Source organism: Lissotriton vulgaris, unplaced genomic scaffold, assembly GCF_964263255.1.
Source record: "Lissotriton vulgaris unplaced genomic scaffold, aLisVul1.2 SCAFFOLD_303, whole genome shotgun sequence".
NCBI classification, from domain to species: domain Eukaryota; kingdom Metazoa; phylum Chordata; class Amphibia; order Caudata; family Salamandridae; genus Lissotriton; species Lissotriton vulgaris.
This window is the reverse complement of record NW_028246227.1, coordinates 1,286,879-1,358,967: the sequence shown is the minus strand read 5'-3', so window position 1 is coordinate 1,358,967 and position 72,089 is coordinate 1,286,879. Positions and strand designations below refer to the sequence as shown.

At 48.2% G+C, this 72,089-nt stretch overlaps 1 long non-coding RNA gene across 1 annotated transcript; it reads right to left on the bottom strand.

Annotated features, from left to right (window-relative positions):
- Positions 1 to 22,028: 22,028 nt before the first annotated feature.
- On the bottom strand, positions 22,029 to 68,964 carry LOC147666035 (uncharacterized). Its single transcript, XR_015304937.1, has 3 exons — positions 68,918 to 68,964; positions 54,335 to 54,379; positions 22,029 to 22,859 (listed from the first exon to the last, which is right to left on the bottom strand). It is a non-coding gene; the product is annotated as an uncharacterized LOC147666035 (long non-coding RNA).
- Between the last annotated feature and the right edge of the window lie 3,125 nt (positions 68,965 to 72,089).

Below are 72,089 nucleotides of genomic sequence, written 5' to 3'. Positions count from 1 at the left end.
TTAACTGGGGTTCAGTTACATACATGTCGTGCCGCTCTAGAAGGGTGGAATGCTAACCCCGTCGCCAGAATTGGCGAGGGGTTAGTATTCCAATTCGTATGACACCTTACTCGACATGTTTTGATAATGCTATACCAAAGTTAGCATATGACCGCGAGGTACATAATGCACTTAAGAGTATATGGTATAGCGTTATCATGGAACAGCTATTAGGACTTGGTTCCGCAAGCTGCAAACGGGCTCAGCTCATGCCAGAGCACCATTTCACATTATTCCAAGCACTCTGCCTTCAGGATTGATAAGGCCTGCCATAGGAGTGACTGATAGGAATATATGTGTCCTTTTTAGGGTTAGATATAGGAATACTATATCTACAGCAAAGGGTGTGTACACCACCTTGCCCCAGCTGTCAAGCAGCCAGTTGTGTCAGATTTGGATGGCCTGCCAGGGGTGGCATAATACATGCTTCAGCCCCTGGTAGGCCCTGGGTACACCTATGCCCTGGATACCTAAGGTATACTGTACAGGGACTGATAAGGTGACTCAGTATCCAATTAGATATGTACCTAAGGTACATGGAATCCATTTTACAGAGAGAGCAGTGGGCCTGGGGTCCTGAATAGCAGGGCCCCAGGTCAACTAAGTCAGAAAACCAGCAAAACACCAGGCAAAAAGTTGGGGGCAACCATAGTCAGGGACCTACCTTTCTACACTGTACACGGATTGATATGGTTTGGACAACAGATAACCTGCTGAAAGACAGTACTATAGAACTTTGTCCACGAATAAACTCTGACCACAACCCTATTTTATTCTCTTGCGATACTAAAGAGAACCGCGCAGCGCCCCAAGCATTTTCCTTCCCCAGGCATTTGTGCTCAAATACTCTATTTATCTCCCAACTTAAACTGCACATTCTAGACTTTATTGAGCTTAATATTAATTCTACCACTTGCCTCATTGTATGGGATGCCTGTAAGGGAGTATTCGCGGGTTCACGCAGCAGTTTCTATATCAACAAAACACTGAGCGTCGAAGGAGAGACAAAATAATGGCTAACGATATTATGAATGTAGAACTTCAACTAGCTGATGCTATCCGCTCGTGTCCCGAAAATGTGACTACATTAGGGCTACAATTAGGGTGTTTGAAGGCAAGACTTAAAACGATTTTCTGGGAAAAGAGCTGTTTAAAACTACATAAAACACGTTTCTCGCAGTATGAAAGCGGAGACAAGGTAGGGAAGCTGTTGGCCTATAAAATAGCAGATGAAAAGGCTAGTACTCGGATAAAATACATTAGCGGCCCTAATAATTTAATATGTGACCAACCATCTCAAATCCTAGAGCAATTCTCGCTGTTTTATGAAAAGCTGTATACACCAGAAGTATGCCCCACCTCGGCAGCTATTCAAAAATATCTGGATTATTATGTAGGAACATTTGAACCCCTTGATTTGGAACACCTGTCTAATAATATTAGCCAACAGGAGATCAGACAAGCGATATCCTCTTTACCATCCGGAAAAGCCTCTGGTGAAGACAATACCAATTGAAATTTATAAATTATGCTCTGACGAATTGATTCCCTACTCCAACAAGTTAGTAATTACATTGGGGACCACGGGAAGGCACCCTGCTCCTGGAATAGGGTTAATCTTGTGTTCTTTTTGAAAAATGGGAAACCACCTGATAATTGCGGCTCTTACCGCCCTATTTCATTAGTTAATGCTGATGCTAAAATATTTGCTAAGGTACTGGCCACTCGGCTGGCCCCGTATATACCAAAAATTGTCAGCCCGCATCAGCACGGTTTTGTAATGGGCAGAGATACTACGGCACACATTAACATGGCAATAACTGCCTTTGATATTGCAGACAAGGAATCCACCCCACTCGGCATGATTTTGCTGGACGCAGAAAAAGCTTTTGACCGAGTGGGGTGGGGATATCTTTGGCAGGTAATGTCTAATTTGGGTTTTAATGGCAAATTTATGAAATGGACTCAATCTTTATATGATAATCCTACAGCTAAAATTAGCTATGCCAGTATTACATCAACTCCATTTTCAATAGCTAGGGGCACCCGACAAGGATGCCCCCTCTCACCATTATTATTTGCCTTGTCAATGGAACCATTTCTATTTGCTTTAAAATCTCAACCCCATATCCCTCCTTTCGAGGGACCTAGCCCTAGGACACCCCCGCGCCGCACGGCCACCAGCTGCTGTGTGCGTGTTCCCTGACTGCTGCCTGCTGCCTCGCTAGCAGAGCTCCGGACGCGTGACCACGCCCCCTGCCTCTAGCGGCGCGGTCCGCGACCTGCCCCCGTCGTCATTGCTGCTGTTTAGTGTTTTTTGCCTGCCCCCGTCGTCATTGCTGCTGTTTAGTGTTTTTTGTAGCCTGTCCCCCTTTAACCTGCTTTTTTGCCTTCTGTTTGTGCTTGTGCCTTAGCCCCTTCGTCCCCGGTTCCCGCCAACGCCGATAACCCCGCCCACTTTGCCTTCTGTACCCTCCCCGCTCCCGCCTCCCAGCTGCTCCGCCCACCCGCGCACTTGGCCATATATGGCGACCGTGCGGCGCAGGTGAGTGTGACCTAGCCCTAGGACACCCCCGCGCCGCACGGCCACCAGCTGCTGTGTGCGTGTTCCCTGACTGCTGCCTCGCTAGCCGAGCTCCGGACGCGTGACCACGCCCCCTGCCTCTAGCGGCGCGGTCCGCGACCTGCCCCCGTCGTCATTGCTGCTGTTTAGTGTTTTTTGCCTGCCCCCGTCGTCATTGCTGCTGTTTAGTGTTTTTTGCCTGCCCCCGTCGTCATTGCTGCTGTTTAGTGTTTTTTGTAGCCTGTCCCCCTTTAACCTGCTTTTTTGCCTTCTGTTTGTGCTTGTGCCTTAGCCCCTTCGTCCCCCCTCCCCGCTCCCCGGTTCCCGCCAACGCCGATAACCCCGCCCACTTTGCCTTCTGTACCCTCCCCGCTCCCGCCTCCCAGCTGCTCCGCCCACCCGCGCACTTCGCCATATATGGCGACCGTGCGAACGCGCAGCGTTGACGCGCAGCGGGCGCGCCGATTGTGCGCCGAAGGCGCGCCAAAGGTAAGCCCGTCTGCGCCCGTCCGCACCTGGACCGCGCCAGGACCCCTGGCCCCCACCGACGGAAGCCGACCCGACGAACCTACAACGCCGCCGAACTCCTCGCATTCAACACCAGCGGCATCCCGGGATGTCACCGAGCCGCCCCGAAGCACACCCACGGACCCTTCAGCTGCCACGCCTGCAAGTTCACCTGCATCCGGACCTGCACTACACCAGCACCGACCAAGCCGAACACCAGCAGCAACCACCTCAAGTGCATCCTGCTCAACACCCGCTCCGTCCACAGACACGCCATCGAACTCTGGAACCTCCTCGACACCACAGCCCCCGACGTCGCCTTCCTCACAGAGACCTGGATGAACGCCTCCTCAGCGCCCGACATCGCCATCGCCATCCCAGAGGGCTACAAGATCACCCGAAGGGACCGCACCGCCAACCAGATGGGAGGAGGCATCGCCATCATCCACAGAGACACCATCCGCATCACGACCAACACCGACGACACCCTAACCACCGCCGAACACCTGCACTTCCAGATCCACACCGACCCGAAGACCACCCTCAGAGGCACCCTGATCTACCGACCCCCGGGACCACGCACACGATTCAGCGAGGACATCGCCGACTTCATCAGCCCGCATGCCCTCCCCTCCGCCGACTACATCCTCCTGGGGGACCTCAACTTCCACCTGGAGAACAACAGCGACCGCAACACCATCACCCTGCTCGACAACCTCGCCAACCTCGGATTCAAACAGCTGGTGCCCACCCCCACCCACCTCGCCGGACACACACTCGACGCCGTCTTCTCATCCAGCAAAGACATCGCCTTCAGCCACGCAACAGGACTCCACTGGACGGACCACAGCTGCGTCCACTTCACCTTCAAAAGAACGACGATCCACCACCACCAGCAACAGGTTGCCCGAAGAAGCTGGAGCAAGATCACAGCCGATCAGCTCACCGCCTCCCTGAGCCAGCACCCCCCTGCCGGCTCAGCGAACCCCAGCCAGGCCGCCGACAACCTCACGAAGTGGATCAGCAACTGCGCGGACGAACTCGCCCCTCTGAGGACCCCGCCCAACAGACCCAGCAGCAGAAAAACCCCATGGTTCACCGACGAACTCAAGAGCTCCAAGAAGAACTGCCGAGCCCTCGAGAAAGTATGGAGAAGGGAACCAACAATGGACAACATGAACACCCTCAAGCTTGCCACCCGGACACACCACCAACTGATCCGCGCCACAAAGAAAAATACATACAAGGACCGGCTGGACAACAACGCACACAACTGCAAGGAACTCTTCAACATCGTGAAAGAGCTCTCCAACCCCAACGCCGGAAACAACGACATCACCCCGTCGCAAGACCTCTGCAACTCCCTCGCCTCCTACTTCCACAACAAGATCGCGGACATACACAACAGCTTCAGCATCCAACCAACGCACGCCACAACCGCAGCAACGCCACCCACCACCACCCTCCGCGCCTGGAACCCGATCAGCACCGAAGACACCATCCGCACAATGAACTCCGTCCACTCCGGATCTCCGACCGACCCCTGCCCTCACCACGTCTTCAACAAGGCCGACGCTGTCATCGCACTCCACCTGCGGGACATTATCAACACCTCCTTCGACACCGCCACCTTCCCGGAGAGCTGGAAGCACGCAGAACTCAGCGCTCTACTCAAGAAACCTACAGCGGACCCCACCGAACTCAAGAATTACCGCCCCATCTCGCTCCTCCCGTTCCCGGCCAAAGTCATCGAAAAGACCGTCAACAAACAGCTGGCCGCCTTCCTCGAGACGAATGGATCCCTCGACCCCTCACAGTCTGGCTTCCGAGCCAACCACAGCACCGAGACCGCCCTCATCGCTGCCACCGATGACATCCGAACCATGATGGACAACGGAGAAACAGCGGCCCTCATCCTCCTGGACCTCTCCGCGGCATTCGACACTGTCTGCCACCGCACCCTAGTGCAGCGCCTCGGCAACGTCGGAATCCAGGAGAAGGCACTGGAATGGATCACCTCCTTCCTCGTCGGAAGAACACAGAGAGTCCGCCTACCACCGTACAAGTCAGAGGCCACCGAAGTCATCTGCGGCGTCCCTCAAGGATCCTCGTTGAGTTCCACCCTCTTCAACGTCTACATGAGCCCCCTCGCGGCCATCGCACGCCAACACAACCTCAACATAATCTCCTACGCCGACGACACCCAGCTGATCCTCTCCCTGACCAACGACCCCGCCGCCGCCAGAGCCAACCTGCACGAAGGGATGAGAGATGTAGCCGAGTGGATGACGACCAGCCGCCTGAAACTGAACTCGGACAAGACGGAGGTCCTCATCCTGGGCTCCTCGCCCTCCGCCTGGGACGACTCCTGGTGGCCCCCCGCCCTGGGCAACGCACCCAAACCGACGGACCACGCACGCAACCTGGGCTTCATCCTGGACTCCTCCCTCTCCATGACCAGACAAGTCAACGCCGTCTCCTCGTCATGCTTCAACATCCTACGCATGCTACGGAAGATCTTCTGGTGGATCCCCACCGAGACCAGGAAGACTGTCACCCAGGCCCTCGTCACCAGCCGACTGGACTACAGCAACGCCCTCTACGCCGGAACCACCGCCAAGCTCCAGAAGAGACTCCAGCGGATCCAGAACGCCTCAGCCAGACTCATCCTCGACATCCCACGAAACAGCCACATCTCCGGACATCTGAAAGACCTGCACTGGCTCCCCGTCAACAAAAGAAGCACCTTCCGTCTCCTCACCCATGCACACAAAGCCCTACACGATCAAGGCCCGAGCTACCTCAACAACCGAATCAACTTCTACGCTCCCAAGCGCCACCTCAGATCAACCAGCCACGCCCTCGCCGCCGTCCCCCGCATCCGAAGAGCGACAACAGGAGGAAGGTCCTTCTCCTACCTGGCCGCCAAGACCTGGAACTCCCTCCCTCCCGACCTGCGCCTGACCCAAGACCACCCTTCCTTCAGGAAGAAGCTCAAGACCTGGCTGTTCGAGCAGTAGCGGCACCCCCCCCCCCTAGCGCCTTGAGACCCTACGGGTGAGTAGTGCGCTCTATAAATATCTTGATTGATTGATTGATTCGAGTTTGGCCCTCACACATTAAAAATTATGGCCTATGCCGACGATATTGCTATTTATTCCACTGATATTACAGAAGCAATGAAGGGTATCATAGAGGAGGCCAATCGATTCGGAGAGATCTCCGGGTATAAATTGAATTTAAATAAAAGTCAAATTGTATCGAACTATAAACCAGTGGTGCCAACTGTAGGTCTATGCCAGACTGCAACTTATCTAGGGGTTCAAATCTCTAATATAAAGAGTATAATCAAAATAAATTATGAAGCCCTACTCAAAACCAAGGGTATACTACTAAACAAATGGCACAAGATCCCTCTAAACATGATAGGCAGAATCAATCTGATACGAATGGTCATACTGCCAAAATTCTTATATTTATTTTGTTATATCCCTTTAGCTCTCACTAATTGTTTTTTCAAAAAATTGGACGGCTTATTTAGCAGCTTTATATGGAGCTATCCTAAAGATAGGCGCTCAATGGCTCTGTTAAAAGGGCCTTTGGATGTAGGGGGATTAAACTTTCCGGACTTTAAGCTATATTTTTGGTCAACATTCATTGAACGTCTTCAATGTCTAATTAACCTGATAGATGAAGACAATCAATTTTATTTTTATACTTTTATGTTAGACATGGACTCAAATATGTTTCTCTGGAGGGTGAACGATCCCAATTACTTCAAAAGGGTCAGGTTTAAGACCGCTAGGGATTTAGTTAAAATATGGCGGAACATCTTGGACTTTTGTCATACTTCTTTTTTCCATCCTAAATTATCACTGTGGGGCAATCCGGGACTTCCGGAAATCTTTAGTACTGGTGCAATAAACACCTGGTCATCAATTGGCATAAGGACCTTAGGAGACTTATATGGAGCACAGGGATTCCCGAGCTTTGATACATTAAAACTTCTTTATAAAGCCATCGACTGCATGAGATATAAATACATACAGATACATGACTTCCTTATACGAAAGATGAAACTTTTTAATAGCTCGGATACGGATTTTTGGGACTGTATTTATTTATATAAAAAAAGGGGTTAATTAGCGCTGGCTATAAATGCCTTAATACCTATAAAAATACTGAATGCAATAAAATTGCAGAAAAATGGAGCAAGATTCTGGATAGTAACATCACAACGGCGATAATTAACAACTCATTGTGCAATATTAACAATGCCGTTTCTTCATCTAGTTTAAGACTGCAAAAATTTAGAACAACTTGCATGCTCTATCACACTCCAGAAAGAATCTCTAAATGGGCTGGAAACCCATCAAATAAAAATGAACGAACTAAATGCCGTAAGTGCGCTCTGGCAGCAGCGGACTTGGTACACATGTTGTACTTATATCCAATGCTATTGGAGTTCTGGAGTATTCTGGGTAAGGTAATTAATTAAAAAATGAATTGCCTCTTATCACTTACAGCTTCCTCAGTCCTATTGGATATTAATATAATTAACTCTCCACATTAGGATATTATCACTATCTTGCTGTCCTGCGCCAAACTTACAATCGCACGTGATTGGATTTCCCCTAACCCTCCGTTAATTGCTGAGTGGTGGGCTTTGTTAAATGAAATATTTAGTATGGAATCTTCCCTAGCTAGACTAAGGGGTCCGAAGTCAACATTGAGGCTGGAAAGGATCTGGGGACCTCTCGGTCTCTGATGGCCATTTTCCTGATGAAACCTGTTCCCTCGCCCTAAATGTCTTTTCTTTCTTCTTATTCTTACTCCTCTATTTATCTTCAACTAGAATTATCCTTTTATTACCTGCAATACTTCAGGATATATAAACCTCTCATGTATTCTGTTTTGCATTATAATGATTGTTTTCTTTTTTTTCATGCAATGATAAATCCTGTATCGCTGACTGATTCATGTGTATGCTATTGCATTGCTGAAAATATTTTTTTTTTCTGAGTTGCAATAATAAAAAAAAAAAAGAAATTCAGTTCTATTGAAAAAATTCTAATAGCAGTTCAAACTGCTGTAGCAAAAAGTAAGAGCCCAAGCACAAGGCCGAAGATTACCTGTTTTAACATCAGAATCAGCCCTTGAGGCTTCAATAAGTCCATGCAATGTGACTGTTGTGGCATTAGATCCGAAATGGATACAATGGGAAAATTCTCTTGCTGAGGAAGACGTGAAATACTATTTAGACCCGAAAATGAAAAATCTAGAATATGAAGAATATCCTCTGCCAATCGAAATTCTGCCTCTCGAACAGTACACATGTGTAATCTACATGGACAGATTTGCACAACACTACGATGTAGAGAAAAAATCCTACAACACAGCGTGCGCGATTGTTAAGGGTCGCTGGCGCTTTGGTAAATTCAGACCAATAGTCATCAAAACTGAATCACTCAGAAACTGCTTAACTCAGCGAGCTGAAATTAGATCTTTAAAGAGATGGCACTTGAAAATGCCGATCGCGAATTCCCCACACTAATAGCGTGCGATTCGCATTTCTGCGTCAGGTCTTACAATAATGACTTGCAGAACTGGGTCAAAACGATTACAAAGATGACACAGGTGCCACAATAAAGCATAAGAAGCTTTGGGAACAAGTAGTTCTTTTGCAGAAAGAACTACAAAAGACTCACGTGATACATACAATGAGTCATCAACGTGATGGCGTTCACGTTGCAGAGAATTCATTGGCCCTCAGACCCACGGCAGAAGCGGTGCAACCGGCTTCCGTAGCCACAAAAAAGCATTCAGAAAAATACATAGACGGGGAAACGATGCTGGCGGTAAAAGCGTCTTTGAAAGGCGAATATGCAGCATTACCTGTGAACTATCCACTCAATAATACATACATAATAGATGCAAACTCCGTTCCTTTTGCTCAAATCCCTGGAGTGGGGGATAGAGTAATTCCAAACACGAACAGGAGAGTCTTCTTGATTGAAGCAGCACACAGGGATTGGCTCTAAGGCACCAAGAGATCAAGGAATCTCTAAAAGAATTACAATCAGAATACTGGTGGCTGGGGATGAGCCTGCAACATTACAGATTTGCAATGAGCTGTCCAAACTGCAACAGAGATCGCAGTTGTGAACCGACCGGAGTATTGCCAGGACCCTTTTATTAGAAAGCATCAGGCTATCGATACACAAAAATCCAGCAGGAGAAATGCGTCCCCATAATATTTAAGATTAGATTCACTTAAAATGTAGACACCAGCGCTCGGCTGACGCCGAACTGTTATAAAAGATTTGCGAGTCTTTATTGGCACATACGCAATTGGCATGCTACATCCTGACCAGGGTCCTGCGTATAACTCTAGGGCTTACAAGGAGGTCATGGCCAGCATGGGCATTGCATTGAGGTACTCTTGTCCATTCCATCCTGAGGGAAATGCGGTTGTGGAAAGAAAAAAACGGGACATAAAGCAATCTATAACGGCGAGGGTATTCGGTTCGGGTGATGGGTGGGTCCAACATTTAACAAGTATCTAACGTAGTCTTAATAATCTGCCAAGAAATTCTCTGAAAGGTCTCAGTCCATACGAACTATTGTTCGGTACTAGAATGCACATTCAGGATCTTGATAGTCACACTTCAGTGGTAGAAGAAAAATGCTTTGATATCAAAGACTGTTTGGCTGTTTTACAGGACTTAAATGAAACAAGACGAAACCTGAGCAACATAAAGTTAAAGCAACAGCCAACAGCCACTGAAGAAAAACCACCTGTCCCAGCAAGACCGGTCTGGATTCCAAAGATTGGGGATCTGGTCAGAGAGAAGATTGCGGTGAAGAAGAAATATGGGCCTTCTTACAGAAAAGCAGTATACCTGTCTTAGCTGTCATCGGAACGAGATCAGTTGTACTACCGCCCCTTGCTGGTAAAAAGGAGAACCGAGTTGTAGCCATCGACCTGGTAAAACCACAATCATGTAGCCAATAATAAGTAGTAGGCCCAGTGGACTCCCAAGAAATAGAGTACCACAATTTGCTAATCCAAGAGGTTCAAACTGAGAGACTAATCACATTTGATAAACCTGCAGTGAATAAATAAAGGACTATGCAATAAAGCCATGGAACTTGTGCCTCTTAAAACCCAAATTGCAACAGTTTGTCAAGAAACACCAGTCTACAACGATGTAGCCTCGAACTATGCTAATGAAACAAAGAAAAATCCAAAAGCAAATGAATATTCGGAAGCAATTCCAACAATTGACAGAACTGCATCTGGCTACTTCATCAATTTTGATGACTTTTCTGAAGATCCAAGAGAGCCTGAAGAAACGCAAGCAACAAAAAATTTCAAAGACAAAGTAACTGAACTCTTTCATCAACTAAAATAAACCTATCTGATTTCACCACGGATTGAATTTTGGATTGTGTTAGGTGTACTTTTCCTCCTGCTTTGGCTCATCATGGTTCTATGTTTGGGAAAATTCATTGAAGGAAAATACAGTACAATTGACACAGCAAGTCAGAACATCAACTTGGTCCTAAAGTCTCAAGTCATCTCACATCGAGAAAAGAGAACTGTCATCAGTGAACATCACAGCCAATCAAATACCCGGTGGGGTAGCATGGGACAAAACAGATTACGAAATGTATGGCCCGATTGAGCTCTTGAAATATCCACACCAATTCAATGTTTCATTAAGTGACTTTGTAAAACCAAGTACTTTCTCTGATGATTGGGACTTTGAAAACATTAATATGATGTCAGATTTAGTAATGTCAGCAAAATTTACAGAACATGATTATTTACAGGGTTCATCAAATTATGAAGAAATGTATTGCTATAATCCTTTTGGTCATCACTATATGCATAAAACTGCTCAACCTAGAAATGTTTTTAATTATAACCAATGGGAACATTGTGCAACACCGCCTAAAAGCAGCTCAAAAACATTTTATGAGAAATTCCCATACTTCTCAGGGTTTAACACAAGTGATGCAGAAACGTTTTATTTTAAAATGTTAAATAAGACAGGAATGAAAATAATGTTGACAAATACTAAATTGATTTATTCTGAAACATTTTATGAAAAAATGACTACATTTGGTTCTGAATTCTGGAAAAACAACATTGAAACAAAAACCATCTGGGGTACAAAAGAGTGGCAGGTCCAAGGTTTAGAAGCATTATTTAGAGCCTGCATGATCCCAGAACAACTGATATTCTTGAATGACACCATTCAATAGACTACTTGTCTTGGCCTAGCTAAGATAAAAGACTTAAACAAACCGTCTATTCCGAAGCCCACACCTGACCGTATTAGCACTACAGATGTGAAGATAGACGTATCCCATATTTTATACCAAAACAGAACACATCCTGATTGGAAAAAATGGTTGTTCTGGCCCACAGACATAAATAACTGTCAAGATAGATTCCTGAACAAAACACAGGGGTTCAAAATGACCAGGCCAGACCCTAGATACTCCCAGAGACAACATCCAGGGATAGTTACAACATACAGTATAGGGAAACTATGCCTCGAATGGCTACAAAAATCCACACTGGCAGAAATTAAGCAACATTTGACTTTACTTAAAGACGGTGCTGACTTGCGTGATTTCATACTGGGACCACGCAAACAGCGTCAAAAACGTTTCATAGTGGCTTGGAAAGTAACGCAAATTGAAACAGAAGAGAAAATACGAGAAATTGATAGTATTAATTTGGAAAAATCACTTTCTGTTGTGGACAATGGGTTAAAGACTGTCCTCCAGAATATATTCACTGGACAGTATTGTATCATCTGCTATTGATATAATAGAGCAGGACTTGCTAATGTTACAACATGGTCAGTCCCAATTACGTTCTATTGTACAGCTTGGCTGGACGTTGCAAAATCTGCGTTCAGGCTACGTGCCATGGCATTTAATCAACACAATGTCATTATTCTCTATCTTTAACCTTACTGATAAACAAATCAGTTTGGCACAAAAAGGAGCAGACTATACGATTCTGAGCATTGAAAAACTTGGGAGATTACCATTGACAATGTCAGAAAGACCGGTCATTGAATGGATAATACACGGAATAATTACAATTCCGATAACAACTTTCCAGTTTAAATATTGCCAAGAGTATATACCAGCGGGCCAGTATGAAAGGTTGGGTAAAGGGTACATCAAGTCAACATGGAAATTACCTTATACACACAAATGTTATAGTAAAAAGAAAAAGGAGGTATTTCTTAGTGGTAACAATTGTAAAAAATCATTAAGCGGTATACTTCTGTGTCAAGGTATTAACTTGCATGGGGCCTGCGAAGGGTCTTCGAATAACCTTTCATGTCACCTGCACGGCACTCCAACGGCAGCTATGTTCTAATAAATGACCACAGCTGTTGTGGCATGGTGCCAGGAAAAGCCTACCTCGTGAGCGTTAGTTCCATGGTCACTTGCTGTTTGCAAGTATTGTATCCAAACAGCACTCCAGACATGGAGGCAGCAATATGGCCTTATTTGAATATCTCTTCTATTCAAATTGATACTTTAAGCAGAATGAAGTCTATTCTTTTACAGACAACTGTGCCTTCGACCTCGTCCAAAGAAACGTATGATCTGCAAGCTGCAAGGACAACGGCAGAGATACATTCCCTATTAACAAATTGCCCTGTGCCTTTCATAGAAATGTTAAGCCAAATCTTAAACATGTCAGATACCAGTGGCATCACACATATATTTAAGACAATTTTTTCGGGACTGTTAACACCCTTTGAAACAGTTCTGGGCATCTTTTCTAAATTTGTCCATTCTGTCTTTGGCGGCCTACCTCTACTTTTGGGACTCGTAGCAGGAATTTTATTTTTGATCCTTCTGCTTCAATATGGCAAGCCAAGCCGCAGACAAGACTCCAGCAACGATCCTAGCTATACGCTATCGGGACCGCATCACTAAAGTCCTTGGATTAGCCCGGCTAAGCGATCTGAATATGACCTGTTTTTTTTCATTCAGACCAATCTGACAAAATTGCATCTTACCTGTGCTTCGATGTATGCTATGCGGAGAAGAATGCATGTTGGACGTCTGTCTTACACTACCATCAACGGTACCAATGGATACAGATACCTTGCTAGGTCCTGTAACGGCTCATGCATCGTGTTGTCCCCAGCGGCTACCCATTCTGATGACGGCATTCGTTGAGAGTTCACCACTACGAGTATGTGGCAGTGGAGTACGAGATGAGAGCAGCATCACACAGGTACAACCTTCTGTGAGCATTGCTGATCCTGACATCGATGATAGCAATCATTCTCACACATGCACTGTTTCGGCATTTTCAAACTCGGTCGAACTTTCACCTAATGTTGTAGACCAATTTTTTGCGAGTCTGTCTGATATGATGTTCTCCCCTGAACAACGAGAATAACTTTTAAAGCAACGAGCACACAGCGTTCCCTGAACTCTGAATTCGGCCTTCAGTTTTTGATAAACACAGCTACTGAAAACAATTGGAACTATTTTTCCCCGAAAGCGAAATTATTATTTTTTTCACTTCCAAAATATTTACCTTTTTCTGGCACATATACTCTGCTTAAAGTAGAACAATTCTTAGAGAACAGAGCTTCTATTTTAGGAACTCTAGAGACAAAATTTTACCTCAGCCTCTAGTATATGTACAGAATCTGTATAAATATGTGATGGAATTGTCTCGACCTTCTTTTCTTTATTCAGAGCCATATCATGTGTAAATTTCGCAATTCATTCAGCTGATATATGAATTTTTAACTGAATGATACCACTGCTTGAAAAGCGTACAGTACCAACACTCATTTTCGTGTATTTATCATATACCATTTCAAATGCGATTTATGTATTTTGGGGTGGGTTGGAAAACACACATGCATCGTTATATGTTTACTATTGCTTAGTTTTAGTAATGATTGACATTAGATCGTGGAGTGGGTGTTGTATTTCTATCTAGGACCCTATTTCGATATTCCCAATGTATGCCCTTGTATGGCTATAATAAATAATACCACAACATACTAGTAAAGAGAGGGTCTGAGTGTATTTAAAGACCTGGCCTAGGTTTACACCCCCTAATCAATATGTAAAAACACCGAAAACCAAGGGGTCTAGATGAGGCACTATCTCAGTCTGTCATAGTGGTCCAAACTTTAACTGAATTGACCGAATATGACACCATGCCGAGGAGGGTAACGCTAGGGCACATCTTGAAATACCCGTTTGGAATAAGTGACATTGAGCATGCCTTTTACTTTCTATACAAGCGCGGTTGACTATTCTGCGCATGCGCATAGCTAAAGAACTACACGAGTCAATCGAATGACATCACTTTGGAGTCCTGCGGGACTACGCGGCTTACCCGACCTTCCGTCTCAGCACTAACAGACTCTTTTTGGAACAGGGTGAGTTTTTGCAAAACGTGCCATTTTTCCCTGCTACAATTACTACATCTTGCTAAATTAAGGTCGAGACAATAATGAGAACGTTCTAATATTAAGAGGAGGTGAAGCGTTCTGGTTTTTTCTCGGTTGTCAGTAGCGCGATGCTCATTGGCCATGGCACTACGTGTGCACTCTATTTGATATCACGTACCTGTCTGGTTCGTTGCCTCCCCCTGGACTCGGGTCCTGCCAGAGGCAACGATGGACAGGTAAGTTTTAGTGCTACCCTGACGATTTTGTAGTTGTTGAACAGCCTTGGGAGGCACTTAATCGAGTGGTTTGTCTTGGTGGACACTTCACTTTCATATACAACAGGTTGTGTAGTTTACACATTTTTGTGGATTGCAAGGCTTGTATAGTCATGAAGTGTAAATGGGAGACCACTAGAGGTTTGAGCCCTTAGATGCTGAGATTTATTGATTTGATATTTTTTGAACATTAACTTGAGGATAATGCTAGGAATGCTCATACTGATGCAGATTAGAGTGTAACTAAGTCATTTTACCTACCTGCACTACGCACCCGTATCCTAACTTTCTAGAGCGTGGTCTCATCATCCCTGAGTATGTGTCCAGGTGAGGTGAGGCTAAATCGCCGGTCATGCTGGGTGAGTGTTATATTCAATTTTCATTTTTTCTCACTTGAGTTGGAAAAGTGGTACATTGCAAATATTTTGTTTGTTTTGTGTTTTGGGATTATAGATGCATTAAATCATCCACAGACACGGAGGACATGCTACTGATTTAGAGTATCCTTTTGATTTTTCACTTTATTATTCCTTTGGTCAACTGAGATCTCTCCTTTGACATTTTTACTTTGCAGTACCAACGTTGTGAACAGAAGCCCTGAAGAAAGCCTTGGGTCTTCCCCATTGAGACTGAAACATGTTGGATTTAATGCAGTTATTTGTTTAACACTGCTATCTTGCACTGTTCTTGTTTTTAATCAGAAAGATGGCAGATTCTCATTAAAGTTTTCTCTCCTGTCTATCCTGTTTTATCATTGACCACCTTTAATTTTTTGCACTGCACTATAACCCATCATTTTGATACTATTTAGCTAAAAAAGTGTTTATGGGAAGTACCCAGCCATGGTACTAGGTAAGAACATGGTCTCAATGATCAAGAGACCTCTTTGCCTATGAAGGATGACCAAATGATAATATTGATCATTGCAATTTGTTGATGGGAATACTCTGAATACCTTTTGGGTTCTTCTCATTAATCACTACAGACACTTTATTTGCTTTTTTGTCCCACTTTCTTTAATTAATTTGTAGTCATTCAGGTAAAGTTTTGACCACTATGACAGACTGAGATAGTGCCTCATCTAGAGCCCTAGGATTTCGGTGTTTTTATATAATAAATAATATCCTTATAAAGGCATAAGAATCATATCCATATTTAGTCAGCCCATGCAGTCCAAATTAAGCAAGGCTACTTCCCCAGACTCCTAGAGAGTACAACGCGTTCTTTAAACAAAGCAAACCTCCAGCAACCTGGGAAATCCCTAAGCTTCTGTTTTAATTTGTCCTAGAACTCCTGTGAGCACTGAAAGAACGGCCAGTTCTTAGTGACGTCTTATGTCCAACCTTACGTCAAACCCGGCACCTTTCAGGTATAAATATTCTAACGTTGCCTTAAGCAAACACACAGTGGTTTGGAGCAGAGCGGCTTTCTACTTGCCCGAGAGCCCAGCTGATGCAAGAGCCCACGGACGACGCCCCTCCCTTTTGACGCACTGAGAGAGACGCTGACTTTTTCTCCAGCCGAGAAAATCCAGCTCCGGTGTTTTCAGCCGCCCTTGCGGGTTACTGGGCTGTTGAGTCCTGAGAGAGAGATACCAGACCTCCTGCTTTCTATTACCCAGGTACGGAGCTGACTAAACCCTTAAAGAGAATTCTTGATTCAGAACTCTTGGCGAAAACCAACTTAACTTAAACTGCAACTTATATATTCCTTCCCATGTATTAGGCTTATGTCAGGTACACCGGGGTAGGTGTATTTAGAAGCACCAGTTGAGTACGTTAGTCAATGTTTTTATGTATGTATATATTTTATCTATTTTAAAGTATCATATGGCTAAGAAACCATATCAATGCTTTTACAGTATTATTCCATAATACTACTTTTACTGTACGCACTTTACTTTACTATAAGTATTGCAATTGTGGCAATTCATTTCTCTTGCATGAGAAAGAAGACTGCTCAATAAATAACACCTTTTATTGAAAACGCCCGTCTCTATTCTCTGCACTCTGGTGAAACTAAGTATGCACAATTGACTGAGTGAAATAGCTGTCTATTGTTTTCACACGACTCTAGATACACTCTTATTCTGAGGGAGCAAAGTTGTCATGTTTTATGGTTGTCAGAAGCTAATCCCTTCTTGTCTATCCAGGGAGGTTAAACTCCTTGTTTATTCGAGAAAGTTTCTAGTGACCTCTGAGCTAGCTGGCAAAATGAATTAAGTCTAATATAGTCAGTAGAGACCTAGTCGACCTCAGTCCTACGTCTACACTGCTGTTTATATTATTCCAATGCGCAGAGCCTATTGGGAATATAGGAACTACACGGCAAAGTGAGAAGGGAGCGTGAATCTTGTGAGGGACTCCTGGGTGCGGGAAGATGAGTTGCAGTGTTTTGATTGCGATTAAGCTTGAATTAGCTCCCTTTCCCACATGTGCATTAATTGACAGCTTGGCGTCCATGGTAATTCCAAGGATTCGGACCTCCTAAATATTGTTTTTACAGTGACCCTAGGTCCTCAGGCCAGGTTTTGATAGAGTCAAAGGTTTCCAGTCACCACAAGAGTATTTTTCTTTTGATCAATTTGAGGCAGCTCCATGGCATTCATTGGTCAACAGATGGGAGGCGACTGTAGAGTTTGATGATCAAGTGTCACATTCCTGCCTAGTAGGGCCCAGTGTAGTATATCCCAGATATGACCAGTGGGACACCATCCCATATGATAAGATTCAGCACACTTATCACACAAGGTTGCCAGTAAGACATAGTATGACCAGTTGGACACCATGTTGTATAAAATTATACATCGTTCGCTTATCACATGTCCGTTCACATATACACGGAGATAGACATTTTGAAAAAAGCCTGGGCTTTGCTTGGCCTTCTATCCTGCTGATGTCCCAAAAGCATACAATCACCCCCAAGCAAGTCTTCCAAGGTAGAGTCTTTTCACCAACTATGCGAGACATTTACCAGGAAGTGGACACTGCTGCTGCCTGCACTCCTTCAAGCCTTTCTCTCCTGCCCTCTCCCTCACTCTCGTGCCTTTTCCATCTATACCCTGCCCTATCTTCCTCTGTGGGTGATGAATTCACAAAGGTAAACTTACATTTTTCTATAATTTTACTACTTTAGGTTATCACAAAGGGAAATTTTGACACAGAGTCTAACTTTACTAGTAGAAACTTACCTTTGTGAATACCGAAAAGTAGTAAAGTTACACTTTTGGTCTAAGCTTACCTTTGTGAATATCGAAAAAAAGTAAACTTACACAAAAATATAGGTGTACCTTTGTGAAACTGGCCCTCTATCTTTCTGGACCAGAGCAGAGAACTCAAGACTGGTGCAAAGAACTAGTGAAGTCATGTTTTGGGAACTTCCTTGGAAGGAAAGGAGTGTCTACTGGCCAGTGTCAGAAGAGGAGCAGACATCTGACCAGTAGGATAGAGAGCAAGGTCCAGCTGCCTGAGGCCAGCTTCAGGGAGCTAGTAACCCAGAAGTCCTAAAGACCCCGCAGCCACAACGAGGCCAAGAAGATTTGAGTGGATAGAAGATTGAGGGCCTGCTAAGAGGTATTCCATGCCTGCATGTCTGGTGTGCCTGCATGTCTGGTGTAACTGCATCATCCCAACCCTCTCAGTCGTGGACTGTCTGGCCAGCCGGGCAATCCCCCGGAGGCTGGAGCCCCAGGAGGCTGGTTTTTACACTTCGAGGCCGGTTTTTACACTTCGAGGCCGGTTTCGGCCTCCAGGAGTGATGGTGATTCTAACGAGATCCCGGCAGCAGCTTGAAAGAGTTAATCTGGTTCTAGCGCACATTAGCACGTCTGCACATGGGAGGTGAATTTATCAGTTTTGCCAGGGCTGTTTTAAGTTCTGTCTGGCCCTGATCTCGGTACTTTCCATGACTATAGGAGTTTGTTTCTGCCCTCCCTGCTCTAGGGTCCGCAGAGGTTCGCCTCTCAACTTTGGGCCATACAGCAGTTTCCTGTATGAAGGCGGTCACTGTAGTCCTAGATCTTGAGATTTTCCATCTAAAGTTTCTGCTTTCCGAGTTACTACCTATGAAGGTGAAGTGTGCTCCCTAAATCCCAGCTCCAACTGGTTTTCCTGTGTCCAGTGAAGTCGCTGCTCCCGGACTAGTGGATGCGCCCACCAAGTAAAAGGCTTGACCGTTATGGAGGGGTTTTGGGATACGCGTCCATGAGGTTTGGTGCTCTCATGGACATACCTTGATTGTTTACCCCATTACACCACCCGTAGCAGCCCCAGATTGCGGGGAGACCAAGTCCCACGTCTGAGCTCAGTCACGTGCCCCAGGCACAGATGTCCTAGTTCACAGTAGCCCCTTTCACCCATCAAGGGTTTGAGCTAATGGACATTCAACACATGAAATCTGCGCCTCTGCTTGGGTGGCACCCTTGTTCGTTTTGGGTGGTACGTTTTACATTGTGACTGTTTTGCTGGATTCACAACTTCCTATCAAATTCACTGAGTTGTCCAGCCTTGAACCCAGGGCTGCTGAGAAACCATGTCAGTTTATGTTGGGTGGTTGGCCCAACTAACCGTGCACTGTTCACTCGGTGCTATGCACCTAAACTCATTTCATTTTTTCAACAAATAATAAACCTTATGTAGTCCCTCTTTTTTCTTTTTATTTACACCTTTTTATGTATCTTTGTCATGTGTATCAATAACCACATAATTTTTGTTTCTGCAGTTATTCACATTCACACGCTACTTATGAGCATAATTCTAAGAATCTCACAACGGGCAGTACAACTAGATACTTAGTTACAAAGACCAAAACAAATATATTACAGTGAGATCAATAATTCACCAAAAAGACACATCCACACGGAGAAGATATAACCATCTAGTCCCAATAGGTACTACTGCACATTGATATGATTAAATAGTAAAGACAAGTTAGCAGCTGCTTGAGTAATTAGTAGAGACAAGTTAGCAGCTTCTTGAGTAAACAGCAATACAATTCACACATCAAGAACATTGGATATAAGAGCGAAGTTAACAACAAATTATAGGGTGAGTCATAGTATAAAAAATGGTTCTCTATCAGCAGTGCAATATTGTGATTATTTAGCAATCATCAACTGAGAAAATAGATATGATGTTGAATTACATTTAAAATAATGTTCAGATCAGGCTGTAATAAGGTTTTGTGACAAATCGAAACAATCTATTTTTTGCTATCTACGATATGTTTGAACATCACACAATAACGGGGCATTCACTTATTGTTCTTACATCACACTAAACATCGAAGAACAGCGCCGAACACGCGTTTAGTGTTTGTTTTTACGGATGTGGATGGAGATTGAGAAGGCGGATACCGTTCCCAGATGGTGCTTGTAAAATTGCGGTACAGGGTAGAGCAGTCCGTCTTCAGTGGTAGTGATCTCTAGCTGAAACGCGGGAGCATTGTTTGTTATAGGGGCATCGGCGGTAATGGTTGCAACCTTAACGGGAGTACATGCAGGCTGCAATACGGAGAGGAAGAGTAGCAATCTAGGTAAGCTTGGATTCCAGCATCATAGAGTACAACATATCTTTGTGAGGACAGGTGGCAGTTACGTGAGATACTGAAGGTGTCTTTGTTTTTGTGAACTTTGCAGAGAGAGTAGCGCGACAGTTGGAGTAAACAGGTATGCGGGAACGCATTACTAAAGATGGCAAGTCTTGTTCTGCAGTTCATAAGGTCAGAGTGTTTAATATTGGATTTGCGGTTTGTTTATTTTACAGAAAGAAATAGTGCTGGATAATCCGGTATGCATATTTCTTAAAAGCGGTTGTAATGCTAGCAACTAAAGGAGTAAAAGTAAGCAGGACATTCACTACGTTTCTCGTTTATCACTTAGGGAGTTTTGTTTGAAGCCACAATATCAGCGGTAAGCCGATTGATTATATTCTTATTGGATGAGTTTTTTTGATAGTAGGTACCAATAGTTGGCAACAAGTATGATAGGGAGTGCTTAATATATATATCACATTTTGTTTATACAGGTTAGAGCATTGAGCACAACGCATCAAGGTATGAGAATAATCATAGTACACACTTCAACATATACATGGGCACCCAACAATCGCAATTACATGGTTATTTTGTTTATTTTTTACAGGTTCGCCCCTGATGAAGGCACATTGGTAGTGCCGAAATGCATTGGGCCTTTTTTTACAAATTGTACATCTAATGGCACTGTAAATTATTACATGAATATCAATGTTAATGTTATTTTGACTGTCATTTTGAAAATATATGAAATGTGAATAACTGCAGAAACAAAAATTATGTGGTTATTGATACACATGACAAAGATACATAAAAAGGTGTAAATAAAAAGAAAAAAGAGAGACTACATAAGGTTTATTATTTGTTGAAAAAATGAAATAAGTTTAGGTGCATAGCACCGAGTGAACAGTGCACGGTTAGTTGGGCCAACCACCCAACATAAACAGGCTATATTCACAAGGGACTGACAAACCCAGTAACCGCAGCACCATTGTGTACAACAGAGGAAAAACAGGAAAACGGAGTGCTCCCTAACCCAACGAAAATCAGAGAAACCATGTCAGACATCCGAATAAAAGTGACATATTATGCTGTCGCCAGGCAACAGTTGCCCCACACTTCTGTTTTTGTGAGTCCCAAATGTAACCTCCCTATTTTGTTACTTGTAAATAAAATACCTATTGTGTTTTCACAGGTCCAGCTGTGAGTACTGCCTTGTGTCGTGGGTACCTCCTACTGGAGTAAGTCTGCGCTGCTCAACCACGTTACTCTTATGTAGTCAGGAGCCCAAGGGCAGCACCTAGCCATCCAACCGGAGCGTCTTGGTACCAGAGATTGATCCAGCGCGGCTCTCTAACAAACTTTACTACTCATTTCACCTAACTCGGATATAACCACTATTCACTCATCGGTGGGGCCCATAGCACCGTGAGTCACTCACACATACACATTACATCTGAATCAGTGACAAAGAAGTGGAGCTGCTGGTTAGCGGGGTACCTAGGTTTATACTTTATACATTATATACCTTTATAGACTCTTTTAAACATGTGCTAACCTATTACCTGGAAAAACTCTACACCAAGGCACTTCAAAATCTGGTCAATAGATCATCTTGTAGAAGTTAGTTGGAGACTAAGACCAGCTTAATCATAGTAATCCACATAAAAAGTTAACTTTATTCTGTCATGACATTTAATTTAAATAAAATCACAACTCAAGTTTTACATTTTAAAATCAGCTTGATCTATTCATTTAGGAAAAGGGAATTAGTTTATTCAGACAAGAAATAATTTAGCCATTTATTTAGTACATGTTAAAAAGAAATGGAATGGAAATGATATGACCTAACTCTGCCATAAAGAAATAACAGTTGCACGAGTCTCAAACTGCCTCTATTCTCCTTCAAGCTTCAAAATAAAATCTGCATTCAGTCATCTCCATTGCTCCAAAGTTAAAGTCCAACAATATTTCAAAGTCTCTAGCACCATAAAATAGTTCAGACCGACAGCATGTTGTGGTGCAAAGTAAAATTCAGGAGCAAGCTTTTATACCCTTTTGGAACAAGCTCTTTTATACCCTTTTTCTCTAGCTATATAACTAAAGTTTAAACTTTTAGGGTCCACAACTTATTCTGATTGGTCCATCAATGGGGTGACAAAGATCCCCTCATCCATCCTTGGTAGAACCAGTTTTTCAAAATATGCGCAGTCATTTTGTCCGTTCCCATGTATGTCATCTCCGTTTCTTTTTTACACTTTGTCCTTCAGTTCATTCCTTACATCGCTTTTCCGTTCCCAGGTTCCCAGATGCAAAACAACTCTTGGCATCCTCTTGCACTCCTGGGTCAAGCTGACCGTGACATCACCCGCTGGACGTACCAGGCTCCCCGATGACTTAGCCATTCACTATTGCGCAGGCGTAAAGACTCTCAGTCAGCAGCCATTTATTACCGCTAGGCCACACAATCCTCAATGAGAACTAGTGCGAAAACAAACACAGTGTTAAAATATAGAAATACAGTTTTTTCTTTTAACCACCCACCAATCTAAACTCACCCATTAGTAAGTTACCCAGCAGAAGCAGGCATGGAGCTTTATATACTTACCTAATGTACTTATTTTCTTTTTGCCACGATAAGACTCGCTTATAAAGCAAAACAAACATGCGGTTTTCATACTTTAGCTCTATATTAATATGACTCGTTCACAATTATTAACTAATTAATTTTCGCAAATAGCAGTTCGTACCCACATGTAATTTTATGTCTAAGTGTAACTTTGGTGGTTAGTTATTCAAGCTTCACAAGATTAAAATGGTTATGGTTATAAGAGTATGACTTCACAAGGGGTACACAACATCAATTTATCTGCCTCTGCTCCATCATGACCACATGACACCAGAGTTGAATGACATCATCCCCACACAATACTGCCGCCCAGCCATTGGTTACCTCAAGCCTCAGGGGAAAGGCCTCACCTGAGGGTCCAGATTAACCCTTGCTCTTCCAGTGCAGCCGGGACAGTCACTCCTGCACTTCACTGACTGATGTTAGTTCCACAAAATGCTTTGGTTTCTAGGGAGCTGTTCCATGTCCCCTGGCTGCGAGCAGAGGACAGGATGTACTCTGGCTGTGCAAGGCCCATTGCTTAATTTGTAAACCAGTAAGTGCCTGGGCCCTCGTCAGGAGGACACTGCAGCTTGCACCACACATTGCCCCTGCCTGCACCGCCGATGACAGCACCAACACAACTACTGACATCGCACTTCTACTAGTGTGACAATTCAGACTGTTGAAGACACACAAAGGTATAATAAGGGCGTGTGCGACAGCTATTAGTCGTTTTTAATCTATATTGAATTAACAAACAAATGCTGGTATGCTCATCTCTAAATTAGACAAACAGCGCCACCCAGTGGCAGTCTGACATAAGTTCTGGTGTTGACAATTCAGTGCAGAGCACCGGAAACCACTGCCTCAAATTAAGCACTGGCCGACCACTTTACCACTTTTCTTTTTAGCATTTTGGGGTGTAGCGCCTTCGGGACTCAGATGTCCAGTCCCTGAGCAGAGCCCACCAATCTACCCTGATAAGCTTCTGTTTGGGGTGAGGGCTGCATACAAACTCCAGCCGCTGTGCACTGCCCTCTTCGTTGCTGGGAGCTCCGGTCACCTCCATGCACTGCAGTCTCACAAGGAGCAGTGGAAGGGTCTCCTGTTACCATCAATCCTTCTGAACATCCTTACTATGTGTAAATCTTACTATAGGTACATCTCTGCACATACCACATGGGGTACAGAAGCAGGATATAGCCAGGGCCACTGGGATTATGCAGCAGCGGAGGGCCAAAGTAAGCAGTAGCATTGAGTAAATTAAGCGGCAACAAATGGCAAATTATGCAGCACTTTGTGACAGTATTACTTCATTATTTTGTCATTTTTACACTGTCTGGGCGTTGGTTGCACCTCATGAGCACCAGTGTAACACTTAAATATAGCAGTAAGCAACTAAAAAGGTGACCAGACAACCTATGCAAATGGCCTTCCACTGCGCAGTAACAAGTGTTGCTGTGTTTTAGTAACATTTGAACTATTTGAGTTAGAAACTTTGTTAAATCTGCAGATTATGCAGCAAATGATAGATTATGTGGAAAATGAGACAAATCTATAAGGATGCGCAAAAAGGCAGCGACCACACAATCGAATAATGCCAGTGACCCTGGGTATAGCACGGGGGCAGGATATTGATTTTTAGAGTATGTGCCCATTCATAGGCCCCGCCCACTGCTTGCTGGCACTGAGGCCACACCCCCTGAGGCCTAGACCGCACCCCTCCCACCCCCTTCTCAGAGTCTGGCCCGGGTCAGGGAAGCCTGTGGTACAGCCTTTAGACGGCTGATAACTGAGGCCCTTCCTTCCCAGCTGAACCCAGCACAATGGGGCCCCTTCCAGCCTCATCCCCAGGCGGGCCGGCTAACAATGCGGGGCCCCGAGGTAGGAGATCAAAACATGAAGGAGGCGCCAGAAAAGGCACCGAGTGCGAAGAGAACAAAGGGATGGACACAAGAAAGTCCGCATGAACAATTAAAACTAAGCTAAACAACCACCCAAAGGAACAGCTCTCCCGTCAGCCTTGAAGGGCCCAATCTCCATTTACCATCATTTTTAAAGGGCAGCCTGTTTCTTGGCGCGCACGCTCCGCCAGTCCGACATTTCGAGAGAACTGTGAGAGGCGCCTCGAAGTCCGAGCTGGCTCCTTGGTGAGCGCTTTGGGCCGACACCCCTGTGGCAGGCAGGTTGCAGACAGGCACATGGGGAGGCAGTGAGCAAGGCTGCCGACACCGAGCACGACTATCGAAAACGTGCCCATAAGGAGCGCATGCAGCCTGCTCAAACAAATAACACTTAAACATTGGCAAAGCCAATAGCGCCACCTTTTTAAAAGTGCTAGCTGACTTTCTGGCGTTGCCAGTGTATGCTGTTGATGGAGCAGTTTAATGAACAATATTTTGTTCAGGCTTGTGAAGCCAGACTTCCATAATGTTTAATAAAACTAATATGTTTGCTGCATGTTATTAAATCAACCTAGAATAAACTGTGCAACATGAACACTTGGGATTCACATTATGCTTATTTGTGCAAAATGCAAAAGAAATACAATAATTATTGTCTATTGTCTTTGTCATACACTAACTGCTGCTCTCAAAAATAATAGCATGTGTTTTTAAATGTGCTTTTGTTTTCCCTTTTCTGTGACAAATGTATATGCTGCTTAAATGTGCTTTTGCTAGGTAACATAATTAATGGGTTAACATTTAGCAAAGGGGGTGGGTAACAGAACAAATGTCAATTCCTTAATTTATGTTTTATGTTTGATTAAATAATAGTTTTCCAAATGAAGCTTGGAGTTGGCTGCAAAAAAATAATGCATTTAAAAAGTGACGCAAGAAGAAGTGGCGCAGAAAATTGACGCTTTCTGAAAAAGGGACCGGCTGAACTAAAGTCACAAGAGAAAACTTATTTTGAAAAGATGAGAAGCATATAAACTTTTATTGTGAAAAGGTTTGCAAAGAACTGCCAAAGGCGACTGTGGAGAGGTTTGCTATTGTGCCGCGGGAAGTTCGGAACGGACAGGCTCAAGGTTGGGAGGAAGAGCCGTGACATTTTTGTATTAAATGAACATCTTTGCTACAAAATGTAGCAGCCTAAGGAAGTGTCGCCAGGACTCCGTGCATTAACAATGGGTTAGTGAAAAAGCCCGGACATGAGCTAGGAGATGTCACAATTTAATGTGGCATTAGGTGGTTCAGCCAATGGAGAGCCAGAATTCAGCTGTTGGAATGTGAAAATAGTTAGTTTAGCTTTAGTTTTAGGGTATAAGAATTAGCTCAAAGAACAGACTTTGGTCCTACGCTTTTGATTCCAGAGGGACGTGTTCTGCTGATGGACGAACACACGTAAGGAAAGGAGATTGTTACAAAACTTTATTTTCAGGCAATGAGGGTAGAGACAGGGAAATAGTTAGGGTTTGGAAATGCTTATTTTCACTTATTTCTGCTAATGAATAATATTTCTTGAATTTAGCTCTTTATAAATGCTGAATAAACTTTTCTTTATGACATTTTTTATGCTTGTTTAATAAAGTTCCAAAACCTAAGTTTTCATAAATATGTTTAAATAAACTTACTAAATGACAAGCTGGTCTTGTTTATTGTGGATAGTTTAAAACAACATATATAGATCTAATTGCCTCATGATTCAGTCGCTCTGTTGTTGATATGGGCCTAGTACTATATATGGTAAGTTTAGTGGTAGTAAATAGAGTCATTTATGCAAAATTTTGGTAAGGGCGCTGGATCACTGTAGATGCTGACAAGCTATTAAACAATGCAATTCAAAAGGTCTTAAATTTGCAAGAGTTTGATCTAATGGCATTGTAAATGACACTGCCTTTTATTTGTGTTTTGAAATCCTGCATGTGGTGCGTAAACACGCACTCTGTACTTATGGCAGTTGCTTACGAGAAGCAAGGCTGGCAGTAACTGCACCTCTTGCTGCCAGCCTTGCTTCTCGTAAGCAAGGACTATAAGTACAAAGTGTGTGCTTATGCACCGCATGCAGGTTTTCAAAACACATAAATAAAAGGCTTTATTAGTTACAATGTAAATAGCTCAAACTCTTGCAAATGTGAGACCTATTGCATTGCAAATGCTTGTTTTGCTTTGATGTGACGTTGACCTATTTTTGGGTAAGCTGTTTGATGTGTAATATGAAGGTTCATCTTCTCGATTAATGTTCTTGCGTTTTCTACCTTTTGCTGCGCAAACTGTTTCTAAGTGAAAATGGTGGGTTTCTCGGTTGAAGAAATCAAACTGCTCCCTGACATCACAACTAAACGCTCAGCAATACAAGCCAACTGTTATCGCTGTGATCAGATTTGAGTATTTCTCAATATGCAAACATTAAACCCCTGATAAGAGTACACTTTGATTTTTTTCCAGACCGCATGTGTAACAGACAGACCTGCTTTCTTGAAATATAGTTTTGTTTGTACCCAAGTCCTTTTTACTAATGAATGTTCTGTAAACAAAGAAATAAATGTAAAAAAAACTATCTGGCTGATGTACTTGCATGACATTGGTGTGAGCTCTTGGACTTGACTTGTTGGCTGTGCAATACTGGAAAATGGAGCTGTGCACAGAAGATTAGAAATGATGGGTTAAGGGAGAGTTCAGTCCATTCAAGGTCAGTGGTGAGGGGGACATGGTATTTCTTGTAATTCCCATCTAAGATTTGTGGTTGATCATGGGGTAGTCAGGGAAAGACCAGCCTGGTCTGAATGAATGCACTGATCATATTTAAAGCGTGGGGTGGAAGGGGAGCTTTCGAGGAACAAGCCTGCAAGCAGGTTTTATTAAAATGGGTGATCGGTTTCAAGACGTGTGGGGGGGGCAAGATTTGGTGCAGTGTTATAATAAATGGCCCAAGTTGAAAGCTAAGACGACATAATTGTGCCCGCATGTGAGTCTCGCACAGAGGTTTACCATTTTGGGGATCTTTATTGAAATGAACGAACAAAAGTTTGTTTATTGGATGTGGTCGTAGTTCCCACCTACATTGCATCAGCTGTTAACAGTGACTGGTTAGCTGTAAACAGTGGTGACCAGCCAGCCATCTAGGAGTGCGTAAATTGGATACCATCAGTTACCAGAAATTAACTAAATGACAGGACATTCACAGGCCGAGCTGTGGGCTGAATGACAGCGGAGTGATAACCGGCGTCTTCATTAGGCATGAGTCCAGACAGATGGGGAGGCGCGGCTGCTGCGGTCCCTCTCTCGCGTCTTCATTAGGCATGAGTCCAGAGAGATGGGAAGGCGCGGCAGCTGCGGTCACTCTCTGGCGTCTTCATTAGGCATGAGTCCAGAGAGATGGGGAGGCGCGGCTGCTGCGGTCACTCTCTGGCGTCTTCATTAGGCATGAGTCCAGAGAGATGGGGAGGCGCGGCTGCTGCGGTCACTCTCTGGCGTCTTCATTAGGCATGAGTCCAGAGACAGATGGCGAGGCGCGGCGGCTGCGGTCACTCTCTGGCGTCTTCATTAGGCATGAGTCCAGAGAGATGGGGAGGCGCGGCTGCTGCCGTCACTCTCTGGCGTCTTCATTAGGCATGAGTCCAGAGACAGATGGCGAGGCGCGGCTGCTGCGGTCACTCTCTGGCGTCTTCATTAGGCATGAGTCCAGAGAGATGGGGAGGCGCGGCTGCTGCGGTCACTCTCTGGCGTCTTCATTAGGCATGAGTCCAGAGAGATGGGAAGGCGCGGCAGCTGCGGTCACTCTCTGGCGTCTTCATTAGGCATGAGTCCAGAGAGATGGGGAGGCGCGGCTGCTGCGGTCACTCTCTGGCGTCTTCATTAGGCATGAGTCCAGAGAGATGGGGAGGCGCGGCTGCTGCGGTCACTCTATGGCGTCTTCATTAGGCATGAGTCCAGAGACAGATGGGAAGGCGCGGCTGCTGCCGTCACTCTCTGGCGTCTTCATTAGGCATGAGTCCAGACAGATGGGGAGGCGCGGCTGCTGCGGTCACTCTCTGGCGTCTTCATTAGGCATGAGTCCAGAGACAGATGGGGAGGCGCGGCTGCTGCGGTCACTCTCTGGCGTCTTCATTAGGCATGAGTCCAGAGAGATGGGAAGGCGCGGCAGCTGCGGTCACTCTCTGGCGTCTTCATTAGGCATGAGTCCAGAGAGATGGGGAGACGCGGCTGCTGCGGTCACTCTCTGGCGTCTTCATTAGGCATGAGTCCAGAGAGATGGGGAGGAGCAGCTGCTGCCTTCCCTCTCTGGCGTCTTCATTAGGCATGAGTCCAGAGAGATGGGGAGGCGCGGCTGCTGCGGTCACTCTCTGGCGTCTTCATTAGGCATGAGTCCAGACAGATGGGGAGGCGTGGCTGCGGTTACTCTCTGGCGTCTTCATTAGGCATGAGTCCAGAGAGATGGGGAGGCGCGGCTGCTGCGGTCACTCTCTGGCGTCTTCATTAGGCATGAGTCCAAAGACAGATGGGGAGGCACGGCGGTGCCGTCACTCTCTGGCGTCTTCATTAGGCATGAGTCCAGAGACAGATGGGGAGGCGCGGCTGCTGCGGTCACTCTCTGGCGTCTTCATTAGGCATGAGTCCAGAGAGATGGGGAGGCACGGCTGCTGCGGTCACTCTCTGGCGTCTTCATTAGGCATGAGTCCAAAGACAGATGGGGAGGCGCGGCTGCTGCAGTCACTCTCTGGCGTCTTCATTAGGCATGAGTCCAGAGAGATGGGGAGGCGCGGCTGCTGCGGTCACTCTCTGGCGTCTTCATTAGGCATGAGTCCAGAGAGATGGGGAGGCGCGGCGGCTGCGGTCCCTCTCTGGCGTCTTCATTAGGCATGAGTCCAGAGAGATGGGGAGGCGCGGCTGCTGCGGTCACTCTCTGGCGTCTTCATTAGGCATGAGTCCAGAGAGATGGGGAGGCGCGGCTGCTGCCGTCACTCTCTGGCGTCTTCATTAGGCATGAGTCCAGAGAGATGGGGAGGCGCGGCTGCTGCGGTCACTCTCTGGCGTCTTCATTAGGCATGAGTCCAGAGAGATGGGGAGGCGCGGCTGCTGCGGTCACTCTCTGGCGTCTTCATTAGGCATGAGTCCAGAGACAGATGGGAAGGCGCGGCTGCTGCCATCACTCTCTGGCGTCTTCATTAGGCATGAGTCCAGACAGATGGGGAGGCGCGGCTGCTGCGGTCACTCTCTGGCGTCTTCATTAGGCATGAGTCCAGAGACAGATGGGGAGGCGCAGCTGCTGCGGTCACTCTCTGGCGTCTTCATTAGGCATGAGTCCAGAGAGATGGGAAGGCGCGGCTGCTGCGGTCACTCTCTGGCGTCTTCATTAGGCATGAGTCCGGAGACAGATGGGGAGGCGCGGCTGCTGCGGTCACTCTCTGGCGTCTTCATTAGGCATGAGTCCAGAGAGATGGGAAGGCGCGGCAGTTGCGCTCACTCTCTGGCGTCTTCATTAGGCATGAGTCCAGAGAGATGGGGAGGCGCGGCTGCTGCGGTCCCTCTCTGGCGTCTTCATTAGGCATGAGTCCAGAGAGATGGGGAGGCGCGGCTGCTGCGGTCACTCTCTGGCGTCTTCATTAGGCATGAGTCCAGAGAGATGGGGAGGCGCGGCTGCTGCGGTCACTCTCTGGCGTCTTCATTAGGCATGAGTCCAGAGAGATGGGGAGGCGCGGCTGCTGCCGTCACTCTCTGGCGTCTTCATTAGGCATGAGTCCAGAGAGATGGGGAGGCGCGGCTGCTGCGGTCCCTCTCTGGCGTCTTCATTAGGCATGAGACCAGAGACAGATGGGGAAGGCGCGGCTGCTGCGGTCACTCTCTGGCGTCTTCATTAGGCATGAGTCCAAAGAGATGGGGAGGCGCGGCTGCTGCGGTCACTCTCTGGCGTCTTCATTAGGCATGAGTCCAGAGAGATGGGGAGGCGCGGCTGCGGTCACTCTCTGGCATCTTCATTAGGCATGAGTCCAGACAGATGGGGAGGCGCGGCTGCTGCCGTCACTCTCTGGCGTCTTCATTAGGCATGAGTCCAGAGAGATGGGGAGGCGCGGCTGCGGTCACTCTCTGGCGTCTTCATTAGGCATGAGTCCAGAGAGATGGGGAGGCGCGGCTGCTGCGGTCACTCTCTGGCGTCTTCATTAGGCATGAGTCCAGAGAGATGGGGAGGCGCGGCTGCTGCGGTCACTCTCTGGCGTCTTCATTAGGCATGAGTCCAGAGAGATGGGGAGGCGCGGCTGCGGTCACTCTCTGGCGTCTTCATTAGGCATGAGACCAGAGACAGATGGGGAGGCGCGGCTGCTGCGGTCACTCTCTGGCGTCTTCATTAGGCATGAGTCCAGAGACAGATGGGGAGGCGCGGCTGCTGCGGTCACTCTCTGGCGTCTTCATTAGGCATGAGTCCAAAGAGATGGGGAGGCGCGGCTGCTGCGGTCACACTCTGGCGTCTTCATTAGGCATGAGTCCAGAGAGATGGGGAGGCGCGGCTGCTGCCGTCACTCTCTGGCGTCTTCATTAGGCATGAGTCCAGAGACGGATGGCGAGGCGCGGCTGCTGCGGTCCCTCTCTGGCGTCTTCATTAGGCATGAGTCCAGAGACAGATGGGGAGGCGCGGCTGCTGCGGTCACTCTCTGGCGTCTTCATTAGGCATGAGTCCAGAGAGATGGGGAGGCGCAGCTGCTGCGGTCACTCTCTGGCGTCTTCATTAGGCATGAGTCCAGAGGCAGATGGGGAGGCGCAGCTGCTGCGGTAACTCTCTGGCGTCTTCATTAGGCATGAGTCCAGAGAGATGGGGAGGCGCGGCTGCTGCGGTCCCTCTCTGGCGTCTTCATTAGGCATGAGTCCAAAGACAGATGGGGAGGCGCGGCTGCTGCGGTCACTCTCTGGCGTCTTCATTAGGCATGAGTCCAAAGAGATGGGGAGGCGCGGCTGCTGCCGTCCCTCTCTGGCGTCTTCATTAGGCATGAGTCCAGAGAGATGGGGAGGCGCGGCTGCTGCGGTCACTCTCTGGCGTCTTCATTAGGCATGAGTCCAGAGACAGATGGGGAGGCGCGGCTGCTGCGGTCCCTCTCTGGCGTCATTAGGCATGAGTCCAGAGACAGATGGGGAGGCGCGGCTGCTGCCGTCCCTCTCTGGCATCTTCATTAGGCATGAGTCCAGAGAGATGGGGAGGCGCGGCGGCTGCGGTCACTCTCTGGCGTCATTAGGCATGAGTCCAGAGACAGATGGGGAGGCGCGGCTGCTGCCGTCCCTCTCTGGCATCTTCATTAGGCATGAGTCCAGAGAGATGGGGAGGCGCGGCTGCTGCGGTCACTCTCTGGCGTCTTCATTAGGCATGAGTCCAGACAGATGGGGAGGCGCGGCGGCTGCGGTCACTCTCTCGCGGTTTATTAAAGAGCCACGCGTGATGACCCAGCTGCGGGCCCTTCTCAAGCTCAGCGACAGAGTTTGAAGGCAGCAGCTGCAAATTAGAAACTTCTATTTTTTATTTACATGTGTCTGGGGATGCATGTAAATTATTTTCCTGCGAGTTGAGCCGAGCTGGGGCTCACGGACAGCTGAGTGAAAACAGGCACCTTGATTAGGCATGAGTCCTAAGACCGACGGAGAGGCACAGTTGCAGGGTAGCTCTATCTTGTGGTTGTTTAAAGAGAGCCACACCCGACGAATCGACTGGGGCTGTTAAACCACAGACCATGAAGTGCACCAGAGCCCGGCAGGAGGAGGTGTGAGTGTGACCAAGCAACTTCCTGATCAGCAGAGTGAAACCATGACAGAAAAACTAACATTTGGAAGACTAGACATCAACAAGCCCAATCCCCTTTAGAAGAAATCCAAAAACAAAACTAATATCCTACCAAAAAGAAGCCCAACTGACGGTGGACATGAAAAGTGCAAAAAGGCCAAACAAATACAATCTACGGAGCGGGAGGTACTGAGGGATGCAGCACTAACAACTGCGGCATTAAGAGAAGGTGGGAGGAATGCTATATTTACATGTAAGCAGCTATGCCTCTGAAGCTGAAAACAGGCAAACAGTAACAGACCAGGAAAACCAAGAAAAAAAATACACAAAACACCATAGCAGAATGAGACAGTACTTAGTTCCTGCTGCGTGGGAGGAACAGAAAGGAAAAAAGAGGGACAACGAGGCAAAGGGTGATCACTAGGAAGCAAGGATTTTTAATGGACACAAACAAATCAAAAGAAGGGGATGGCTTTAGGCCCACAAGAGAAATTACAACAGGTTCTGAAATGGGTCAAAGCCTCTTCCACCCTCTGGACAGAAACAGCATCTACAAATCCCTTCCGTGTACCATGCAGTGTACAAGGTTGAATGCTGTGCTGTGTGGGTGCAGAGCTGGCAGTGTACAAGGATGAATGCTGTGCTGTGTGGGTGCAGAGCTGGCAGTGCACAAGGATGAATGCTGTGCAGTGTGGATGCAGAGCTGGCAGTGTACAAGGTTGAATGCTGTGCTGTGTGGGTGCAGAACTGGCGGTGTACAAGGTTGAATGCTGTGCTGTGAGGGTGCAGAGCTGGCAGTGTACAAGGATGAATGCTGTGCTGTGTGGGTGCAGAGCTGGCAGTGCACAAGGATGAATTTTGTGCTGTGGGTGCAGAGCTGGCAGTGCACGAGGCTGAATGCTGTGCCAGAGCTTGCAGTGTACAAGGTTGAATGCTGTGCTGTGTGGGTGCAGAGCTGGCAGTGCACAAGGATGAATGCTGTGCAGTGTGGGTGCAGAACTGGCAGTGTACAAGGTTGAATGCTGTGCTGTGTGGGTGCAGAACTGGCAGTGTACAAGGTTGAATGCTATGCTGTGTGGGTGCAGAGCTGACAGTGCACAAGGTTGAATGCTGTGCTGTGTGGGTGCAGAACTGGAAGTGTACAAGGTTGAATGCTGTGCTGTAAGGGTGCAGAACTGGCAGTGTACAAGGTTGAATGCTGTGCTGTGTGGGTGCAGAACTGGCAGTGCACAAGGTTGAATGCTGTGCTGTGTGGGTGCTGAGCTGGCAGTGCACAAGGTTGAATGCTGTGCTGTGTGGGTGCAGAGCTGACAGTGCACAAGGTTGGATGCTGTGCTGTGTGGGTGCAGAACTGGCAGTGTACAAGGTTGAATGCTGTGCTGTGTGGGTGCAGAGCTGGCAGTGCACAAGGATGAATGCTGTGCTGTGTGGGTACAGAACTGGCAGTGTACAAGGTTGAATGCTGTGCTGTGTGGGTGCAGAGCTGACAGTGCACAAGGTTGAATGCTGTGCGGTGTGGGTGCAGAGCTGGCAGTGTACAAGGATGAATGCTGTGCTGTGTGGGTGCAGAACTGGCAGTGTACAAGGTTGAATGCTGTGCTGTGTGGGTGCAGAGCTGGCAGTGCACAAGGATGAATGCTGTGCTGTGTGGGTGCGGAACTTGCAGTGCACAAGGTTGAATGCTGTGCTGTGTGGGTGCAGAGCTGGCAGTGCACAAGGTTGAATGCTGTGCTGTGTGGGTGCAGAGCTGGCAGTGTACAAGGATGAATGCTGTGCTGGGAGCATGCAGAGCTGGCAGTGTACAAGGTTGAATGCTGTGCTGTGTGGGTGCAGAGCTGGCGGTGTACAAGGATGAATGCTGTGCTGTGTGGGTGCAGAGCTGACAGTGCACAAGGTTGAATGCTGTGCTGTGTGGGTGCAGAACTGGCAGTGTACAAGGTTGAATGCTGTGCTGTGTGGGTGCAGAGCTGACAGTGCACAAGGTTGAATGCTGTGCTGTGTGGGTGCAGAGCTGACAGTGCACAAGGTTGAATGCTGTGCTGTGTGGGTGCAGAGCTGGCAGTGCACAAGGTTGAATGCTGTGCTGTGTGGGTGCAGAGCTGGCAGTGTACAAGGATGAATGCTGTGCTGGGTGCATGTAGAGCTGGCAGTGTGCAAGGTTGAATGCTGTGCTGTGTGGGTGCAGAGCTGGCAGTGTACATGGATGAATGCTGTGCTGTGTGGGTGCAGAGCTGACAGTGCACAAGGTTGAATGCTGTGCTGTGTGGGTGCAGAACTGGCAGTGTACAAGGTTGAATGCTGTGCTGTGTGCATACAGAGCTGGCAGTGTACAAGGATGAATGCTGTGCTGTGTGGGTGCAGAACTGGCAGTGTACAAGGTTGAATGCTGTGCTGTGTGGGTGCAGAGCTCACAGTGCACAAGGTTGAATGCTGTGTGAGTGCAGAACTGGCAGTGTACAAGGTTGAATGCTATGCTGTGTGGGTGCAGAGCTGACAGTGCACAAGGTTGAATGCTGTGCTGTCTGGGTGCAGAACTGGCAGTGCACAAGGATGAATGCTGTGCTGTGTGGGTGCAGACCTGGCAGTGCACAAGGATGAGTGCTGTGTGGGTGCAGAGTTGGCAGTGCACAAGGATGAATTTTGTGCTGTGGGTGCAGAGCTGGCAGTGCACAAGGATGAATGCTGTGCTGTGTGGGTGCAGAGCTGACAGTGCACACGGTTGAATGCTGTGCTGTGTGGGTGCAGAGCTGACAGAGCACAAGGTTGAATGCTGTGCTGTGTGGGTGCAGAACTGGCAGTGCACAAGGATGAATGCTGTGCTGTGTGGGTGCAGAGCTGGCAGTGCACACGGATGAATTTTGTGCTGTGGGTGCAGAGCTGGCAGTGCACGAGGCTGAATGCTGTGCCAGAGCTTGCAGTGTACAAGGTTGAATGCTGTGCTGTGTGCATACAGAGCTGGCAGTGTACAAGGATGAATGCTGTGCTGTGTGGGTGCAGAACTGGCAGGGTACAAGGTTGAATGCTGTGCTGTGTGCATGCAGAGCTTGCAGTGTACAAGGTTGAATGCTGTGCTGTGTGGGTGCAGAGCGGACAGTGCACAAGGATGAATGCTGTGCTGTGTAGGTGCAGAGCTGATGGTGCACAAGGATGAAAGCTGTGCTGTGTGGGTGCAGAGCTGACGGTGCACAAGGATGAATGCTGTGCCAGAGCTTGCCGTGTACAAGGATGAATGCGGTGCTCGGTGGGTGCAGAGCTGACGGTGCACAAGGATGAATGCTGTGATGTTTCAGTGCAGAGCTGCCAGCTCTTCACCCACACAGCACAGCATTGACCCTTGTGCACTGCCAGCTCTGAACCAGTCTAAAAGACCCTTATTGATGGTGGTTGTAAAGTCAACCTTATAGACCAGCTATCCTAGTGGTAGCATGGACCAGCAGTATTAGGCTAAACTCCAAAGAGCATGTGAAGCGGTTTGTTTTACCAATTATAATCCCTTGAATACCAAATGAAAGGACACCACACAAGGTATATATCAAATATATATGTATTTATTTCTAACACAACCCCTCTGAACTCGTTATGAGGTCAGATCGAAGTACATCACAAGTTACTTAAATCGCATACGATAAGTTGCACAAATACAGTTTTGCCCTAGGGGCCTCACAAACCATATACTTAAATAGTGGTATAAGAGCCACTACAGAAAGAGTGAATAGGACTAGGGAATCGCTGGCGCTACACTAAACGACCAAAGGTTAGGAAGTAGGAGACCCACAGGAGACGTGTCCCGTGTCTAAACACAGTCGCGAGTTACCAATGACTTCTAATGGGAACGTAAAAGTTATAAAGTTATAGATTTAGGGCACTTCCGGATGGACTACGACAAAACCACTTTAGACTAGGACACTTGGATAGTCAATACCCACCGGTGCACCAGAGTACTAGAGTTACCTCACCCAGGGAAGCCGGGTGCGTAGGTGGCTTTTGGTGTCAGGATTCATCGATGTTTTCTATGGAGATCTGCGAAATGCTGCAGGCGACCAGAAGAAAAGTGTCTGGGTGGATCGAGGAACTGAAGAACCTGAAAGCAGAGGGGACAGTCTGGGTCACTAGCCAGTGACCAGGAAGGAACCAGGAAGGAACCAGGCAATGTAGAGGAGATTTCAGGTGAAGAGGTGAAGCTTGTCTCTGCAGCCACGAGGACCAGGAGGCATCGACGACAACCACGAGATGGATTCAAGCTGTCCCACGAAGGATCTAGTGGACTGCGGTGTCGGTATCCGATTGGACCCAACAAGCCATGGCAAACACAATCCACGCAGGAAGTGGAGATTGGCTTTGAGTCAGACTAGCAAGGTCTTGGGAGCTTCTCCTTTGCATGGAAGCTGGAGCAAGCCTGGAGCAACCAGGCCAGTCATGTAAATTCAAAAAGAAGTCTTCAGAGGGCTAACTAGCCAGCAAGCTAGCAACCAGGAAGATGCATCGAGCTGAAATGCAGAAGCAGGCCCCACGCAGCACTCGTGGAGTGTGGAGGGCTGAGCTTCGGTGCAAATGGAGCTCGGGCTTGGAGCTTCTCATACCCCAATGCACAACTGTGAGGGTACCTCGGGAGTGGAGCAGTTAGCAAAATGCAGGTAGTCCGGGGTGTCCAGTCCCACGTCTCGTGTCCGCCACGGGTCTCAGCTTTGCTGTGGGTCGGATTCAGAGAAGTCTGGAAGTCCAGTTCCTAATTCGCAGAGTCTTCGGATTCCGGCAGGAGCATCGACAAAGCAAACCGGCAAGTTATTGGTGGTGCCTGTTTGCACAGGGTGGTCACTCCTTGACCAGAAGGGAGTTGTCTTCAGTCTTTTAGTCAGTGTAGAACGTCGAAGGTCCAAGAGTTTCGTATCAGAGTTTCATTCTAGGATAATCTAAAGTCTGTAGAGACAGCTCCTATATTAATACTGATTTTAGTGACTGGATTACCTGCTAGGTCCCTCCTATGGGTGGACCTGGGAAGGGGGTGGTTACACCCCTTTCCCTTTGTCCAGTTTCACGCCAGAGCGGGCTGGGGTGCCCCAGCAACTGGTTTGAACCGGGCTATGCATGGAGCACCTTGTGAGCCCCAGGCAGGGTCTGGAAAAGCATCTTTCCATTCAGCCCACCCTGCCCCAATACACTACAGGCTGTTTGGGGAGGTTCTGGCACCTCCCTAGACAAGAAACCTATTGTCCAGGCCTCCCTTGCTGGAGTTTCCCCCAGCAGGTCACTTGTGTGTGGCAGCAGCATCCATTTCGTGATGCTGGGGCTCTGTTTAACTTTAACCGGGTAAAGCAGTAACTACATGTCTTCCTCTAGAAGGGTGGAATGCTACCCCCGCCGCCAGGACTGGCGGGGGTAGTATTCCAAAGTGTTTGACACCTTACACAACATGTTTTGATAAAGCCAAACCAAAGTTAGCATTAACCGTGAGGATTATAATGCACTTAAGAGTATATGGTATGGCTATATCATAGAACAGCTATATGGAGATGGTTCCGAAAGCTACAGAGGAGCTCAGCTCATGCTAGGGCACCCTCTCACATAAAACCAAGCACTCTGCCTCCAGGATTGTCAAGGCCTGCCATAGGAGTGACTTATAGGTTACAATGTGTCTATATATAAGGTATATATAGATATACTATATCTAAGTAAGGGGTGATTACACAGCCTTACATAAGCTGAGTGACCAGCCTGTGGTGTCAGTTTAGATGGCCAGCCAGGGGTGGCATAATTTACTTATTTATTTTATTTTGAGAGTTTTATATAGCGCGAACAAGATCTTTGCAGATAACAGAGCGCTTTACAAAGGCAGGTGGAGGGTAGGGGAACAAGGGGGCATAGTAGGGAGGTAGATCAACAAGATCATGTACATAGCACCAATATAGTATATAACATAGTACCCATATAACGTATAGTACAGGTATGAGGTAGCAGGCATAATTGGAGCGTAGGCCATCCACATGCTGCAGCCCCTGGTAGGCCTTGGATGCACCTATGCCCTGGGTACCTATGGTACACTATACAGGGGCTCACAAAGGTGACCCAATACCCAATCTGGTATGTACCTAAAATACATGGTATCAATTTAGAGAGAGAACAGCTGGGCTGTGGGTCTGATTAGCAGGCCCGCAGCCACACTAAAGTCGAAAAACCAGAAAATCACAGCAAGTGGGGTGACCATAGGAAGCAAACCCTACTCCCCTACACAGCCATTCATGCATTCATCCTTCCAAGAACCATCCTGGCTCTTTCCACCCACCCATGTATCCTTTCTCTTCCATCCATACTTCTTTAACCCCTACCGCGCTACCGCGTTTTCCCACTGTGCGCTGAAAAAAATAAAATGGCTTGTTTATGACACAGCCAGCTCGTCATCCGCGTAGCGCAGGTAACGCCCATGATGAGCTGGCTTTGTCATCAGCGCCGAAGGGGTTAAAGCCTTTCATGCATTCATCCTTTCAGTGCTTAACAGTCCAGCCTTCCATCGCTGCACCTTTACATCCATCCAACATTGCAGCCTTTTCTTCCCTGCTCCTTAACCCTTTCTTTTCACCTTTCCTTCCATCCATACTTCTGGCCTTCCTTTCGCTGTTTCCACCTGCCTCTGGTGCTTTCCAACTCTCTCCTCCTCTTCAAATCCCGCCTCCCAAAGAGGATTCTTTTTCCAAACGATGCATCATTTCTTCCATCCTGCCCCCCCGTCCGTGCATGATCCTCACTTCTTGATCCCCCCTTGACTGTACCAGGAGCACAGACAGCTCAGACTCTCTGATGCCAGGGGGGGGTGCGGGGGGAGTAGTGAAGGCTCAGGGACCCTGCCCACTGACCCAGCTCTTCAGTCTCCTCCATGCTGACTGAGCTTGTGATCCCCGGCCTCCTTCCTGCAGACCCTGCTTGTGATCCAGACCCCTCGTCATGCTGCCTCTGGACCCCTCGATGCCGGCCCACCCCCTGGGGGCCAGAGTTTACATCCGTAACCTCCTGGAGAAGGCCTGCGGGCGGGCGCTCCACCGCCTGTGGGAGGACCAACTGCCTAATGAGAAGGAGGCGGCAGAACGGAAGGCCCTGCGGCACTGCGCCGCCAAGCTCCTGGAGGGCATCTGCGGCCCCCCACCCCGGTATTGTCCGCAAACAATCTTGGGAAAGGTAGACCACATATTTTGGGTGCACCATGATTGCTCTGCACAAGACAGTCTACTGCTCCATTTATACAGATACTGAACAGAGTGGGAGCCAGCACACAGCCCTGTGTGACGCCACGCTTTATAGGGCTCTGGATCGTATGGTCCTCCCCCTGGATCCTCCTCGCCTTAGCATATGAGTCAGTGTAAACAAGTCTCAGCATCAGAACCCTATCCTCCCTCGTGAATGCATTGCTTAATATGTATGGCATCTAGACCTCAGGACGCGATAGATACGTATCCCCGGGAATGCCATCTAATCCAGGAGACACTTCTTTTTTCAATTGCTTCAGTGCCTGTGATGTTTCCTCAGTGCTGAATGTTAGGTGCTCTCTTCTCAGTTCACCCAGTATCTCAACCTCAGATGGAGGAGCACTGAGCAGCTCTTTGCAAGTTGAGTGTTAGGAGCCCGTTGACGATTGTTATTGTCTGGTGTTGGGGCAGACTAACTCCCACCATTTGTGCACCCAAGTGCCACCAGCATGATGGCCACCCGTGCCTGGAGGCGCTTAAAAAAGACTGGGGCATCCTGCAGCGCGGGAGTGCCCGGGACATGGGTGGGCCCGTCTGCGCCCATCAGAGCCCGGAGGAGGCAGGGCTGGGCTGCCTCTCTTAGCTTTTCTGGCTTGTTGTTACTACAGCTGGGGACTGAGTCTAGGACGCATTCAGGATTCTGGATTTGAATTGGAACCAGGACTAGGATCATCAGAATCAAGGCACAAAGGTAAACTCGGTGGGGGCTGGGGGGCGTGTGCCTGCCGAGGAGCATGTGCAGCCAATGAAGGGGGCCCGTGTTGACTTTCTATGGAAAACAAAGAAGTTACAAATATACAGTTTAAGGACACTTCCGGATGGACTTGGATGAAACCCTTTTAAACTAGGACACTTCTAGAGTCAAGACCCACGGGAGCACCGGAGTACACATGTTACCTCACCCAGGGAAGCCGGGTGCATAGGTGTCTTTTCGTGTCAGGTTTTGTCATCATTTTCAATGGAGACCTGTAAAGAAGTGCTGCAGGCGACCAGAGTAAAAGTGTCCGGGTAGATCCAAGAGTGGATCAAAGATCTGAAGAACCTGAAAGGTGAGGGGACAGTCTGGGTCACTAGCCAGTGACCAGGAAGAAATCAGGTGATGTTGGATGCTTTCGAAGTGAATGTGAGCTTGTTTCTTCAGCCACGTGGTCCAGGAGTCATCGACGAGGACCAGGCGCTGGATTCGAGCTGTCATACAAAGGATCTAGTTGACTGCCCTGTCGGTATCTGGATTGGACCCAACAAGCCTTGGTAACCGCAACCCACGCAGGAAGTCGAAATGAGCTCTGTTGCAGACCAGCAAGGTCTGGGGCGCTTCTTTGTAGGGATGCTGGAGCAAGCCTGGAGCAACCAGGCCAGAAAGTTAAAAGAAAGTCTTTCAGGGGGTCACTAGCCAACGGGCAAGGAACCGGGAAGACGCATCGAGCAGAAATGCACCAGCAGGCTCCACGGTACCCTCGTGGAGTGTGCAGGCCTGTGCTTTGGTACAGATAGTGCTCGGGGCTGGGGCTTAAAGTACACATCTCTCATGTCTGCCACGGGTCTCAGCTTTGCGGTGGATGTGGGTCGTGGTCAGAGATGTCTGTAAGTCCAAGTTCTGTGTCACAGCCTCTTCGGGATCCGGCGGGAGCCTCGACATTGCAGACCGGCAAGTTGCTTGGTGATGCCTGTTTGAACAGGGTGGTCAGTCGTTGACCACAAAGGAGATGTCCTTAGTCTTCGAGTCAAAATGGAATGTCGAAGTTCCGGGATTTCAGCTTCAAGATGTCGTCCAGGTGAATCTAAAGTCCTAGGGGCACAGCTCCTATACTTATACTAAGTTTGGGTGCTGGAGGGGGCGCGGAGCTTGCCACAGCCGATGGCGGACATGTGATCTAGATGCTCCGCGCCATCGCCACAATAACTCACCAACTATCCTGCCAGCACAGGACCTGAAGGGGCACAGAGGTGGGCAAACACGCCCGGAGATCTCCGCTGCCGGGTACGAGAGAAATGGGGGCACTCCGAGCCACAGCGACTCGGGCGGCAGATGATTGAGCGCCGGAGATCTAGGCCGGTCATCCACCAACAAGGATTATCCACGCTGGCCGCAGTACGCGCGGCAGACCAGAGCGACGTCAGCCCGGTGGATCGAGGGCCCATACTTAGCGCTGCGCTTCAGAACCCGGAGAGCCTGGTTCTTGGAGCCCCTGCGCATACCCCCTGCACAACGAGAACACGTGGTGCCCCAACTGCGCCACTGGCACTGGAGCGCATACATTTTTTGATACCCTCCTAGCCCGGCAGACTGCGACTCAAGGCCCATAGAGCCGGTATTTGGGACCCTCTGGAGCATATGTGTCGGCGGTGACTTGGGGAGCTCTCAGTTAGGATGCTGCAGCAGCACGGAGATGTGGACGAACAGCGGCACTTGATAACAGGCGGTGAGTGTGGCCTGCCTCGGTGGGTTCTCTGTGGCGGGCTCTGGTGCCGGCCTTGTGGCGCAGCGGTAAGGGAGACCCACCGCGCTGCATCGGCAGCGGGAACAGCCCTAGAAGGATTGCTAGACTGAGTCCATTGGGCCTGAGCCGACCCTGGTAACCTGGTCAAGATAACAACGGCCAAGTGATTGGAGGGCGGACGTACTGAACTCTCGGTGATATATCGCCGAGACACAGCGGGAGTACGCGACAGCAGTTGCCCGGAGACCTGGGTGCAGAATGGGCAAGGGTGACAAAACCCAAACCAAGTTACCCTTCGAGCAGCGCCGCACTAGGGCCCCGGAGGCACAGGTAATGGAGTCTATCCCGCAGGCGAGAGGGGCCGAGGACACGTTTTACGCAGACATTAAAACACTGCTGGTAACGATGGAAAAGGGCCTCCAAGACAGCATAGCATCGCTGGGCTCCAAAATAGATGCCCTCTCCTATCGAATGGAGTGTATGTCGGAAAGAGTTGAAAAACATGCTGAGCGACTAGACATGGCGGAGAGGCGCATAACGGAAGTGGAAGAGGCGCAAACGGAACAAGACAAAGTCCAAAAGCAGCAAGACCGGATACTACAGGTCCTACAAGACAAATCGGAGGACTTGGAGGCCCGCTCTCGCAGATCGAACATACGAATCACGGGAGTGTCGGAGACAACACAAACGGGTAAAATGGAGCTAGTCGTTGAGAAACTGCTGCTAATGCTGCTGGGAGCGGAAGCGTTCTTGCCGATGTTTATAGTCGAGAGGGCACATCGCACGCTGGGCCCGCGCCCGAAGCCGGGAGCACCCCAAGGCCAATCATCGCCAAGCTCCTAAATTACAGAGACACAGCCTTGCGGATAGCCCGAGAGAAAAAGACACTGCAATTCGAGGGATCTGACATCTCACTGTATCCGGACTTCACTGCAAAGGTACAAGAAGAACACTAACACTTTGCTCTGTACAAGAGACAACTCCGTGACCTCGGGCTGGACTACGCCATGCTATACCCAGCAAAATTGAGAATCAATCGGCAAGGTCATTCACATCTTCACGGATCCTAAAGACCTACACAAGGCGTTGAAAGTTTGGACAAAGGAAAGCAGGGGTAGCCCTAGGAGTCAGAATGGCGAGGAGGACTCCGGCAGCCAACTGGACAAACAGGACTAGTAAAACTGTATGGACTCGCTGATTTGCTGAATGTGGGTCCCTTGACTGTTCGCAGCATCCCTTGATGCAGACTTGGGACTTGGCGCTGCTACATGGAGCACTACATCCAAGCGCCCACTGCTTATGCCTCTGAGAGAGGGGGCCATGGGAATCCCGAGGACTCGACATATTGGTGAGACTGTTTTGATTTGTCTGTTGTCGCTGCGCTTATAGTACGCACACCGGCTCAGCCGCCATATGAGAGTTGCAGGCGGACGCGGCTCATGTATCAGCAACAGCTTGGGACGCTTTGGTCGTGGGGTGTGCCGGTTTGTAAATATGTTATAGTGGCCTATCTGTGCCCTGACTGCACACGCCGGCATAACCTCCTCTAGCGTTGGTGGGTGGGGCGGGGCCTACGCAGCTGCTGCCTGAAGTTACGGCTGTTCCACCTGGCAACCTCGGCCCTCGCGCTGTGTGCACTGTTGGTCCCCTTTGGGGATTTTTCGAGCATTTTTGGGGAGAATTGGGAGGGGGACGTTACCATGCCGGGCCGAGTTGGGGTTGGTCTGCTGTGGGAGGGGGATGGAGGAGTTCTGAGGAGTTCACAAACAGTATTATCATGTTTGACGGAAGTTTGTTCAGTTACTTTGGGGAAATTGCTTAATCTGACTTTGCACTCTATGACCATTGATTACACAGACAGAAATATGCCTTCTTCCTATCCAATACCAAGACGTAATGGCTGACACCACCACAGACGGGGGAACAACACACACCTAGACTGACCGCTATAAGTTGGAATGTTCGCAGTCTGAACGACCACCGTAAGGTCAGGAAGGTCGTCGGCTACCTGCAGCGCCAGCACATAAGACATAGCCCTACTTCAGGTGACGCACCTTCCTGCACACAACCACATGCTTCGAAGCAGAGGGTTGGAGGGTAACATCTCTGCTGCGGGGTTCACTACTAGCGCCAGAGGGGTTTTGACATGGGTTAACCCGAAATCCAAACTGCAGATCCAAACGCTGGAAACGGACCCTGATGGGGGATTTGTTATATCTAGATGTTATGGCCCTGCCGCAGACCCTACAGTTGTCAACACAAATGGCCCCAATTTTGACTCGCCAGAATTCTACGAGACCCTTGCTGCCAAGATCAAACGACTTAGCCAAAGGAGTTCGCTATTGTGGGGGGTGGGGGGACTTCAATCTCACTATGAACCCTACTTTGGACAGATCAACTGGCCCTCCCCGCAGACTTGCAGCTGCTGCATTGGAGCTGCAGAGCGCAATCACCTGCCTGGACTTGGGGGATGTATGGCGGTCCAGGAATCTGCGACAAGGGGGGGTACACGCACTACTCTGCATATCATAACATCTACACTAGGATAGACTACCTGCTTGCTTCCTCCTCCCTCTTGGACCGGGTGAGGGACTGCAGGGTTTTGCCCAGAACCCTGTCTGATCACTCACCTGTACTTATGGAAATTCACATCCCAGGCAAAATCATACCGCCATTTACATGGAGATTCCCGCCTAACTCTCTACTGGACCCAGTGTTTAGGGGAGAGCTGGCTGAGGCCATAGACACGTTTTTTTAACAGAATATAGGCTCGGTTGAGAGCTTCCAAGTAGTTTGGGAGGCCTTCAAGGCCTATATTAGAGGAGTCGCGATGTCAAAGCACTCGGGCATACTTAAAGCGATCAGGAAGAGATTGGCGGACCTTGAGAAAAAACGAGGGGAATTGGAGCGCAGACAGTTGTTTCGCAGATGACGCTGTGAGCGCAGAAATTAGGACCCTACTGGCGGAGTATCATGAGGAAGCGGACAGGGAGATCAAACACATGAGCAAATACTCCACGGCTCGGGTATATGGAGAGGGGGAGCAGCCGAGCGCAGTGCTGGCCAACCTTATGAAGGGAGCATGGCGGCGCCATCACATCCCTATGGTGAACACTGCTAAGGGAGTGCCAACCACATATGATAGAGAAATAGCTGAGACTTTAAAAAAATTACTACTCGGATCTGTATTCCTATAAGGACGGCGATATGAAAGAGGAAATTATTGACTATTTAAGTCATATAGACATCCCCACACTGGCCAACTCCGATAGGGAATTTCTCATGCAACCAACAGAAAGGGACGAGATTCTGGACGCGCTTGCCAGTATGAAATCGGGCAGCGCACCAGGGGCGGACGGCCTAACGGCAGGCTTCTACAAAGCCTTCAAGGACCAACTGCTACCACATCTGTCGACCCTCTTTGACGACATGTGTAGAGGGCAGCATGCCACAATCTGTGGTAAATATTTTAGTAATTTACCTTGAACGGAGTTTCTATAAACAATAAATTCAAGTATGAAGAGCAGAGTCCGTGGTGGTTCGAATTCAGGGTCTTTATTCAGAAACTCGAGTTAAGGGAGAGCTCCGTCACCTAGGGAGGATCGGAAGAATCTCTAACTTTACATTCTGAACACACAGTATTTATAACAAGAAAAGAGGAAGGAACTTCCCTTCAATGCATGCCCGGATCATATGTTGCAATAAAACAGAAGTCATGTAGGCCCGGATCATATGTGGCAATGAAACAGAAGTCATGATCATAAAAGGAGATAACGTCGTGAAAAAGGGGCACGTGGTAGAAGAAATAAGGCTGAGTCATGTTTCAGAATAAGGAAGCACAAGAGAGTCAAAGGTGTGAAGAAATAACGCTAGGCTGGTTCCTTAGATAAGAGAAAGAGAGTCGTGACAGGATGTCTGTTTGTCGTGTTTCCGCATTCAGGGGGCTTTTCTTCTCGGAATTGGTTGTCGTGGTTCAACAGAGCGGGGGTTACTTCTCGGAATCAGTCTGATCTTAGGGAAATGGTTACAGATGGGGGGGTCTTGTTCTCGGCATTGGCTTGACCACAGAAATGCACGGTTTAAGTGAGGAAACTGGTTCGCGGAATCGCCCTGAGCATGAAGATGTAATGTTGTCTTTAGGGGAGGGCGAGTGCGTGTGCAACTTCGTGAGGTGCATGATCAGCGCGTGATTAGCTCGTGTTCGTGTGCTCGTGTTCTCGTGCGTTCATGTTTTAGCACGATGGGCTCGGGGACGTGACTGAAGAGGGTGTATGATGGGACATAACTTATGATAAAAAGAGTCTTTTTCCACAAATCTATGAGAGAGGCTATCTTGGTTACTATATTGAAGCCGAGAAAGCCACACGATGAGTACAGCTCATACAGGCCCCTGTCGTTGCTGAACGTCGATACCAAACTATTTGCCAAGGTCCTGGCCACTCGATTGGCCCTGCTTGTTAACGGACTGGTAGCCCCGGACCAGGCGGGGTTTGTCCCTGGCAGAAACCTAGTTTATAAGTGATCCAACATGTTCGACCAAATAGAAAGGCACTGGCAGTCTTTCTCGATATGGAGAAAGCCTTTGATTCTGTAGTGGCCCTTCATGCGTGTAGTGCTGCAGCGTATGGGCCTGGGACAACCATTTCTCCAAAGGTTGGGAGCGTTGTACCACGAACCGAGTGAGAGGCTCCGTATGGGAGACCTGGTCATGGACCCCTTCCCTATTAGCAGAGGGACTAGGCAGGGATGCCCCCTCTCGCCCCTCCTATATGCCCTGGTGGCTGTACCGCTAGCTTGCGCTCTGCGGGAATACCACGGGAACGAAGGCATAGGCTTCCCAGGCTACAGGATTATAGTTTCGATGTACGCAGATGACACCCTGCTGTACGTCCGCGACCCGGATAACAACTTATCATCAGTACTTAGGGAGGTGGTACGCTTTGGGGCACTCTCTGGTCTAAAGGTCAACTGGACCAAGTCGCTCGCCTTTCCACTTACACCGCTCACGCAGCAAGCACAAATGGAATACCCTCTCCAGTGGACCACGGATACGGTCTGCTATTTGGGGATACATCTGCACACAGATTAGGAAATCCTCTTTATAGCCAACTATGGCACTGCGATTAGTAAGCTAGAAGACTACGTGCTTCATTGGAGCAAGCTTCCCCTGTCCCTAAAGGGGCGCATATCTATCATGAAAATGGTTTTGCTCCCTAGGCTTTTGTTCTTGTTTCTTACCTTACCAATTGTCCTCCCCAAATCATTTTTTACACGACTGCAACAACTGATGACAAAGCTAGCCTGGGCGGGCGGTCAGCCTCGCCTCCGGTGGACACTTACTATGCCTTACACAATGGGCGGGCTTGGAGGCATACTACAGAGCGGCACAGGCGTCACATTTACACACTTGGCTACACGGAGACAGAAACATACCTCATGTTCGCATGGAGACCATCTTTGCACAACCAGATACACTCCAGCACACTATTTTCCAGTCAATGGATCGTAAAACGGGCATACTGGACTCTATAACAGCCACCAATCATGCATGGCACAGCCTCTTACAGATGCAGGGTGGGGCATTGCTGTACTCACCTGTGATGCCAGTTGACTGGGCCATATGGATACCGCCACTCACGGAAAAGGGAGTGATTGAAGCTTTGCATAAACTGAACGTAAACACAGCTGGAGACTTGTTCGCTGACGGAGTGGTTAAGACGTGGGAGCAGGTGCTGGGCACCAGCGTGGAGCCTCCGCTACAGACGCGATTTCAGTTCCATAGGGTGCGCAGCGCTTTGGGTGACTTGCTGGGTGGGGACATAACGGAACCCCCTGAGGTCCCTGAGCTTACACATGTAATCAAAACCGCATCACCTAGGGGGCTGCTGTCCAGTCTGTACGAGCTCACACAGACAATTACACGGTACCCACACTCTAAGGCACGGCTGGCGTGGCAGACCGACTTAGGCATGGTATTAGATGAGGACACATGGCGCTACTGCTGCACTGTCACTAAGAAGGTTTCACTCAATGGCAGACAGACTAGTCCACTTCAAGTTCTTAAACCGAGTGCCCCAGCCGTTAGGCCAACTCCTCTCCCCTTAAAGATCTTGCCCACTTCAATCAATCAATCAATCAATCACAGCATTTATATAGCACACTACTCACCCAAAGGGTCTCAAGGAGCTAGGGAGGGGGGGTCCGCTATGGTCGAACAGCCAGGTCTTGAGTTGCTTCCTGAAGGCGAGGTGGTCCTGGGTCAGGCGGAGGTGGGTCGGGAGGGAGTTCCATGTCTTGGCGGCGAGGTAGGAGAAGGACCGACCTCCTGTGGTGGCTCTTCGGATGCGGGGGACGGCGGCGAGGGCGTGGCCGGTCGATCGAAGCTGGCGTTTGGGAGCGTAGAAGTTGAGGCGGCTGTTGTGGTGGTATCCCGGGCCTTGGTTGTGTAGGGCTTTGTGTGCGTGGGTGAGGAGTCGGAAGGTGATTCTCTTGTTGACCGGGAGCCAGTGCAGGTCTCTCAGGTGTCCGGAGATGTGGGTGCGACGGGGGATGTCCAGGATGAGGCGTTCTGGATCCGCTGAAGTCTCTTCTGGAGCTTGGCGGTGGTTCCGGCATAGAGGGAGTTGCCGTAGTCCAGACGGCTGGTGACGAGGGCCTGGGTAACCGTCTTCCTGGTCTCGGTGGGGATCCACCGGAAGATCTTACGTAGCATGCGCAGGATGTTGAAGCACGACGAGGAGACGGCGTTGACTTGTCTGGTCATGGAGAGGGAGGAGTCCAGGATGAAGCCCAGGTTACGTGCGTGGTCTGTTGGTTTGGGTGCGCTGCCCAGGGCGGGGGGCCACCAGGAATCATCCCAGGCGGAGGGTAAGGATCCCAGGATGAGGACTTCCGTCTTGTCCGAGTTCAGTTTCAGGCGGCTGTTCTTCATCCATTCGGCTACCTCTTTCATCACTTCTGCCATCAGGTTCATTTTTACTTGGGAAAATAAAGAGTGCTTAGTTTGTAAACGAACAAGTGCTGGCATCAAACGTTTTTCTTTGAAGCTTGTGGCCCGTGATTAATACCAGGGCTTGATAGTATGGTTTCTACATATGCATCTTTAATCCACCATCAGTCACGCCTTTACTCGTTATCTCAGTCCTGGTACTGTGTGCGGCAGTGGAGGGTCTCTGTGCTCTGCAACCATTGCTATGTGCGCCAGTAACCAAACCGCGCGTGTCTGCGGCGCCAAATGGCACTCAAAACGTTTACTTTAAAAAGTAAAAAGATGGTGCATTTTCACACATACAACGCCACAATAAGGGTCTTAAGGGCAGTTTGCAAATTTATTGTATTGCCTTTATTTTCATTGTTGTGTCTGACTGCTGTTGTCCGTCTTCCCCGCTGCCTGTACGTGGTCCATGCCATTTTTTCTTCCCTCTGTTCCCCTCGCTGTACCCTTGCTCTCTGCCCGGTCTTTCCTTCTGTACCCCCCGCTGCCCGTGTCTCTGCCCGTTCTGCCTTCTGTTCTTAGCTGCCCCTATATTTCTGTATTCCGGATTTTGCCTCTGTGCCATTAGTTTTTTGTGCCCGTCTGCCCTCTGTGCTACTCGTGTTTGTGCCCCTTTTGCCTTCTGTTCCACTCGTTTTTCCCTAATTTTTTGTGCCCTTCTGCCCTCTGTTCCACTGGTTTTTTTGTGCCTTTCTGCCCTCTGTTCCACTCGTTTTTTTCCTTGGTTTTGTGCCCTTTTTGCCTTCTGTTCCACTCGTTTCCCCAGCCGCTGTGACCCTGCGGCCCCGCCCCCCTGACTGCCCACTGTGACCTTTTGTTTAAGTATTGCTGTTAATCAGAGCCCCTTCACGGGCTCTGATTAACAATACTTAAACAAAAGGTCACAGTCTGCCCCGCGCTCCCACAGCCACGAGCCCCACAATCCCCAGCAGCCCCTCCTCCTTACCTGCACTCCTCACAACCGCTCCGCCACCACCCCATGGAAAAGTGCCTCATGTTCGCGCCGCTTGCTTCTTTAAAGCGGCCGGCGGCGCGACTCACGTGACGTCCGGTGCGCGCGCTCCACGAGAGGCGGTGCACGCTGACGTCAGGGGAGGTTCCCGCGCCCTGGAGGCAACGGTGGTGGCTAGACAGTTCTTAGCTGGCATCAGGTGGTTTTCTGATGTTTGCCCCCTCCAAACCCTATAGCCTCATGGGTAGAAAGTTCCCCCTCCAACTCCATGATTCTTCTACTGTAACTCCCCAACAGTGGCAGTGACGTTACTATTTCAGCTCTTCTTACACCTCCATATCATCAGAGGGCCCAAAGTTAAAAATTTATTCTGATTGTACAATTGCTTAAAAGCACGAAAGTATAACAGAACTGCACCATACAAGTATAAAAAAACACACTAAAAGGTTTTTTCTGGACAGATAAACATTACTTAATGATTAAAAGAACTAGTTCTTTCTCTCTCTATTCTTCTCACTTACTCTGTCTGCCTCTCTATCAGTGTCCCCGTCACTCTCCTGTGCTTCACCTTCCTTTGACACGCTCCTCTTATTTTCTTTCTAATGTTCCCTCTTTTCTTTTCACTACCTTTGTGCCCTCTTTCTGAGTCTCTCGCTCTCTCCCTCCCTCTCTTATATACTGTCTCTCTGCATGAACTCTCTCTTCCCCGGATTTTATCTCTACCATGTCTCATTCTCTCTCCTGCTCTCTCGACCCCCATCCCTTTCTATTGTATGTGTAAATTTTGTTGTTTCTCTCCAGTATCAGGGAAGGCTTCTGTTTCATATGCAATTGTATTTATGGCCCGCTTTGAGATATTTTAACAGAGTAAGCCATGCGTAGTTGGGAGTAAAATTAACCCGCAAAATAAAGGTAATTTCCCGTTCCGGAGCCACTGCACATTGGCTCCTGCAAACTTTTTATACTGGTTGTAAACGTTAATCACGGTTCATACTTTGAAGCGCTTAGATTATCACAATATTTCGCGAAGCGTTCCAATAGGTAAACCCAATAAAGAAATGCATTCCTGTTAAATACCGTACTGCAGGCTGGGTTCCCTGTTAAATTACTGTACAAAACCACACGCCGAACAGATAGCAGGGTCGGTCGCGTACTTGTTGCACAGATCTACTGACTGCACCCCGTGTCACGTCTGAGCCGGTCACCATTCCAGTATTTGATACAACTTACAACATTCAGTTGAGCATTAACAACGCGTCCTAGTGAAGCACACAGGCAATTGTGCATGTAGTGTCACTACATAAAATATCCCCATTATTATTATTACACCCACCAGACTTGTGTTACTTTGGGGGTAGACTTGCGCGTTCGGAATGAGCGACAAATGTCTGACCTGACCGACGTCTGGAGCTAAGGGGTTGAATCCCAGATTGATAGGCAGGGGTGTGGGAGGAAGCCAACCACCCCCAGATCTGTGGGCTGCCCTATCAGCCCACCCCAATGTCCTTTAGGTTCCTCTGATGGGCAGCTGTGCTTGTGTTCAGACTAAGGTGCCCCGACAGAACTGCACTGAACGCGGTTCAGTTGCCCCGGATACACCCTCAGGGCCAGAGAGGGGGGGCAGGAAGTGGGTTAGTAGTTGAGGGGCTCAGCTGGAAATCTGTTTGCAGCCTGGGTTGGGAGGGTGGCGAGTGTTGTTGCATTGCCTAATAACATCCGCACACTTGGTTGTGAAACGGCTCACAACAGTATATGGTTACGGCTCAGACACACACGCAATGGCGGGGCTAGGGTGGGGACGTCCTGGTGGCAGGACCCTCTATCTGCCCCCAGTTCTTGTGTTTCTGTGTTCTGCTGCTTGCATGGGTGCTATGGTGCTTTAAACCATACTGCACCCACCATACTGCACTCTGCGCATAGTGTGATGTGCATTTATCAGCAGTAGAGACTTAAAAACAAGCCGTATCAGTCAGGGTAAACGCTCGCCAGGCAGCCGGCACCCGATTTTCACTTTTAACATTAAAATTAAAGCGCGGATGCCGCAATTATACTAAAAGTAAAGAAATAGATGTTTTTTCTGTTTCTTTACTTTTGGTATAATCGTGGCACCAGCGCTTTACTTTTAATGTTAAAAGTAAAGCATGCGTACCAGGATTATACCCAAAGTGCGCTCATCACAATGCCGAGTTTTCTCTTTTAGAACCGTTCCACTTGGACGGCTGCCATAAAAGGTTTATCTTCTTTATGGGGCCATCTGTTTGGACCCATAAAGATGATAACACACATAAGTCAAGGAAGCCAGTCCAAGTGGGACGGCTTCAAAAGAGAAAAGAGTATATCACTAATACCTCTTTTCCAATGGCTGGCCACCGTTTAGCATGAATAGTGACGCCAGCCCATGGAAAAGAGGGGCGGGGCTTAACCTCGCTAGTGAAAGTACTCTGTAAACATAAAATCTCGCGAGCTCGACTGCGCATGTGCGCAGTTCACCACGAGACCTAAAAAATCAAGTCGAAGAGTGCATTTTGAAACACAACTTTAAGGTAAATTTGTGAAAAAGTCATAGGCTCTATGTAGTATCCTGCATATTATACTGTAAGGTGCTTTACCAGCCCTGCTCTGCCAGTGCCGGAGCTCTGACTCATTGGCATGTTGGAGTCTGATGATGCCTCGGGATATTGGGACTGAGGGAGCAGAGCGACAGATGGTCATGGGCTGAGCAGCTGACAGGCAGCTCCTGGTGGGGCTCTGATCTACCACAAATCTTCATGATGTCCTGTACCTCACAACCTGTTATCTTTATGAATAAAGCATCCTGAAATACAACCTTCCTGAGTGGACCTTCATCACTACACTCTAGAGCAACATTCCTCAAACATTCAAGTCCTCTTTTGGTGAGCATAGCAAATGAAACCTGTCACTGCAGAGGAACTGCACCGTGCCGTCTACACCGTCAGCCCTGTGCACTTCCAGCTCTATGCGTTTCCAACAATGTACTATGCCAACGCTGGACACAGCCAGACCCCCCCGACACAGCCAGAGCCCCCCTGATACAGCCAGAGGCCCCCCCGACACAGCCAGAGGCCCCCCCCGACACAGCCAGAGGCCCCCCCCCCGACACAGCCAGAGGCCCCCCCCCGACAAAGCCAGAGGCCCCCCCCGACACAGCCAGAGGCCCCCCGACACAGCCAGAGGCCCCCCCGACACAGCCAGAGCTGCCCCCGACACAGCCAGAGCCGCCCCCGACACAGCCAGAGCCCCCTCCGACACAGCCAGAGCCCCCCCGACACAGCCAGAGCCCCCCCGACACAGCCAGAGCCCCCCCGACACAGCCAGAGCCCCCCCGACACAGCCAGAGCCCCCCCGACACAGCCAGAGCCCCCCCGACACAGCCAGAGCCCCCCCGACACAGCCAGAGCCCCCCCGACACAGCCAGAGCCCCCCCGACACAGCCAGAGCCCCCCCGACACAGCCAGAGCCCCCCCGACACAGCCAGAGCCCCCCCGACACAGCCAGAGCCCCCCCGACACAGCCAGAGCCCCCCCGACACAGCCAGAGCCCCCCCGACACAGCCAGAGCCCCCCCACAGCCCCCCCGACACAGCCAGAGCCCCCGACACAGCCAGACCATTACTGTTGCAGCAGTGCTTGGTGTTCAGTCCGCGTTTCCTCCAGAGAAACTGTAGTTTAGTGAATTTGTTTTGTTAAACCGTTGGTAGTCCTCTCAGCTGCTTTCAAAGGAGTTCTGAGCTAGAAGATTCACGAGCTGTCCTTGCACCAGCAGCTTCTTTGCAGAGTTGAAAGATTAGTCAAGACAGTTCCAGTGACGCAAGTACAGCTCTGGGAGCAAACTTCAAAATATATAAAGACACTACTCAGTTTTTCGAAACTTTGTTTCCGTTGCTCAGACCCCAAATAGCACTCATGGTTCGTATTCAGAGGGTTCTTTTAGAAGAGTCTTAGGTTTAAATAATTAGAACAATAAGCAAAAACTTCCACAATAAGCGAAAACTTGCCTGTGTTGTTGCTCCAGTTGAGAGTAAAGGCGTTGTTGATTCCACCTGCATTAAAAAGAAGAGAAACGTTAATAGTTCTACCAGCAGTAGCAGATATTGATTAGTTAATAGACTGCACATTAGTTACTTTGAATTGTAATTGCATTCCTACAGGATAGTCACACATTTTGCCCTGTTGTGAAATCACTAGGAGTGAAGGAGGCGGTTCCTATATCTCAACCCCTCTTTTTGTAAATCTTTGGGTATCTAGTGTAGTCTACTTGAAGATTTCACATAGGTTCAATCTCTACATATATTCACACGGGGGACCCTTTTAAGCAGACCCTGGTGGGCTCCCTTATGGAAACTGAGCACATAATGCCTCTTCTCTGGAAGACTGGCCTTTACCCCCGGTGAACACTGCAACGCACTTTCACTCCATATTTCAATCTATGAAATAGTTTCTACATGATCGCAGCTATGGTCGAAACGCTGATCTTGGAAGGGGTAAAGTTCCATCTGCTTCATTTCAACTGTCCGCAAACTCGGGTATGTCCCTACCCCTCTCTTTGAAAGCAGACAGGAAGTAACTCACACACATCTTACCTTAGACAGGGCTACATCTCTCATCCTGTACTCAGTTTTCATTCAGCACCAAACTCACATCAATCCCCATGCAATGAAGCACTTTCACCCTGCACTCAGGCACTTATCAACCTTTATTCTTGCACAGAAAGTACTCACACCATTCTCTCTGCCTCAGACACTTATCAACCTTCATTCTTGGACAGAAAGTACTCACACCATTCTCTCTGCCTCAGACACTTATCAACCTTCATTCTTGGACAGAGTACTCACAGCATTCTCTCTGCCTCAGACACTTATCAACCTTCATTCTTGGACAGAGTACTCACAGCATTCTCTCTGCACTCGACCCTTATCAACCTTTATTCTTGCACAGAAAGTACTCACACCATTCTCTCTGCCTCAGACACTTATCAACCTTCATTCTTGGACAGAAAGTACTCACACCATTCTCTCTGCCTCAGACACTTATCAACCTTCATTCTTGGACAGAGTACTCACAGCATTCTCTCTGCCTCAGACACTTATCAACCTTCATTCTTGGACAGAGTACTCACAGCATTCTCTCTGCACTCGACCCTTATCAACCTTCATTCTTGCACAGAGAGGACTCACACCATTCTCTGCACTCGACACTTATCAACCTTCATTCTTGCACAGAGAGGACTCACACCATTCTCTCTGCGCTCAACCTTCATTCTTGTACAGAGCGGACTCACACCATTCTCTCTGCACTCAACCTTCATTCTTGCACAGAGAGGACTCACACCATGCTCTCTGCAGTCAACCTTCATTCTTGAACAGAGAGGACTCACACCATTCTCTCTGCACTCAACCTTCATTCTTACACAGAGAGGACTCACACCATGCTCTCTGCACTCAACCTTCATTCTTGCACAGAGAGGACTCACACCATGCTCTCTGCAGTCAACCTTCATTCTTGCACAGAGAGGACTCACACCATTCTCTCTGCACCTCTCAACCTTCATTCTTGCACAGAGTACTCACACCATTCTCTGCGCTCGACACTTAACCTTCATTCTTGCACAGAGAGGACTCAGACCATTCTCTCTGCACTCATTACTCTGCTCCACCACCTCTGAACGTATTATTTTCCCCCCAGGCGAAACCTAATGCATTTACCATTGCTTGTTTTTTTCAGTGTTGTTGCCCCTTGATATATTCAATGTGTTTGGTGGTGGAACCCAGTTAGAGTCTTGACAGAGCTGGGCATGGGTCTCAACTGCCTCCTTTAGCATCGCCACTGATCAGATGATTTATCGGCCATTTTTCATCCTGCAAACTCTGCCGAAATCCACTTGGGACACATGCAGGAGTGCATGGTTCATTGCACAAATGAGTTGCCATCAATATTTTGGTATCACAGATAGTGCAACTATCAAGGGTTTGAGTGTAATCAGGGCCATAGAAAGCTCCCCTCTCAGACCCACAGGTTTATGGGAGATCTCTAGACAGGAGTGCACTGTTCCAGCTGGTTCCAGGTTCCTTCTCTGGAAATCAATAAAGTTAGGCAAAGTTTGGGATTGCTCACGGGGCTCTGCTGCCGTCTCGCTCTTTTTACAAAGGTTAGAAGCTTTGATGGCAAACGACCATTAAAGAAAGCACCTGGTTTGTTTCTCATGTGTCTGTGTCGGACTGGCCCACAGGGCGACCAGGCAGTGCCGGAGGGCTGGGGACAGGTCACTGCGACCAGGCAGTGCAAAAGGGATGGGGACAGGTCAGTGTGGGGGCAGTGTCTGAGGGCTGGGGACAGGTCATTGCGATGTTACCTGCAGCAAGCTCAAAGCCAAGCTGTCTTCCATCCCTGCCAGAGCACTTCTACAGCTGTCCTTACCAAGTCAGAACTGCCCACTTTGCTAACGTGGGCCACATTTTCAGCCAATTCTCTAATGTGGCCACGCTGAGTGTTGTGCCCGGGACTCCTTTCTGTTCCGGTTCGAGACGCTCTCTGGCTCAGTTTGACCGCATTCGTGGTCTATTCAAGCACAAGAATGGAGATTCTCTTTAAGAACAGCTGAAAGCATGTCAAAGCCACAGGCCTGCGTTCCCTGCATGCACAGGCCACATCAGGACTTGGCACACGAGGCCCAGACACAGAGGAAGGAGTCAGAAAGGGCAGTTCAATGCTAGCACTCGGGGGGGGGGGGGGGGGCTGTGCAAGGATACTTCATGTCAGAACACTAGGGGGGGCGCAAGGACACATCAGCTCATAGCACTCTGAGGGGTGCAAGGACACATCAGCTCATTGCACTCTGAGGAGTGCAAGGACACATCAGCTCATTGCACTCTGAGGGGTGCAAGGACACATCAGCTCATCGCTCTCTAGGGGGGTGGGGTGCAAGGATACATCAGCTCATCGCTCTCTAGGGGGGTGGGGGTGCAAGGATTCATTAGCTCAATAGATGCAGCTGGGAGAGACCACGAAGTGGCCTCTTTAAAGAAGGGGACAACATGAGACACAGCAAGGCTATAGAAAGACTTCTGGGCGCTGTGTCTCTGGGGCATGAACATGACACTCGGAGGCGCTACTGACAGACTTCTGGGCGCTGTGTCCCTGAGGCATCAACATGACACCCTAAGAGGCGCTACTCACGGACTTCTGGGTGCTGTGTCCCTGAGGCATGAACACTGACCCTCAGAGGCGCTACTGATGGACTTCTGGGCGCTGTGTCCCTGAGGCGTAAACATGACCCCCTCAGAGGCACTACTGACTGACTTCTGGGCGCTGTGTCCTTGAGGCATGAACATTGTAGGAGTAGGGTCTGCTTCCTATGGTCACCCCCACTTTTGCTGTGATTTTCTGGTGTTTCGACTTTAGTGTGGCTGTGGGCCTGCTAATCAGACCCACAGCCCAGCTGTTCTCTCTCTAAATTGATACCATGTATTTTAGGTACATACCAGATTGGGTATTGGGTCACATTTGTGAGCCCCTGTATAGTGTACCATAGGTACCCAGGGCATAGGTGTATCCAAGGCCTACCAGGGGCTGCAGCATGTATTATGCCAGCCCTGGCTGGCCCTCCAAACTGACACCACAGGCTGATCACTCAGCTTGGGTAAGGTGGTGTAATCACCCCTTACTTAGATATAGTAAATCTATATCTACCTTATATATAGACACATAGTAACCTATAAGTCACTCCTATGGCAGGCCTTAACAATCCTGGAGGCAGAGTGTTGGTTTTGTGTGAGGGTGCCATAGCAAGAGCTGAGCCCCTCTGCAGCTTTCGGAACCATCTCCTTAGATCTGTTCTATTATATAGCCATACCATATGCTCTTAAGTGCATTATAATCCTCGCGGTTAATGCTAACTTTAGTTTGGCTTTATCAAAACATGTGTAAGGTGACAAACACTTTGGAATACTACCCCCCACCCCGCCAGTCCTGGCGGCGGGGGTAGCATTCCACCCTTCTAGAGGGAGAAGACGTGTAGTTACTGCTTTACCCGATTAAAGTTAAACAGAGCCTCAGCATCACAAATTGGATGCTGCTTCCATAGACACGAGTAACCTCCTGCTGCTGGGGGAAACTCCAGCAAAGAGCCTGGACAATAGGTTTCCTGTCGAGGGAGGTGCTAGCACCTCCCGAGACAGCCTGTAGTGTATTGGGGCAGGGTGGGTTGAATGGAAAGATGCTTTTCCAGACATTGCCGGGGGCACACAAGGTGCTCCATGCATAGCCCGGTTCAAACCAGTTGCTGGGGCACTCCAGCACTGCTCTGACGCAAAACTGGACAAAGGGAAAGGGGTGTAACCACCCCCTTCCCAGGTCCACCCATAGGAGGGACCTAGCAGGTAATCCAGCCCTTTAGTTTAGTATAAAGATAGGAGCTGTGTCCCCAGGACTTTAGATTATCCTGGAATGAAACTGATACAGAACTCTTGGACCTTCGACGTTCTATTTCGACGAGAAGACTGAAGACATCTCCCTTGTGGTCAAAGAGTGACCACCCTGTGCAAACAGGCACCACCAGGAACTTGCCGGTCTGCTTTGTCGACGCTCCTGCCAGAATCCGAAGACTCAGCGACACAGGAACTGGACTTCCAGACTTCCCTGACTCAGATCCACATCCACAGCAAAGCTGAGACCAGTGGTTGACACGAGAGATGTGGGACCGGACACCCTGGACATCCTGCATTTTGCTAACTGCATTGACTCCTGAGGTAACTTGAAGTTGTGCATTGGGGTACGAGAAGCCCCAGACCAGATCACAGTTTGCTCCAAACTCACCCCTTTACGAGTGTCACGTGGGGCTGCTCCTGCATTTCAGCTTGACACGTCTTTCCAGTTGCTAGCCCGCTGGCTAGTTTGCCCTCTGAAGACTTTCTATTGAATTTACAACACTGGCCTGGTTGCTGCAGGCTTGCTCCAGCTTTCCTCCAAAGGAGAAGCGCCCAAGACCGTGCTGGTCTGACTCGAAGCCAATATTCACTTCCTGCATGGGTTGCGTTTGCCAAAGCTTGTTGTGTCCAATCTGGATACCGATGCCGCAGTCAACTAGACTTTTTGTGGGACAGTTCGAATCCAGCTCCTGGTCATCGTCAACACCTCCTGGTCCTCGTGGCTGCAGAGACAAGCTTTACCTCTTCACCTGAAATCTCCTCTACAATGCCTGGTTCCTTTCTGGTTCCTTCCGGGTCACTGGCTAGTGACCCAGACTCTGCCCTCTCTGCTTTCAGGTTCTTCAGTTTCTCGATCCACCTGGACACTTTTCCTCTGGTAGCCTGCAGCACTTCTTTGCAGATTTCCATATAAAACATTGACAAAACTAGACATCAAAAAGCACCTATGCACCCGGCTTCCCTGGGTGAGGTAACACGAGTACTCCGGTGCTCCCGTGGGTCTTGACTCTTGAAGTGTCCTAGTCTAAAGGGGTTTTGTCGTAGTCCATCCGGAAGTGCCCTAAAACTGTAACTTTGTAACTTTTACGTTCCCATTTGTCAATGGCAACTCGCGATTGTTTAGACACTGGATGTGTCTCCCGTTGGTCTCCTACCTCCTATCCTTTGGTTGTCTAGTGTAGCCCCAGCGATTCTCTAGGCCTGCTCACTATTTATCGTGGTTCTTATACCCCTATTTTAGTATATGGTTTGTGAGGCCTCTAGGGCATTACTGTAAATTGTGCAACTTATCCTATGCTAATTAAGTAACTTGTGATGTACTTTTACCTCTAACCTCAAAGAGTGCAGAGGGGTTGTGTTAGAAATAAATACATATATATTTGATATATACCTCGTGTGGTGTCCTTTCATTTGTTATTCAAGGGATTATAATTGGTAAAAAACAGCTTCACATGCTATTTGGAGTTTAGCCAAGACTGCATGCGAGCTCTGCCATATTTATAAATAATGTTGCCATAACTGAAATGCTGCAAGCTCCCAAGAAGGCCGGTGGGGTCTATCGAATCTGGATCACACAATTCGCGGCAGTCTATTTTGCGAGCGCCAGCTGCCATATGCCCATTGCACAAGTTCATTCATGCCCCCTCTTGTGGCCCGGCCATGGCATGAGAGAGACTCAAGTCTCGCCTGTACTCTCTCAGATGCCCCCGCCGCTTCTGCCTAGTTCCTCCTGACGTCACATGACTGCACTCTACGCCGGCACATCCGGACTATTGAACCCGGCCTCCATGGTGCCACACCGGTGATTGACAGCTGCAGTATCGACTGCTTAGAGGGCAGCCCCCCCCTGTGTGTGCGTTAGACCTGGCACCTTGGCGTGAGTCTCCCTTCCACTTTTTGCTGATGTGCCTCAGATGTTTTGCTGGTGTTAGCTGCTCAGGGCACTGCGCCACAGCCAATCCGTGCAGCAGTGCAAGTGCTCTCAATATAAAGTGTACCTGTAATTGATCTCCATGATTGGCTCATTGGATTTACTGTCAGTCCCCAGTAAAGTGCACCAGGAGTGCCAGGGCTTGTAAATACCAATACTGCTAGTGGGCCTGCAGCGCTGGTTGCGCCACCCACAGAAGCAGCCTGGTACTGTCATGCACACACTTGCCAGCCCCTAAACCTTCCCTTTACTTCATATTAGTCACCACTATGGTAGGCCCAAGGGCAGGGTGCACTGTAAGTGTAAGGTAGGACAAGCCCTGATGTGTATGGCATGTCCTTATAGTGAATTACTGCCAAATTCGTTTTTCACTATTGTAAGGCTACCTGTTCTCTTAGGCCGAGATGGGCTGCTGGAATTATTACACTCTATAATCCCAGCAGGCCCAGGGAACATGGTAGAAAGTCAAGTTTAATATGCCTGAACTCAGAATAATATACTTCTTTTAGTAAAGTTTATTTTAATATCCTGTGTTTGCAAATGCTACTTTTAGAAAGTTCGTGTTAGCATTTGCTTGCCTAACCATTTCAGCCTGCCTCTGCTTGGATGTGTATCTGACTGTCTGGGATATGTGAGTGACAGGGCTGGGGGATGACAGGTGGTGAATGCCAGGATTACACCTTAGTGGGAGGTGGGAGTGCCCGTGGACTCTGAATAGGGCTGTGCTCTGCCACCACAATGCTGGCTCCGCCCCCTGGGGAGTGACTGATGACTCAGCCGACACCTGGCCCAGGGAGGGAGAAGCACTGTCAACAAGGTACTCCTGGCTGCCCCTGTCCACACAATGCTGGCTCGACCTCCTGTGGAGCGTCTGATGTGCCTGCCCCTCGCACTGAAAGAAGACACCAGAGTACACCCAACAAAGTGCTCAGAGACTGAAAGAAGTTATGCAGAGGCCCCCCTGGCCTGTAAGAACAAAGAAAATGCTGTATAAAAGTAGGAGCCCTGCTCCTTGTAAATCCGATCCTGTTGACGCCAAGAAGAAACTCTGCCTGAAGAGAAGGGCCTGGAAAAAGCTGCATGGAGAAGTATTGTCTCTAATCCTGAGAGACTGGCCTGTGGTGGGTGCCTTGCTGCAGAAGGAGAGAGGAAGGAAAAGACTAAGACTTTTTGAACTACTTGTGCATTAGACAATCTCCAAGGGCTTGCTGTGGAACTTGCCCCCTGAACTGTGCCCCAGGAACAGTGGGCGCTACTCCTCCTGGAAAGAGAAGCTGCCGGGCGGGCCCCAGCTGACATCGCAAAGACCAGCCTCGCTGGCCCAAGCAACGTACCTGTCGCCTGCCTAACTGCAGAACTCCACAGAAGAAGAAGTTGCCCTGAAGCCCCAGCGCAACCGTTCGTAAACTGCAGCGGCACGGGGAGAGAAGGAATACACGCTGAGCGTAGAGAGGCTTTGTTCGCGTCTCACACTGCTGCCCGGGGCCCTGCCCCCTCTTGCCAGACCAGGAGCCCTTCGCCGAAAGACCTGACCCTCAATGCAACGCTGCCCTCCTGAGCCGAGCCGTAGCTCGAATCTACAGAGGAAGACACCGCGACGTGGGACCTGGAATCGACCCCGGCATTGTCCGCCCCGGAACCCCCCTCTCAAGTACTCTAGGGTACTGTTTTGCTATTGAGGTCCGCCGCCCTCTGGACACGGAGTCCATTAGGCGCGCACCCCTCGTCCCCTGTTGGCCCCCCGCTTTGTGCGCTCTGAACTGTGAGACTCCGTGAAGCCATCCCGCAGCTCAGTTCGAGTCGTACAGCCACCCGAACGCCTCGTACTCTCACCGCGCGTTACGCGTGACACACGACACACGCGAGAGTTCGCAAGGCCCTTTTGCCCGTGGTATTACGAGACACCTCTCAGCCCTACGAGGTGCACTAACTCTCCCAAAGGGAGTCGGTACGCTGCAAACCATGCCCAAGTCCTTGAGCGGCCACTTCTAAAAGATTGCCACACTTGACTGTCCGCTTTTTGAAGTTTCCAGACTCTGTGCTCATCATCCTAGTTAAGTTGATCAAGCCTGGGGTGTGCACTGAGAATTGTGCGCTTGTGGCTGGTACTTCTCATTCCGGCCATTGTAGTGTACGCCGCGCACACCTGCTCACGTGAAAGGCGCGAGGGTTGATTGGGCCTTGAATTAGGAACCGAAAGAAGCGCACAGAAGCGCTAGGGAGCAATGTACTCTCCTGGAACTGGGTAGAAGGCCCCAAAGATTGCCTTCAAGAACTGTGGCACCCCTTTTGAAGTGTAAGAACTATTTTTAAAGCTGAACAAGAACTGTGGCAACCTGAACAAGCAACTGGAACCATTTTGAACTGTACAAAGACTGTATTTACAAGCCTGCTTTAAATCTATGTAAAGGAGATATATTTTTACAAGAATACAGTCTGGTGTCATTGTGTGGTGGGTTGGTGGTTATTGTGTGTGATACTGCAAATGTTTAACCCTATGTGCTCTAAAGATTAGCCTTGACTGCTTGTGCCACACTACCTAGAGGGTAAGCAGGGGTTATTTTTAGAGGGTAATCCTTCGCCCTGACTTAGAGAAGAGGGTCCCTGCTTGTCGCAAGTACATACCTGTGCCAACCAGAGAGCCCCAATTCTAACATTGGACGCAGCGGTAAGGATCACGAATTTACATTTGCAGTGTCCATGCAGTGATTATTGACCATTGCATAGTGATACAATCCAGTAACTTAGCCACAGACTTTTTAATTTTTTTCTTTGCTGGAAGAAGATCCCTTTTGTTTGAAGCCATGCCTGGCACAAACAGCGTGGAGAGGGCAATATCTGTAGCCTCTGAGGTGTTGGAGATAGAATGGGATGCGTCAAAGTTGGATGACTACACAAAAAAAGAACTGACGTTCTTTTGCAAAAAATTCAAGGTTCCACGTACAGGGTGCAAGAACAAGGAGGATTACTACAAGGCCCTGAAAGCCTGGATCAGGGCCGGACTGGGAACTCAAAGCAGCCCTGGCAAATTGTCAGACCAGCCCCTGTCCGGCGCGTTGCGTGCGAGCGTGCTTGATTACTACTAGGGAATTTGGGGGGGGGGAATTTTGGGAAAAAACCCACCAAAATGGTGCATTTTACAGCACATTTTTAATTACATATTTAATTGTATCAACTTTTAAAGCACAGTAAATAGTAGGTGATGACCTTAAAGAGCACCAGGTTACCCACCCAGTCATACGTACCCAGAGACATTCTTACAGAGAGCACCAAAAATAGACACAAGGAGTGAATCAGAGAGAACAAAGTAAAAGTGAGACCAGCCCCCATATGGTGTGTAGCGAGCAAGCGCAGTGAGCAACCACTACTAGGGGGAGTCTGGGGGGTTTTCGCCCCCAAGAAAATGTTGGGGACAGAAAGGCCAAAACAATGCATTTTCACACATTTTTCATTACATATTAGATTGTATTAACTTTTAAAGCATACTAAATGATCACCTTATGGAGCACCAGGATACCCAGTCATAAATCACAGACATTCCTACAGAGAACGCTAAAAAATGAAATGTCGAGCACAAAATGTATTATTAATATAAAATAGTATAAAGACATTTAAAAAAACACTTAACTTCAAACAACTGTGCAAAGGTTCAGAGGATAAAATGTTCAAGACAATGTGCAAACATTACATGATTTTTATATCCTGAGGGCAGAAACTGTGGCAATGTCACACAAGAGCATCTTATAACTAGCACCTAGGGCACAGAGGCCAGAAGTACTGGAAACATCACACCCAGGCCTGGTCACACCGGGCCAGAAAACATGGAAACGTTACACATATGCACCCAGACCAGTAAGCATGGAAATATCAAACATAGGCACCCCGGCCAGAAAGCATGGAAACGTCACACATAAGTTACCAGAAAGCATGGAAATGTCGAACACGGCCCCTGGCCAGAAAGAATGAAAAATTCACACAAAGGCACCCAGACAAGTGGCACTGGGACACTTTTCAGAGTGTGGGTGCTGCCTGCAATGTTGCCTGTACATCACTAAAGTCATGGGATTGTGAAACATTCTAGAATCACACACAGAACAAGGGTAGCAATTGAATCTCACCTATTCTGGGGCATATAAAACTTAAAAGTATATGCCAAACCGTTTAAATACACTGTACCCTGCTTTATGGACAGGGCTTGCACTAGTCGTGACATGTAAATAAGCACCTGCGTGGGTCAAGGGTTTAAAGTGCAGGGGCCCAGTCTTTAACCCCTTTGAAAAGGAGTACAAATAGTAAACTCTGACATGAAGAAGGCGCTGGTGGCGCCAGGGGCAACAGTCTTTTTTGGCACTCCCCATCATCTCCTTCTCCGAGGAATCCCTTGCCAACACCCTCCAACAGTGCCCTTCTTCTCTGCATAGCCATTCTCATAGGCATTTCATTTGTTTTTCATAGCGCTACTCTTACCAGGCAGTGTAGGTTGTGTGAGCACTTTACAACACACACCCATTACATATGGAGACAATTAATTATATGTGTGTAAAATCAGTCTTTATGAAATAATACATAAGACAATGTGAATTGCAGGGTGTAGAAATCACTTATCACCCACACTGGTAGGCAGTACATTTTAAGAATGAATTCTGGAGAAGTACAAACTCAGGATTAAAAAGGTACCTCAGTGGTTGGGGTTGGCTTTAATATTAAGAATATATTTCTACCCAAACAAACATTTTTTAGCAGCATTTGGATAATGAGAAACTGGGGAAAAAATAATGTTCTAACCTATAGCATGCAGTTTGCCTGCAGCTCTTTGATGACAGTTTATTGGTCATTGCGTTATATTAGGAACTGCTGGTTACAAAAACATGTCTGTGGCAAAAGCAGTAACCCACTGAGCTACGCACATAAAATACAGTTATGTGATTTGCATGGTACATGTTCTTTGCAGCAGACTTATTAACCCTTTGTGCTACTTTATGTTGAGTCAAAACTGTCACTAGCCACTAGCCCAAACTCTGATCTCTCTAGCAGGAACATTAACCACCAGAGTTAACTTGCCATTTTTATTGTTGCCTGAAAACTGCTGGACACACTACCCACAAGGTACTTTGCAGCAGGTGCTATTAAACCCAGAAGTTATTTCTTCACACAACGCCCCCCAGGTCAGCACCAGGTGCGGCTGCACCAGTCAGTCCTCCCTAAAGAGGTTGGTACCTGCCTGATTGTCTGGTAATTGAACTTTTATTATTTATTTATTTCTCTTTGAGGTTTTATATAGCGCTGGCTGGACCAGAAGTATCAGAGCGCTTTACATGAGTATAAAATAATTGCAGTCACAGGAACCAAAAATCAGCAAACAATCAACAGCATTGAAATATAGCAGATTACAACATTTTTAACGATTTGTAACTATACAAAAACAGGTAAGAGATGAGGAGCAATTTACAATACTAAGAGGAATGATAGGACGAGGAGTTAGGGTTTTGAAGGAGGTGCACTTACCTGCAGAAAGGGAAAGCAAATGAATCCCCAGATGATGAGTATAGCCGGTCGCACTCGTATATTTAATGCGGCATAACTATGCAATTGATGTGAACCACAGGTTCCTACGGTGCACGTGCACATCAATTGCATCATTATGCGAGTGCGAGGACAACAATCTGGTGCCTGGTGTGTGAGGGATGATTTGACATCTTTAACACTTCGGATCAGAATATCGGATTCGGTCAGTTATATATGTACGGGTAAATACGGTGAGCACTGGAAAGAGTCTCCGAGGAGAGACACGTAGTATTGCTGCTAACAGTTACCTCGATCATGAAAGTTACATTTAGTTATTTATAAAGTTTTATATAGCGTGAACTTGAACCCGAAGGATATCAGAGCGCTTTACAATTTGAGGCAAAGGTAACAAATCAGAACATTAGTCTAACATGGGGGAATCTAATGGGCATTGAGATGTTTACTCTTCTCAAAATCGGAATGGTTGTTTGTTGGAAATGGGGGTCTCTAGTTGGCAGTGGCTGGCCATTGTCCAAGTGGGGACCATTCTTCCTAAGTCAGAGTAAGGGGGCTACAGCCTTTGATAACACCTGCTCAACCCTGTGGTAACGTAGCACGAGCAGCTAAGCTTATCTCAGAGGCAGCGTGTGAAGCATTTATGATCATACACAGTGAAGGACACTACAAAGGACACCACACAAGTAGTTATAAAAGATGCGTATCTTTATGCATAGACTTAACACAAGAGACACTCTAAAAGGACTAAAACTGGTGCAAATGTCTGTGGCGGCGGACTCATGATTACAATAAAATTATGAAAACATTACACCTAGCAATCAGAACCAACCCAGCACACAAAGCCTGTACTATTAGTAATACTTAGAGCTCCCTTTGCCAAGGATTAACTCCAGCTAAAGTATTTCAAAATTACAATGCACAGAACTCCATCACTCTAAGCCCTTCTCTACCTGGTATTTTCTTGCTGGAGCTTCAATTGAAATAACTAAGTGAGGTAACAAGAAAAATCCGCAGTATAAAATGGACTGGCAAATAAAATTAGTCAAATAAAAGGTTGATCCATGATGGTGGTTCGCGTTAACTAAAACAAGCAATAGAAATAATAATGTTAAAAAAGAGCCACGTATCTACATGTACAGTAAACAACTGAGGACCACCAAAAGAAACCCCTTTGTATGTTCCTGTGTGAGACACTGCCATTCATATTGTTACTCCCTGGTGTTGGATCTGGTTTTGCATGATGGTTTCATATGCTAATACAGATTGAGCAAACCATAAGACCTCATACTAATGGCCCAATACGATCAGTGTTATTTCCACACCCTGCATTCACCAATGCAGCTGGGCGCATATTTACCGGAATTAGTATTAATAGAATTAGGAACAGCAAAAATAAAGTAGGAACCTAAAAAAGACAGGAATATAACTGCACCAAAAGAAGGTCACAAAATAACGAACTTTCAAATTCAGAAACACACAGCTCAGAGCCCAGTCGGTCCTATAGCAGAGTAAATGCGCCCAAGGCCTTCACAAGTCGGAACTATATTGGGGGCAGACATCCAAGCCTTAAACAACGCACATGATGCCCCTAACTTGGACACAAGCACATGTATAGCACAAGCGGAAGGGCATAAAGCCAACACATCATCAAGTTATGTTCAGCTTTGAACCTCTTTATCCTTAGTCATTGGTATTTTTTTAGCTCAAGATCCGACCCAACTAACAGCAAAGGTCAGCTTAAGTGTCTTGTAATGCAGGATCATACAGTGATGGAGTTCCTGGAAACAAAAGCAAACATGTCAAGCGCAGAAGCAAATGAACCAACAGATGGACAGAACCGAGATCAGTTCGAGCTCTTTCTAGTTCACCAGTGAAGGACAAGTTCCTCTTTGAGACTAAACCTTCCCTAAGCCCAATGAAACTGCCCGTGCCTGAGGTGGTCCCAAGAAGCCCCCTCGAAGGATAAAGGAGATGAGGCGAGGATGGATCCATGGCCTGGAAATAGTAGCTGAAGCCGAGTACCGGCAGCACACGGGCCGCTTCTAGCCACCATGGAGGCAATGTCTGGAGATCAGATGTCCATGATGGGACAGGCAGGAAGTACAGGCTGGCCGCGTCTCTGGTGATCAGATGTCCATGATGGGACAGGCAGGAAGTACACGCTGACCGCTCGTGGCCTCCTTAATATCCTGGCAGAGGAGTACCCATAGATGGCACAGACCAAAAACTGCAAGCAGCCAATGAGCTGAGCCAGAGAGCCCAAAAGCAGCCAATGAGCTGAGCCAGAGAGCCCAAAAGCAGCCAATGAGCTGAGCCAGAGAGCCCAAAAGCAGCCAATGAGCTGAGCCAGAGAGCCCAAAAGCAGCCAATGAGCTGAGCCAGAGAGCCCAAAAGCAGTCAATGAGCTGAGCCAGAGAGCCCAAAAGCAGCCAATGAGCTGAGCCAGAGAGCCCAAAAGCAGCCAATGAGCTGAGCCAGAGAGCCCAAAAGCAGCCAATGAGCTGAGCCAGAGAGCCCAAAAGCAGCCAATGAGCTGAGCCAGAGAGCCCAAAACCCAACTCCATCCAACAAGCTCCCGCCGACAAGGTCTGTGTCAATGTGTAAGGTCTCCATCCTGACAATATCCTGCAGGAAGTAATACCACGATCCATCAGACCCCAGGAGGGTCCTGACTCTAGGCCGGGTCTTTATTCTTTCCTCACCTGAATTCATCTCTTTTCCAGTTGTTCCCGCTGCCCCTGGCCGTGACGCACGACGACGAGGGGCGCGCGTAGGGGGCGCGGGGCGGGCGGCGAGCGCGTAACGCGTCACTGCTACGGCGAGGGCTGGCCAAATGTCCTCCCAGGGCCGCCATTGGTTGCGGCCGCGCTACCACTGGATTGACGGCACTAGAGGACCACTAGTGTGGGCGAGGCTAGCAGGAGGGGGCGGGCCAACAACGGTCATGTTCTAGTCAGTATTTAACTTCGAACCCGACCGAGTCCGACAGCAATTGCGCAGCAAGTGTGTGTTTTTACAGACAGTAGTATTTATTTATAATGCCCAGATAATGACTTTGTATGCAGTGCTTAGTGTTAACTTTAGTGGTATTGCCGTATTGGTCCAGTCCTGACAGTCAGTGCCCCCCCTCCCCCCTAGCTAAAGACATACAAGTGTTTTGGCAGTGGTTTGCCTGTATAATTGTGCCCCCTTGATCATCACAGGGCCTCTCTGGTGACGTCACTCATCCATCGGGTCTGGTGGGGTCAGTGGGTCACGACTTGTTGTTGTGGCCAGGTGGAACTCCAGGGAGGGGATGATGTGGGGGGGGGGGGGTGCAGTGGCCAGGACAGTGGAACAAAACTTCAATCGCCCCCCTGCAAAGCGCTCCTCAGGCTCTCACACTCAGAAACTGGCCTGGACTGGCCATACCATAACATAACATGGGACCCAGCCCGTTTCATAACGAAGGAACTCGTATCCCTTCCTTATGTTTAGAGAGATAACTCTAATCACTAGTGTATGCGTAGACCTTTGTACTCTCTACCATTCCTATGTGACTCTTAGCGTATATCCATTCGTATCCCTTCCCTATGTATATAGAGATAACTCTAATCACTAGTATATGCGTAGACCTTTGTACTCTACCATTCCTATGTGACTCTTAGAGTATATCCATTGGTATCCCTTCCCTATGTATATAGAGATAACACTAATCACTAGTATATGCAGTAGACCTTTGTACACTCTACCATTCCTATGTGACTCTTAGAGTATATCCATTGGTATCCCTTCCCTATGTATATAGAGATAACTCTAATCACTAGTATATGCGTAGACCTTTGTACTCTCTTCCATTCCTATGTGACTCTTACAGTATATCCATTCATATCCCTTCCATATGTATATAGAGATAACTCTAATCACTAGTATATGCGTAGACCTTTGTACTCTCTACCATTCCTATGTGACTCTTAGAGTATATCCATTTGTACCCCTTCCCTATGTTTATAGAGATAACTCTAATCACTAGTATATGCGTAGACCTTTGTACTCTCTACCATTCCTATGTGACTCTTACAGTATATCCATTCGTATCCCTTCCCTATGTATATAGAGATAACTCTAATCACTAGTGTATGCGTAGACCTTTGTACTCTCTTCCATTCCTATGTGACTCTTACAGTATATCCATTCGTATCCCTTCCCTATGTATATAGAGATAACTCTAATCACTAGTATATGCGTAGACCTTTGTACTCTACCATTCCTGTGTGACGTTTACAGTATATCCATTTGTATCCCTTCCCTATGTATATAGAGATAACTCTAATCACTAGTATATGCGTAGACCTTTGTACTCTCTACCATTCCTGTGTGACTCTTACAGTATATCCATTCGTATCCCTTCACTATGTATATAGAGATAACTCTAATCACTAGTATATGCGTAGACCTTTGTACTCTCTACCATTCCTATGTGACTTTTACAGTATATCCATTCGTATCCCTTCCCTATGTATATAGAGATAACTCTAATCACTAGTATATGCAGTAGACCTTTGTACTCTCTACCATTCCTGTGTGACTCTTACAGTATATCCATTCGTATCCCTTCCTTATGTATATAGAGATAACACTAATCACTAGTATATGCGTAGACCTTTGTACTCTCTACCATTCCTATGTGACTCAGAGTATATCCGTGTCTATCCCTTCCCTATGTATATAGAGATAACTAATCACTAGTATATGCGTAGACCTTTGTACTCTCTACCATTCCTATGTGACTCAGAGTATATCCGTGTCTATCCCTTCCCTATGTATATAGAGATAACTAATCACTAGTATATGCTGTAGACCTTTGTACACTCTACCATTCCTATGTGACTCTTAGAGTATATCCACTCGTATCCCTTCCTTATGTATATAGAGATAACACTAATCACTAGTATATGCGTAGACCTTTGTACTCTCTACCATTCCTATGTGACTCAGAGTATATCCGTGTCTATCCCTTCCCTATGTATATAGAGAACTCTAATCACTAGTATATGCGTAGACCTTTGTACTCTCTACCATTCCTATGTGACTCTTAGAGTATATCCATTCGTCTCCCTTCCCTATGTATATAGAGATAACTCTAATCACTAGTATATGCAGTAGACCTTTGTACACTCTACCATTCCTATGTGACTCTTAGAGTATATCCATTCGTATCCCTTCCCTATGTATATAGAGATAACTCTAATCACTAGTATATGCGTAGACCTTTGTACTCTACCATTCCTGTGTGACTCTTAGAGTATATCCATTCGTATCCCTTCCCTATGTATATAGAGATAACTCTATTCACTAGTATATGCAGTAGAGGGGGGCAGGGGGGGAGGGGGGCTGAGAGGAGGGGGGGCTGAGAGGTCTGCAGCAGGCGCCTGCACACCCTGAGCTCTCTCAAAGACATTATCTTGTCACAATGCAGCCTCCACCCCCCCTCCCGGGCATTTACTGCATTTGAAATGCAAGTTGCTTTTTCATTCATTATTGTGCAATTAAATCCTTTTTCTGTGGACTTCCTTTCTAGGTCTAATGTTCAATTCGTGGTGCTAGTTTGCGTGTGGTCTTCCTCCGTGCGTGCACCCCCGCCCGCGCTCCCCCCCCCCAGGCATGAAGACATCCTCGCCCCCCCCCCCCCCCCCCCCCAGGCATGGAGACATCTCCCCCCGGCCCCCCAGGTATGGGACCACCAGGCAGGGTCAGTCTTGTGAGTGTGACCCTCCAGGAATAGACTCCCCGGCCCCCCAGGCATGGAGCCCCCACCCCAAGCATGCAGCGCCCCCGCCCCCCCTCCCCCCAGGCAGGGTCAGTCTTGTAAGTGTGGCCCCCCCAGCCCCCGCT